The 72,089-nt window shown below is 41.6% G+C and overlaps 2 protein-coding genes across 2 annotated transcripts in view; both read left to right on the top strand.

The window, feature by feature from the left end:
• The first annotated feature begins 13,544 nt into the window (after positions 1-13,544).
• Positions 13,545-61,857, top strand: LOC128617149 (protoheme IX farnesyltransferase, mitochondrial). The gene is made up of 7 exons (XM_053640173.1): positions 13,545-13,638; positions 17,883-18,031; positions 18,370-18,643; positions 20,076-20,200; positions 49,884-49,954; positions 57,071-57,303; positions 60,023-61,857. Exons 1-7 carry the CDS (start codon positions 13,608-13,610, stop codon positions 60,463-60,465), a joined length of 1,326 nt encoding a protein of 441 aa, XP_053496148.1. The 5' UTR covers positions 13,545-13,607; the 3' UTR covers positions 60,466-61,857.
• A 9,325-nt stretch (positions 61,858-71,182) lies between these two features.
• Positions 71,183-72,089, top strand: part of LOC128617150 (heparan sulfate glucosamine 3-O-sulfotransferase 3B1-like) — a 23,095-nt gene continuing 22,188 nt past the window's right edge. The window contains exon 1 of the mRNA XM_053640174.1: positions 71,183-71,882. Within this exon, the coding sequence (XP_053496149.1) occupies positions 71,284-71,882 (599 nt within the window). The 5' untranslated portion in view covers positions 71,183-71,283. The remainder of the gene's footprint in view (positions 71,883-72,089) is intronic.

Below are 72,089 nucleotides of genomic sequence, written 5' to 3'. Positions count from 1 at the left end.
TTTTTTAATTTTCTACTTATATAGTTCTGAGAAATGTAATATTTGGTATTTATACAGCTTTTGTTTATGTTCACTATGGCATGTAAGCAATAGCGAGGTCGAAGTTGAGACGTACTGCATTAGCAAAGGACACTGGTTTATTTTTTTTTCAAGCCATGCTTTGGCAGAAAATCTAGGCAAGGTTAGAAATATAAAATAATAATAATAATAATAATAATAATAATAATAATAATAATAATAATGATAATAATAATAATAATAATAATAATAATAATAATGCCACTACAAAGTTGTAATTACGAGTGGGGAAACTTGGGATTTTCTCTCAGAGTTTCCGAGTTGATGGCGTGCCAGTAAGAAAACACGGTGGAACTAATGGATGCGATGTCTGTAGTTGAAGATAAATTTGTTGAAATTGAATGTTTACTCGTCTCAGAGGCAGACTTCTGGGGAACATGAGAGCACAATAAATGTATAGTTTCTTGAAGTAGAGGTGTCAGAGTGTGTTATTGCCAGATATTTTAGTCAAAATCCCTAACATCTGACAGGTTTTCCCCTGAACCCTTCACGTCTAGATCTCAACAAAAAACTTTTCCATGAATTTCTGCCTCAAACCCGGTGCGTTATTTTGATTCTAATCTATAAACAAGAACAAATCTTCATAACATAGCTGAACATAATGGATTGGGCCATCTCGCTAATGGCTACAATTATGTAAATTTAATGAAAGTTTTCTTGATAGAACAATAGGGTAGATCATAACGATCTTTCATTTGTATCGGAATTAATGCGTACCGTACAAAGATACTGACAAGATCTGCTTCATCCTGGAAGCTTCTGCTCATCAGTATTGGGGTGTAACCGCAGAACACTCTGCCATCCATTATACCGAGACAGTGAGAGAGAAAGAAGTAGAGAGAGCAAGCGAGAACCGCATAAAGACTAATTTCCACCACCTGTGCTCCGGAGCTGTGCACATTCTTTCTGTGTGACACGCGGCGCTCAGATAATTCCTGCTATGCAAATGTTTTTTGTTAAAACGAAATTAGCATCCTTGGATTGCAGAAACCTGGATGGAACAAGAAAGGAAGTTTCAAAGGGGGAAGAAAAGAGAAGCGAAATGAATGATGGAGTCTTCTTGCATAGCCACCTTTTCCCTATTACACATAAGCATGGGCTTGATAATTAAAGTCATGCACTGATGGGATCTGGCACTTATTCTGCCACCGTGCAGCTTGTTTGCACTCTGTCATTTTAGCACTTTGGAAGTGTTTGTGTGGTTGAGCTACAGTTAAAATGGATGAGGGTTTTGTGGTGGTCGGTAATGAAACCTGGACTGATATTGTAGGAGTCGGGGAGGAAAAGTATAAATGGCTAATGTGATCTGGCCTTGTTTTCTATCTAATGCGTCGAGAAGTGTATCCCAGCTGTTCGGTTTCAGTCTCCAGACATACGGCAGACTGTGACCTTGAGCTCAGAGTGGCGATTTATACAGTATAACGTTGATCTTGGAGCTATGCCTGAATCCTTCTTCCTGCCTGCGAGACACAAGCTTTATAGATCCACTACGCCCATTAAGTACAAGGAGATATGCTATTCCTACATGATTTACAGCAGTAAAATTTATAACTGAAAAATCTGCTATTTTCTTTATATTATGGCAGCGGGCCACACGGTGGCTTAGTGGTTAGCACGTTCGCCTCACACCTCCAGGTTCGATTCTCGTGTGCTGCGGGGGTTTCCTCCGGGTACTCCGGTTTCCTTCCCCAGTCCAAAGATTATTAAAGCTGATTGGCATGTCCAAAGCGTCCATAGTGTATGAATGCGTGTGTGATTGTGTATGTGAAGGATTGCCACATTATCCAGAGTGAAATCCTCCGTGTGCCCCATGCTCCATGGGATAGACTCCAGGTTCCCTGCAACCCTGTAGGATAAGCAGTATAGAAAATGGATGGATCATGGCAGTGCCAAATCCTTGATTCTGATTGGTCCTATTAGTTTTCTATAACAGCAGCTCTAACAATAGTTTACTGATATTGTTGCTATTATTTCTGTGTTATATTAATGCACTCGTTTCTGTAGTAACAAATAATACACAGACTTGTATGGTGGATGCCCCACATAAATATAATTTTTTTTTTAAATGTAGTCATTAATATAATGACATTTATTTAACATTTTTGGAAGGAGTCTCTAGTGTTTTTTCCACCACAGGGACGAAGGATTTTGCACGTTACTATTTTTTTTTTTTTTTTTTTTTTTGTCTTATTAACGCCAAGAGTGAGGAAAAAAAATAGAGGGTGGTCAGATAACTAACTTGTTACATGGACTTCCTGCAGCATTAAACACAGCTATAAATGGATAAAAAGTGGTAACTTTCCAATAACATCAAATCCCAAAGTGTTTACATCTTTATTTATCCAACAGAGACGTATTCTATGGCATGTTATTGGTATGTGATGTGTTTTTAGGTTGTTAAAATGGTATCAAATATGTTTTTATAGACATTGTATTCTTTGGTTCAAGGAAAAAAAAAAAAAAAAAAAAAAAATGGCCGCACTCCTTAAAGTCTTGTGGAAAGTTCTAGGAGACAAATGGCTTTCCAGCAGTTGGGTTGCGTGTCTCGAAATCAATATGCTACATTTCAGATGTATAAAATGAGGTTATAGAGTAAAAACAAATGGCATTGTGGTTCTCAGAATGAGGAGGATAATGTTTTGCTTGTCTGCTTTTATTGATCAGAAATGATCTCAATTCCTAACCAATAAATGTCAGAGCCACTCGGAGCGGGACTTCAATAAAGTCACTCGTTCACACGAAGGAATCTGAAGGAATCTCTGCAGATCCGATTTTCTTCAGAGAGGACAACCAGCAACATGTGTTTTCCTTCCTAAGTATTTCTGTGGTATTATTGTTTTCTTTGACTTTCCACGTTGCGTCTACCCTTACAATAACAAAAGGGGCATTCTTGGGAAAATGAATGGGAACGTGTTCTCGCTGGACCAGTGCCATTACATGGCAATTTGTTTCTGATTTTTCATAAATCTTAAGTGAAATGAAGAATTAAACTCTGCGAAGCTGGAAAGAAATAATCCGATATAGATATGGACCAATTGGCCTTTTCGCAAGACTGCAGTCTGATGGTGTCTCTGGAACCATTCAACTCTTGCTCTGAATTATGTACAATTCTGTAAAGATGCTTCAGGATTTACAGCACCGAGACAAGTACAGAGTGCGGTGGGACCGCATTCTCGTCCGGGCCTCAGGCCACCACTGGAACACAGATTTACAACATCAGTGACATACCTGATTACTTTCGGACACCGAGGAGAATTGGGCAGTGTTTTCCCCTCTGCCTGTCCATCTTTTACAGCAGGGTTGGACAGTAGATGAACGGTCTCATCTGTTCCCACATGCAAGAAGAGAGTCTAGGTCTGAATATGGGTCTGTATGTCTTGTTTCAACAAGACAAACTGATGGACACCGATAGTAGAACCAACATAGACGAGTCCAGCTTGATAAATAACAGAGAAAGGCTGACGGGAAAGACATTTTTAGGGAGGACAAATATTGCATATCCTAGCCATGTCTATAGAAACATGAGGAAGCCTGCGGAAGCCTCTCGACTCCTTTCTTCTTATGACAAAGCCTTCCGTACTATAATTTTACAGCCAAACCATGGACACATGGAGGGAATCCAAACCCAGCGCACCCTGTGTAAAAGACAGTCAGTCCCCATTGACCTCACACGGGCATGTAGATTTCCTGAATATCATTCAGACTTGCAGCAAACGACACACATTTCCACTCATTTCACAATTGCAAGTCCAGACAAAACAACCTGTCAGACAAATACGTTCGAGATGTTTGAGTAGCAACAACGTTGTAGGAGGTCTAGGATGGAAGTGGACAGCGAGTCTTTTTTTTTTCTTTTCTTTTCTTAAAAAGGGGTTCTTAAAGTTTCCTTCCATATCGTGCAGAGATCAAAAACCACAGATCCAAGTTTACATAACAGGAGGAGAAGAAATGCTTAATGAATCCAGCAGGCCTCAAAATATTCCTTCTCTCCACCCATCCTTTGGCATTCTTTCTAGTGTCTCTGCCTGCCTCCCTTCCTCGAAAGGACACATAAAGTCTCATGGCCTTTGCATTTGACGCAAAGTTCATCTTGGTGACATAAACCAGATGGACACTCCATATTGTGGTTTCTCACAGACCACATGGCTGCTTCCTCCACCCAGGGTCTGCTTGCTGGCAACTGGGAGGCGACTCGGTCTCATTTGTCTCCTTGAAACTCGGATGGGACTTTTGGTGAAAGGGACGGCTTAGCGAGATTGATGATGCGTGGCCAATTACTGGCTTAGCCTCTGAGTTTCAAAAAGAAAGAAGGAGCTTTAGATGTAAACATACTTTAGGTTGTGATGAAGGAAGGGAATACCTATGGGGCAATGAAGTAGAAGTGCCTACACAGAGTTCTCCATCGGATGATATCCAGGACTGACGTTCCTGCAATCTGTTCCCAAAATGCTGATCTGGGATATGGTTGATGTTGATGTATCAGCACACTTTTTGTTATTTTCTTCACTGGTTTGGTCAAGGGTTGGTGGAACATCTTTACGATTAGTTTAAATTCCTTGGAGCAGTTGCAGATGGGTTTTTTGTTTTTTTTTTCTACTGAATCTCTGAAGATCTAGACAATCCCTTTAACCAATTCCATTCAGTTGGCTGATCCCAGTATTCTGCTCTGGTGCCATCCGGGTGCGAAGGGAGGGGGATTTGGGACACTCGGCGGTTGACAGGCATTTGGGGCGCCAGCCTGTAACTTGTTAACCAAACTCTGACAACAAGAATGTTGCCCTTGAAAATCAATTATAAACATAGGAGTGTCACCACAACTGTTCCTGGCACTGTCTGTCTAGGCATGCCTTTTTGACCCCCCCCCCCCCTCTCTCTCTCTCTCTCTCTCTCTGTCTCTTTCTCTCTCTCTCTCTCTCTCTCTCTCTCTCTCTCTCTCTCTCTCTCTCAACTGCTGCAGTTCATATGGCTATCACTCCAAGAATTAATTCTCCTGCTGAAACCCACCAGGACACAGCACGTAAATCAGCAAGGGTGATGACAGGTCATGGTGCCTTCGCTTGTTGCGGACGGTCAGTTTATGGGAGCAGTTGTGTAGTTTTTCATTGTGACTGCTTAGCACTATCCGCCTGTGCCGGACCGTAATAAAAAATGCCACTGCCAAACTTTAAGAGGAATGCAGAGCCTGGTTCACTCTTAGTGATGTCTATTAATGGCACTTCAGACTTCAACTGGTACAACCCAGCGCCTGGAGTTACTCTCAATTGTTTCAGTATGTCACCTTTACACAACCTTTACACCAGTGCCCGAGTCTGGTGTTTACATTAAAAAGTAAAGGCAAATTCCAGGCAGACGAGATCTGTTTCTTTTTTTTTTTTTTTTTTTTCTTCTCTTTGCACTGAACTAATTTCTCTGCAACTCAGAAAACTGCAGAGAATTTAAACATGGACTTGGACATCAGTCCCACTAACAAGCACTTTTCCCATCCGGCAAGGACTGTGGTTTTTCATCTTTTATGAAAGTCATTTCGAAAGTTTAAAGTGAAAACACACATAGAAGCTGAGCTGCTGGTGGATTTACCTGATGTGTGAAGTTTCTCACTCAGCCAGTAAAGCTAAAAAAACGAAAGCGATTTTGCTTACAGAGTTTGTATAGTTCATATCAGTGACTTTTATACATCTATACTATGTAAATCCATGCTTTATTTTTTAGACTTTTATCTTAATGTTGTATTTTGTCAGCTACAGATTTTTCTTTTAAAACTCCCCAAATACAGCATCCATCTTCTATACCGCTTATCCTTTTCAGGGTCACGGGGAAACCTGGAGCCTATCCCAGGGAGCATTGGGCACAAGGCGGGGTACACCCTGGACAGGGTGCCAATCCATCGCATGGCACAATCACATACACACTCACACGCCCATTCATACACTACAGACACGCCAGTCAGCCTACAATGCATGTCTTTGGACTGGGGGAGGAAACCGGAGTACGCGGAGGAAACCCCCGCAGCACGGGGAGAACATGCAAACTCCGCACACACATGGGCACGGCGGGAATCGAACCCCCGACTCTGAAGGTGTGCAGCGACCGTGCTAACCACTAAGCCACCGTGCGCCCCAGTAATTCGTGATGAACGGATTTTAACGGTTACCGATATTCTGTTTATTGTCCGTTTGCTCAAAAGACTTGTTTTCAATGAGCCAAGTCATTCCACACTCGAGTTCATCTGTCTTAACGTCAGACCTTTATGTAGGAGTAGTTCTTTAATAACTTTTTGTAGTAGATTTGACTTTGTGCAAAATATGCCCTTGTCATATATGCGAATGAAGTTCTGAATGCAATCTGTGAACTGAAGATACTTTTGTTTTTGAGTATAATTTTGTATTGTGTAAATTTCTTGATCTGTTGTTCCATTTGCATATTGTCGTGCTTGTCATGCAACTTTTAAGAGAAAATGGTTGAAATACGAAAAAAAAGATGTATACCTTCAACAAGTTTTATTAGGATCGGATTGCCTTAAAAGAAGGCAAAGCAAAAATGTATATATATATTTCCATTTAATAAAATTGCAACGAATTCTATCAATATATTGAAATGACTGGATTTACGAATACAAATATTTACATATTCATCCGACATACATAGTTACTTTAAGTTGTTACTGATATCGTGCATGTATGCTTCAATTAGAAATCTTCAAATGTAGCTGAAAGCAGTAACCCTCAGCTGACCCCCCAACCCAAACACACACAAAGGAGTGTTTACTGTCATTTTTCAAGATGATGTGATGAAAGAGCCACATGATGAGACCACCACAGCGACGGATGTTGAACAGACCTTCTCAGTGCCTCCATATTGTTCTACAGTCCCGTCTTTCACGATGCATCCATCTGTTGCTTGCATTGTCTCTGTGCTGAGGACATATGATGTGAAGGCATGTCTCAGTTTATGACCTCTGCTCATCTTTAGTCCTCTTCTGCTGAAGCATCTCATTCAATTATCACACTCCTTCATCACACAATAGACTTTATTGCTGCACACCTCACAGACCTGAGGATCTGGAGTTGGAAATGTGCATTGGTTTAGTTTCCCTGGTGACTGATGGTTGTTTAAAAAGCTCATAGCAGGGTGTCTGAATGTTGCCTTGGTGTTGTGTTGCAAGTCATTTCTTTGAGATGAAATTTCACTTAACCCTGCACTTGTAACTCTAAAGTGGTGTGCACTGCCTTTTGATTTCACACAGGCCTTGCTAGACTGGAGAGAATTCTCAATAAGTGGAATACAGAGTGCTATTATGTTCAGGAATGGGTTTTAATTTGTGTCTGGATGCAACAGAAAGCTCCCAAATCTAATCTCAGACCCACTGGAACGTCTGTTTGGAAATATTTATCAATTGTTTTACTAAGTGCATCAAAACTATAGCTGTAAATATTAACCTAAACTATATTTTGCATTCTACTGCAGCAAGAAATAGGGAAAAGTAGCCTATACGACACATTATATACACCTATGACATAGATATAGCTTAACATTGGCTTCTAGATACATTTTATTATTGTGTTTAGTTTAAAAATCCCAACATTTGGGTTTTACAAGATATAGTGTAGAGGTTTGTATTTGTGATCCCATTCCTGAAGGAATTTGAGACTTTTGGCTCATTTGGTCGACACGTTTATCCAAAATAACGTATAACTTTGGATACAACCGAGCAGTTGAGAGCCTTGCTCAAGGACCCAGCCATGCTGCGGGCTGAGATTTGAACTCACAACCTTCTGATCAGTAGCCCAAACCCTTACCCAATGAGTCAGACCGGAATAAAAGAGTTATGGACGATGAATGAATGAAAGCAGTAAATGAATTGTACAGCACTCTGTCAAATACTCAATGCACTCTTCTTAGGTTAATAACCATGGCCGTTCTTCGTATGTTGCAGAGCTGCAAAGTAGCATAGTGGTTGGATTTTAATAGCATGTGGCCACAAACGAATATATATATAGAGACCACAAGATAATACTGAGACCACGAGGTTCTTGAAATCTATTCCATGGCCACAAAATCTGTAAGTCATGGCAGCTATTTTAATATAAAATGAGAGACATGGATAAATCAATAGAATTGTGAAAACAGGAACCTAAAACATGGAGATGATTGATATTATTACACTTTACTGTAGTCTTGGAATGATGCATATAGACATACTGGAGTCAGTGGCATGGATATTGTCAAGTCACAGTAAATAAGTGACTGCATTTCCCATCCTGCACTGCGGCCTACAAACATGGCCGCCATGGACCGCAATTCCCAGAACACTCCCATTCATTCGAATCACACACACATAAAAAGACTGTTTGAACACAGTGACTTTGCGAAGTATTGAGTGTTATCACCATACCGAGCGTTTGTACCCTGTTCCTCGTTTTGTTTCATGTTCTTTGATCTTGTTTCCTGTTTCTCGTTCTCGATTCTTGCCTTACCTCGTTTATGCCTGTTCGCAGATTGCCTGACCCATTGCCTGTTTTTGACCACGCTATTGATTAAATGACTTGGATTTGTCTGCCTGCCTCTCTTTATTAAAAGCTCTTATTTGCACTTGCATCCGTCCTAACCTCCATCACGTTATATACGCGACAGATATACTGACATGTACCCCATGTCACCTTCTCAAAACAAATGGACTTTTCCACATTTCACCCATTCCCACATGACGTTCCTAAAACATGTTAAGTTCATGACAACACAGCGAAATATTACATCGTGGCCTCTAAGTATTCATTTGTGGCTACTCCCTGTTAAAAAATAATAATAATAATAATTACCACCATGTTACTTTAGTAGCTACATAGTGGTTGACCGCCTCCATTAAACCTTACTGAAATACTAGAAAAAAAAACAAAACCCTTACTAAAAGAAATCACATAAAGTTCATAGATGTGATCATAAGTTTTTCACATGTCATTATGTGAGTAATACAGTATGTGGTCACGCATTTAAAACCACCCGAAGGTGCATTTTGATACGTTATGCCCTGAAATAACACGTGACGTCACGTGTACAGCATATGGTCGTGTGAAAAATAAACCCATGAGTCCTAGATGTGAAAAGATAACTTGAGGAAATAATTCATTCATGTAAGTGAATCACTTGTAAAATATGTAGCGTGTGAAAATAAATAAATCAATTCAAAACACACACAAAAAAATCCTTATTTATGAAATTGTACATGCATGTACGTGTATGTGAAAAATACATGTGAAAAAAGGTTAAATAAACAAACAAACAAACAAACAAACGAATGAATAAAAGCCGCACGACATGTGAAGGGTTGAAATTTCACATGTGAAGTTTGTGTCTTTTTCTTCCTGCAACTTTTTTTTACTAGGTCCAGCAGGATTGTCTCTCAATAATATAGTCTCTCTCTTTCTCTCTCTCTCTCTCTCACACACACACACACACACACACACACACGAACATAAACACAAACTTTTTGTTGTGCTTTCCCAACAAACACCCCATTATCCGTCTTTGTGCACAACCTTAGTCGCATCCGTTCACATTGTGCACAATGTCAGCACATTTTCCGTAATGACCCGTAATGCAAACATGCACATGTAAACACACGCGCAAACAGTTTACAAACAGCAGCATTACAAGGACACTCACGAAACATCTGTGCGCTGGAACAGACAGTCGACCGGGCCATTATTCACCTTTTACCCCACAATGAGATCTGATAAATCAAACAATACCTTTCAGCATGCACATCAAAACCTTCCCCCGGAAAGAGGTCAAAGAGGTCAGAGCCGAAATCAAATCTAACCGCCGAGGCTGTAATGGCATTCTGTAGGAGAGCAGGAGCCTGCGGGTTGTTATTGCCCGCTGCTGGGCATCGCTGACATTTATCAGGCCTGCATCTGGATGGGAGCGTGAGATTACTGCGTGTAATCTGACAAGAGCGAAGGGCTGGGCAGGAAGCCTCTGTAATGAACGAGATGAATCAGGGAAATGGGATGTCTCTGCTCCACAGTCTTTTATTCACGACGGAGTTGTCCAGGATCATAAAAGCGCAACTTTGTGTATGTAGTGAGGATATGAAGTAATGCTGTGTGTACCAGATGCAAACAAGCATAAAATGTAAGCATGATTGAGATGTCATATGTGTCCTGCTCATGAATAAACAAATCACTTTAAGAGGAACGTCTGTACGCCTGCTCATTCATGCAGTTATTCAATCAGCCAATCACGTGGCTGCAGTGCAATGCAGATAATACAAGTCCGGGTCAAGAGCTTCAGTTATTGTTCACATCAAACATCTGAACTGAGGAAAATATTATCTCGGTAACTGTGGCATGGTTGTTGGTGCCAGATAGGATGGTTTGTGTATTTCTCCTGTGATTTTCACACAAAACAGGCTTTAGAGTTTGGAGGACAGAGGAGAATGGCCAGACTGGTTTGAGCTACAGCAACTCAAATAAGCACTCTTTACAGAAAACTACATCCTGTCAGTGAAAGAACAGGAATCTGACACCACAGTGGGCACTTTTTCAACAAAACTGGGCTGTTGAAGATTGAAAAAAAAATGTCACCTGATCTTTTTTGATTGGCTGACTTCATGAATGAGCAGCTGTCCAGATGTACAGGTGATTTGATTTGATGATAATTGCAGTAAAGGCAGTAAACAGTTAAAAAAAAAAAACAACCCATATTGCATTACTGTACAGCGATGCAGTCGATCTGATCCTACACACCACGTGAGTGTGTGTCGGCACAGCTGGAGTCCACCAGAAAGACAAAGTCAAAGTAATCAGCAAGCGGACTATTGGCAGCTCTGGCCACCAGCGTGATCACACACATAAATAACTGTTCGCACAGAGGACAGGCAAGGGCAACAAGGCAAAGGGCCAGACATTGAATGAGATGGCAATTTAGAGTTAAACGAATCCCATCCGCGACACAGATTTATTGGCAAGCGACAGCGTTTGTCTGGCAGCCCAGATTTCAGATAACCGCACGATAGGCCACTGTAATGTGGCAATGGATAAAGTGAGAAAGGAAAAGTAACATAGCTGCAAGATCACAACCTTTACATACAGTCGTGTACTGTAGAAACTGCAAGGTGGGTCTTTGGAAACCCAAAAAGCTCACGCATATAACCAAGTGTGCAGATTAAATATACTGGCAATGGAAATGAGTTGGTGTTGTGACTATGAAGGATTGAATCATAGCACGGATCACTGAAAACAGGATTTATAGCCCACTTAAACATTCAGGCTTTGATACAGAACAATTTTAGAGCAGCAATGAAAAAAAAAATAAAATAATAACATTTCTGGTAAATACAAAAAGTTTATGACAGGAAATTCCCCTCAAGCATAATCTCAGACTAAGATCAGGCCCTCAGAAAAAAAAAAAAAAACAACAACAACAACAACAAAAAAAACAACAACAACACCCTTATAAGTAATATCATGTGACCCAAATCCAGTGGTGCTGGCTCTAATAGACTTAAACTCATTGTACACTGTACAAGCACATTCTTTAACAACAACAACAACAACAACAACAACAATGATAATAATAATAATAAATAATAATAATAATAATAATTATTATTATTATTATTATTATTATTATTATTATTATTATTATTATTATTATTATTATTATTATAACCATTACCATAATCATCCACTTTATTTATATAGAACATTTTTCTTTGAGACTAAAATCTCAAATTGCTTTACATATACAGTCATGTGAAAAAAAAATAAGTACACCCTGTGGAAATAATGGATACACTCTATCAAATGGCACATAAAATTTACATTTTGTAGTCACTTTCACAATTTAAATTGACAAAAAAAAATAGATCAATCAGATGTTCAGGATCGGGTGCAAGTGATTGGAACCTGTCTTATTTATACCCCTCTCATATCTAGTGTCTGGTGTTCCCTTTGCTATTGAGGTGTGTGGTGTCATCAAGCCAAGATCTAAAGAGTTCTGTAAGTCCTTCAAAAAAAAAAAAAAAAAAAAAAAAAGGTTGTGCCTATGAGTCTGGAAAAGGATTTAAAAAGATTTCCAAATTATTTGAAATACATCATTCCACTGTAAGGAAAATAACCTACAAATGGTGCAGATTTCAAATGACATAGCAGATTCAGCCCTATGGCAGACGATCTGATGCAAAAAGAAGTCTCCAAGAACCCCAAAATTTCATCACAGGATCTTCTAGAAAGTCTTGCAACTGTTGGTGTAAAAGTGCACACTTCTACAATCAGAAAGAGATTGCACAAATTTGACCTGCATGGGAGACATGCCAGGAAAAAGCCTTTGCAAGACTACAAAGACCAGGCCTTTTGGTATAATGTGCTCTGGACAGACGAATCAAAGATAGAGTTGTTTGGCCACAGTAACAGCAGACATGTTTGGCACAGACCGAAAACAGCCTTTCAGGAGAAGCACCTCATACCAACTGTGAAGCATGGTGGTGGAAATGTTATGGTTTGGGGTTGCTCCGCTGCCTCAGGGACTGGACAGCTTGCATTCATTTATTCAACTATAAATTCTGCATCACATCAGAGAGTGCTTGAAGATAATGTGAGGCCATCTGTCCGAAAGTTGAAGTTGAACCGAAAGTCGAAATTTCAAAAGGATAATGATCCTAAGTACACTAGTAAATCCACCAAGCAATGGCTCAAAAAGAAGAAATTGAGGGTGACAGAATGGCCTAGTCAAAGCCCAGGTTTGAATCCCATTGAAATGTTGTGGGGGGATTTGAAAAGGCCAGTACATGCAATAAAACCCTCAGACATCTTGCAACTGAAAGAATATTTCATGGAAGAGTGGTCCAAAAATTCCAGCAAGCCTGGTGGACAATTATGCAAAAGTCTACAAGAAGGTATTTCTGCTAAAGGGGGCAACACTAGTTTCTGAGGCCAAGGGTGTACTTACTTTTTTCCACAGAAAAATATCACATCTATTGATATTTCTGTTGAATAAATGATTGAAAAAGCTAACTTTCCTTGTGGTTCAAATATACCAACTTTATTAATAGGCACTGTTTTAAAGATGATCAAATGCTTGCTCGTCCAAATATGTCCATGGGATGTACTTATTTTTTCACATGACTGTAGGTTCAGAAATTACTGCAACCCATATTTTTGACAAAATATACTGATGAAACATCCATAAGCTATAAAACATTGCTAATAAAATTCCTTCTATGCTGTGATATGTGCATATATATATATATATATCACTTCATATATATTAGCATTTCATAATAATAACAATAATAATAACAACAATAATAATTAATGAAATAATATTAATACAATTGATTCAGTTTTGCTGTACTGTTTATTTATTTATTTAATTTCATTTTAATATACGTGCTTTATTTTATTTCATATTGCCGGCGTACTTTTTTTTTTTGGTCACGTGACCGGAAGCAACTTTCCCTTCGCGGTCAAAATGGCGGCGTACAGCGCGTGAAGAGGACACCAGCGGTAGCTGGTTAGAACGTGGAGAACATGTTTAAGACGCCATGTAGCCGAGCAGCAGGTGGGGGAGCATCTATATAAAGCGACGGTGTTTATAAACGTGCCGATATTAAGATGTAGCTGTGGGTGGAAACGCTTAAAGGGCTTGTATTGTCGGTTGAGTGTTAGCCGGTTAGCACAGTCTCCATAGTGCTGAGTTAGAATGAAGTTAGCGGTCTAGCTAACGCTAGCTTGCGGTTTGGGGCCGCATCCTAAATGCGTTTCTACCGCGCAGTAGTGCACTATATAGGGCGCTATACGTCATTATTTCATACTCTACCTAGTGCACTTGTTGTAGGAAGTACGGAGTAATTTAGGGTTCAGCCCCAGCTGACCTTACAGCAGGTGTCTTTAGGAGAATTATGACTATTTAAAATATTATAATCCCAGAATTCCTTCATTTATATTAGCTGAAGCATTTATTATGTATTTAATGCTAATGTTAAACAGGGGTATTTTGTCTTATTTGTGGCCGATAAGCTTATTAGCCTAATAGTCAGGATCCAAATCAAAGGTCTTTATTAGCATATGAACAGTGTGGAATCAAATGATTTCCATTTCTGGTAATAACAGGAACAGAGGCATGATCGTGAACAGTGTTCAGATATGGCCTAAGCTCCTGTTAGGACACATGTTTATGTGGATGTGTTTATTTATAGAAAGATTCTTGGTTGCTGCTATGTGGTATCTCTTAAAAATGGGATCTACTCTTGTCGTCGGATATGAGCTTTATGTACAGTTGGGTCCAAAAGTCTGAGAGCACATTTGGAATAAAAAAAAAAGTTGATTGTAAATAAAGTGTTTTTTTTTATATATATATATATATATATAAAGAAGTTTTTGAAATATTCAAACAAAAAGTAAATGTTCAGGATTTTGAGTATTTAATATTCATTATTCTGCACTATTTCTAGGCTTTATTTAAATGTAAGTGTATATGTGATATTGAGTCAGATTATCCTCATGTCTAATCTCTTTTATTGAGGCATATGATCAGAAGACACTCTGATGGAATTGATCAAAAATGGATCCTAAAGTTCTGTACCAGCTCTAGTGATGGGAAGTTCGGATCATTTTACTGACTCGGATCTTTGAATCTTGTTCAGCAAAATGAATGAATCTTTTTTTCGAGTCATTTAGTTCACTTCAGCAGAATCTAATTAAAAATCTCTGTCTGTCTGTCTCTCTCCGTCTGTCTGTCTGTCTCTCTCTCTCCGTCTGTCTGTCTGTCTCTCTCTCTCCGTCTGTCTGTCTCTCTCTCTCCATCCGTCTGTCTGTCTCTCTCTCTCCATCCGTCTGTCTGTCTCTCTCTCTCCATCCGTCTGTCTGTCTCTCTCTCTCCATCCGTCTGTCTGTCTCTCTCTCTCTCCGTCTGTCTGTCTGTCTCTCTCTCTCCGTCCGTCTGTCTGTCTCTCTCTCTCTCCGTCTGTCTGTCTGTCTCTCTCTCTCCGTCCGTCTGTCTGTCTCTCTCTCTCCGTCCGTCTGTCTGTCTCTCTCTCTCCGTCCGTCTGTCTGTCTCTCTCTCTCCGTCCGTCTCTCTGTCTCTCTCTCTCTCCGTCCGTCTGTCTCTCTGTCTCTCTCTCTCTCCGTCCGTCTGTCTCTCTGTCTCTCTCTCTCTCCTCGTCTGTCTGTCTGTCTCTCTCTCTCTCCGTCTGTCTGTCTGTCTCTCTCTCTCTCCGTCTGTCTGTCTGTCTCTCTCTCTCCGTCTGTCTGTCTGTCTCTCTCTCCGTCTGTCTGTCTGTCTCTCTCTCCGTCTGTCTGTCTGTCTCTCTCTCCGTCTGTCTGTCTCTCTCTCTCTCCGTCTGTCTGTCTCTCTCTCTCTCCGTCTGTCTGTCTCTCTCTCTCTCCGTCTGTCTGTCTCTCTCTCTCTCCGTCTGTCTGTCTCTCTCTCTCCGTCTGTCTGTCTCTCTCTCTCTCCGTCTGTCTGTCTCTCTCTCTCTCCGTCTGTCTGTCTCTCTCTCTCTCCGTCTGTCTGTCTCTCTCTCTCTCAGTCTGTCTGTCTCTCTCTCTCCGTCTGTCTGTCTCTCTCTCTCGTCTGTCTGTCTGTCTGTCTCTCTCGCTCTCCGTCTGTCTGTCTGTCTCTCTCCGGCTGCCTGTCTCTCTGTCTGTCTCTCTGTCTGTCTCTCCGTCTGTCTGTCTGTCTCTCTCTCTCTCTCCGTCTGTCTGTCTGTCTCTCTCTCCGTCTGTCTGTCTGTCTCTCTCTCTCTCTGTCTCTGTCTGTCTCCCCATCCTGAAATGAATCACGCTCTAAGACAACTCGTTGTTCCCGAGTCATAGTAAAGAATTGTTCAAAATGAACGAACACATCACTAGCTAGCTTGAGTGCACACTGTCATTAAAGCTAAAAAGGGGACAAATCAAATACTCAGGAACTCCTGAAATTCATGTAAATATTTCTAAGATCATTCTTTTCACAAGTGCTGTCAGACTTTTTGAACCCCACTCTGTGTGTGTGTAGTCTGAGTGTGTTATGGTTAAGAGTTCTCCTGTACCGTCAATTTTTAATAAAGCGATATGTTTTTCTGCATTAAAAAAAAGTTTCTGTTGATGAAGGAAACCATATTATATTCATCTTGTGATATAAAATAATTTCAGTCTGCGTTGAGTGTTTTTCAAAGTTTTCCCATGTCCCCATGAACTCAAAACTGAAGTTTTGTGGCTTTTAGTATGAATATTTTAGCCTTAAGGTTATCAATAAGCTGGTGTGCTCCAAAACAATGACAACGTTTGCAATTAGATACATGATATGTGCGTTCAAAACCACAGATACACTTCAGCAATTCTGATGACATCATTCTGCACTTCAGCTTCTCACCAGATTTTCTGTCCAATCAAACGCTCTTTAGAATCTGAAGCGTCCCGTCCCCAAAATCCATGGTGTTAACTGTCAAGTACGGCCTAGCCCAGACTGAAGTAAGCGAAACGCTATTGGTTATTTAAAAAGGGGGAGGAGTTGCTCTGTGTCCTGCCCCTACGTCAACACATCAAGTAGTGCTGCAGGTTTCAAGGCATTTCATGGGGACTTTTTAGTTATATATTCATATAAACATTTGATTCTGTGTATTTTTATTTGATCCACTTTTACTTTTTATATCAGCGCTGTCCAATCTGAAGGTATGTTAATATTGTAATACACTTTTCGCAGATATTGTGGCTTGCGTACTATATTTGTAAATCATGTTTGCCTTTTTTTTTTTTTTTTTTTTAAAACCAATCACAAGCTCTGATGGGATGAAGCTGATTTGATATTTAAACTTCATACAGAATCTTTCGAATCATAAAGCATTCATTTTCATATTATGGCTCTTTTCAGTGTGCACATTTAAAGCGTCATTAAACACTGCTGTAACACAGCACTTCTCCTTGCAGTTTATTCGTACAGGTGGAAAAGTTTTTTCCCCGTAATTTAATTCAAAAAGTGGAGATTCCATATATTCTAGATTCCTTACATGTAACGTGAAATATTTCAAGCCTTTTTTTTGTTTTAATCTCGATGATCCAGTCTCTCAAAATATTCGAATGAAGAATTTATAATACAGAAATGTCGACCTGAGAAGAGCTCTAATCAGCGAATTAACTCAAAGCACCTGCAATTGTTTCCTGAGCCTTTAAAAAGAACTGGATTGTTACTCAGTGGTCCAAAGTCCTCTTTTCAGATGAAAGGAAACGTTGCATTTCATTTGGAAATCAAGGTCCCAGAGTCTGGAGGAAGAGTGGAGAGGAACAGAATCCATGTTGCTTGAAGTCCAGTGTGAAGTTTCCACAGTCAGTGATGATTTGGGTTGCCATGTCATCTGCTGGTGTCAGTCCAGTGTGTTTTCTCAAGTCGAGAGTCGATGCAGCGTCTACCAGGAGATTTTAGCGCACTTCATGCTTCCGTCTGCTGACGAGCTTTATGGAGATGCTGATTTCCTTTTCCAGCAGGACGTGGCACCTGCCCACAGTGCCAAAACTATTAGTAACTGGTTTACAGACCATGGTATTACATATGTCACTTCATGTGTAATGAATCTAGAATATATGAAAGTTCCACTTTTTGCATTAAATGACAGGAAAAAACGAACTTTTCCACGATATTCTAATTTTATGAGATGCACCCGTATTGTAAGGTCCCGAATCTTTAGCACGGTTCTGCGCGGTGTTCTGTCTAGCTCTCTTGTTTTCTTCATGTGAGAAGAATTTTGACTCCAAATTTGCACCACATTTCGCCCCATGCAGCCTACCATTGTGAGCTTATTTATATCGACGGATCACCTTGTTCTGCAGGTCTGATTGGTGCTGGTCTGATCGTGAACCCAGCGCTCTTCATAAACGCCCCCAGAAATCAGCGGAGTGTCCGGACTCTAGTGCAGCTCTGCAGGAGCGACCCGGCGCAATGGATCACCTTCCAGCACCTGCGTTTCCTCAAGAGACAGGTACGATTTCCAGTGTGTTTATCGACATCCTCTTCTTACGGTGATGCTGAAAACTACATTATTGTTTTTTTAGTTTAAGCAACAGTCTGGCAAAAGCTGAGTAAAATTCACCTGGTGGAAAAGTGGAATGGATGAATGGTTTCGGAAACGGTATAAACGAATGAATAAAAGCATCAGTGAAATCTGATACCACACATGGTCCCCAGTGAACGTCTCTAGATCATATCTTATTCAATTGTTTGATCTTTAAATGTACATTCATGCATCGAATCACCGAGTCATAAAACACCAGGCTGTGTACCCCCCACCCCCTTTTTTTTTGTGTGGGTGTCCCTCAGTATGTGAAGGTGAGCGGTGCTCTGAGCCAGCGAGCCCGGCCGAAGCAGGAGCCGGTGATCTCTACACTGGACGAAAGAGATGACCCGGTCCTCAGGCAGATTCAGGAGATCCCAGACGTCAAACCCGTGTCCGGCGTGACGATTCCAAGCGCTGCCGATGAGCCGGAGGCAGTCAGGCAGGCTCGGATAGAGGCCCGGCAGTGGAAGGAACTGAGCGTCGACTACTCCGAGTTACCGGGGATCTATGCTCGGCTCTCTAAAATCAAACTCACAGGTACGACTGGTTACAGCGCGAGTGTTTGATGTAGGTCAATGGTTCTCAACCAGGGGGGCGCGAATTGTTTTCAAGAACAAAACACGGACATGGCATCATTTGGGTACGCTGTGTATTTTATTGCTTTTCAAATAGAATGTGCATAAATGAAAAACCCCACGTTCTCTCTCCGTCTGAATTTTCTTTTTGCTGGGGAGAGGCGGAGCTTAGCCTGCCTTTTATCTTAGCCTGACTTTCAGACCCCTTTAGCGAATTTTTTGCGCAGACAAACAAACAAACAAAACGCCTAGCAACAAATCTCACAACTTTTTTGGAGAAACCTTAGCGACTTTCCAAATATCGCCAGTACTGTCCTGCAAGCGCGAGGTCTCGCTTTCCCGCCGCACTCGCACCTCTCTCTGCGTCCGCTCTGTTCAGTGAGGATCCGACAGCCGGAGATTCAACAACGTCATGGATGACGAGACGGGCCCACACCTGTCATTCAAGTTCCATACCTGTCCTTTATATAGTTTTATAACAGTCTTAAAAGTAATGAAAAGTAATTAAAAAAAATACAAAAACACAAAAGCAAAAAAAAAAAATCTTACCTATCTATCAAAACAGATTATAGATTATAGAATAGATAATCATTACACCTGGTCTCCTCCAATGTGGGAGGGGCCACATGATTTTGGGGGGGGGGGGGGCTTTAGTTACAAAAGGTAGAGGACCTTTGATTTATTTAACTTTAGGTGATTTAGCAAGAATTTGAGAACTTCTGTCAGGTTTTCTTGACGGAGAAATGTTTTGAAATGAACTTTTCCAATAGCGCATGCAGGTAAACAGGGGGAAAGCGGTTTCTGATATTTTCTTTTAATGCCACAATTCTCAATTCCGATTGGTCAGAAGATGAAGGAGAATAAAAATCCTCTAACAGTCATTCCAATCACAGGTTTGTACCTAACACACTCGTCCTTCTGTAATACGCCTCTGATCATTTCTACAGTAACAGCTCGCACAGCGACTTGTATGTTTGTAGAACGTTTATGTAAGGAGTGTCCAGTGTCGTCGTAAAGCTTTAAGTTTGTCACTCCGGGGAAAGTCTTCCAGAAGGAAGAGGAATACGCCATGTCAGGATGTGATGTGCTGTGTTGTGCTAGGAAAATAATCAGTCTCGGGGGGCTGTAATAGTAACTTCACTTCATCGCAAATGGTTGTTGTTGTTTGTCTGCACATAACAGCACGTGCCAAAGTGTTTTTATTATTATTATTATTCCTAACTTTACGCAGGTCACTGTTAGAATTGTTGTGCCTGGTGAAATACCGTGTGAACGTCCATGATGTAGATGTAGATTCCACGCACAAATCCACAATCGAATTTGTTTCTACTTTGTTACCTTATTTAAAATGTCAGCTCGTTAGACGTCCATTTCTTGTATTTTTTGTTTTTCAGCGCTTGTGGTCACAACAGCGGCGGCGGGATACGCCATGGCTCCCGTGCCCTTTGACCCCATCACCTTTACGCTGGCCACAGTTGGAACAGGTCTCTCTTCATGTATGGCCAATTCTATTAACCAGGTCAGTCACTTTATACAAACATCCTCTAATCACACCATGACCAAGTCACTGTTCTGCATTCGACAAGGCGGAACTCTGTCATTTTTGACCTCCATGAATTCAACTGGAGGTCAAAAAACAAAAACAAATAACGACGTCTCCACGTTCGTCTTTAGTTAGCAACTGTGACGAGCGATGTATATTTTCCTCCTCCGAACAGTGCGCTGTCTAGTCAGAGTTACACAGTTAACGATATGATCCATTTCTGTATGTTGTCTTGTCTAATCAGCGTAACTAAAGTAAAGAAGCGCTGCTGTGTTAACTGTAAACGCTCCGAGCAGCCATGTTGATTTGACGTCACTTGCTGAACGCTGGGTTGAGGAGACCGGCCCGAGTTCCCGAGTAGGATTTCCGAGTTGAGGGGGTGTTTTCTTTGTTTGTTTTTTTTTCCCTAGTCGGAGGTCAGAAATTCCGAGTTACGAGGTTTAGTCGAATGCAACACTAGACAACTGAAGTTCCCAGAACACTTCCGTTCTGCATTTCCTCTGCACCACAGGAACGTTCTGGAGGATAGCGGTTGCATGGTGAACATGAGATTAAAGTTCCGTTGGACTCGTTAGTATTAATCGTAGCTTAATGTCATATTTCATAGTTTTCGCATAGACACACATGCTGATGAACAATTTCCTTTTTGCTTCTGATCAGCGTTAATAGTGGTTCGTTGTGCACAAACGAGATTTTATTTCATTTCTTTTTTTTGTTTTGAAACACATGGTGAGTAAGAGGCCAGTTACAAATGTCAACTAGTCCACAGAAGAGTACCTACGAACTGACTAATCCCCTCCTTACCTCGGCACTGATTTTGTAAGACGTTGCACCGATCAGCCGTGACCCGTCAAGGTTAGGACTCATGTAGCTCTAGACCTCTTTTGGTAGGTACTAACCACTGCATACCGGGAACACCCCACAAGACATGTCTTCTAGTCATCACAATTTAGCCCTTGTCAAAGTCACTCAGCTCCTTACGCTTGTCCATCAACCTCGAGAACTGACTGTTCACTTGCTGCCTAATAAATATATCCCATCTGTAATTTTAATGTTATCTTTTTTTATATATATATATATATTTTTTTTTATTATTGCGTTTGGCAGATGCCCAATCTCATTTATACAACTGTTCAGTTGAGGGTTAAGGGCCTCGATCAAGGGCCCAGCATTGGCAGGTTGGCAGTAGTGGGATTTGAACTCACGACCTTCCGATCAGTATTATTCTTAACCGCAGTGCTACAACTGCTCAAGAGGACATGCTGAAATGCTTCTGTAATGTTTTATATATTCTAGTTAGTTTACCTTAATCTGTATTAATCCACTAAACTAGCAAACTAATATCTGAGCCACCTAAGGGTGGGACTGGGCAGCACACTGGGGCTTCTGCTTGGCTGGTGCGTAAGCGAACACGTTTATGACTTGTATACCGGGGTGTTGTTATGGCTCATAAGGACGTTTAATAAGAAATGCGTTGTGAAGAAAAGAAGTGTGTGCTCATAGACGCTGTTTATTACTTTCATACACAGAGGTTTACAGTCATGGGTAGGAACTCCAGACCAATATGAAAGGTTTGTTACAGATATATCATTTTAGCTTGTCACCAGCTAATGCAATTTTAATTTTTTTTTTCCTAAACCAGATTTAGTTAAAACAGGGCTTTATGGAGGTCACAATTCTCAAGCTCGAACCGCACGAGCGTACATTCTGTATGTTTCCTGAAATGCCTGTTGCACCGTTCATTCAGATATCCGTTTAAGACAAACCGGCTGAGATCCGTCGACTGAGAATACTGAGTAATCAATCGGCCACAGTTTTGGACATGTGGAAGAGAATGACATCGTATGATGGCTTGCGTAGACATTTTTATGATGGATTATATGCATCATGATATACAAGGTTAGTAATCAACTGCCAGAAACAAAACAATAGTGTTGCGTTTAAAAAAATAATAATAATAATTAAAAAAAAAAAAACTATGAAAAAATGTTTATAATGTCAACAAAAAAATGACTTTAAACTGAGAAAGGATAAAAAAAAATCGTATTATCAATTTAAAAAATTCGAATAAAAGTAAAGAAAATGGTTCGGTAAAAATTCTAACATCAAATTGCAATTTATTTAAAAAAACAAACAAATATATATTATAATATAATATTATATATAATCATATTTCCCAGCACTAGTCTAAGTTATTTTTCTAAAATGATATTTAAAGCTGCAGTAAGAAACAGTAATAATGATTTAAAAGAAAGTCTGAAGTACAGTATGCGTCAGTCAGACCCTAACCGTGAGTGAGCCTTTTGTCAGAGCACCGTCGTGAATAGTTGGAGTCTGTGTGTACCGTAGCTAATAACACGCTGAGTAATGAGCCTGCGTTTACAAAAGCGTTGATTTTTTAAGCACCGTCTCTCCTGCGTTTAACCTCGCCTCTGCTCAAGCGCTCCCGCCGCAGTAACGAGCCTCTGGCAGCACTGTGATTTCTGTATTGTTTTGCTCGCTCGCAGCGAGATGGATGAAGCGCCGCTACAGCGCTGGCACAACTTCACTGAACGCCTAATAGAGTTTCATTGCGCATTACGCAAACACAAACACTCCGTGCGGTCTCTCATGGCGCACTTTTTTTTTTTAAAGAGGAACGGATCGAGCGAGAGGGAGCTTATTCACTGCTTCTCAACCGACTCGTTTGCATTCCTCTCCTGCTGCGGAGCTTAGAAATGTGTGCTGTGTTATTCTGCGCTGCTTTGATTTCTCCTCCAGCCCCCCCCCATCCTGCTAAAAGCTTTTGACAGACAAAAATAAAGAACGAAAAAAAGACAGAGAGAGAGCGAGATTGAGACTGTAAAGCAGCATGTTCAGTTACTCAGCAATCAGTGAGCTACTTTCATCGCCGCGATGGCGTTCCGTACAGAACTGCCAACCGTGCCTTTAGAATATCAGAGTAATCGCTGGCACTCACTTCAGCGCCAGCCTGAACTCTATTAAGGCACGGATGTGCTCCGTAATTTAGAGAAGGTCGCGATCGGAGTCCCACGTTCCGCCCTCGGGGGCGGAACGCTGCTCACCTCGCCACTCCGAGCCTACGGAGACATTCCTCCATTCTCCGTTTTACTCGTCCTCGACCTGAGCAGCATCTCAGCAATGCACCTGTAACTACTTATTACTGCAGTGACTTCTTATTACACCTGAACGACACTTCCTGTAGTGCCGCACGTGCTGTACGCTAATCACAAACACTACAGGAAACCGCCATTAACATAAAAATAAAACCATTTTCCTTCTGTCTAGAGTTCTAGCTTGTGGAATCCATGCTTCATGATCTCAGCTTGGTTTGGATCACTCTGAGAAACAAGAGCAGCACTGTAAAACCGGAGAAGTTGATTTAACTCGAAAAATTTGAGGAAACTAAGTACCTCACAATTTTTACGTCGATAAATCGATTTCTTCCAGCCAAATACACTTAGAATTTCGAGGTAATTAGTTTCCTCAAGTTTTTCGAGTTACAGTGCATAAACCATTGCTTATTAGGACCGCGTGGCTCGAAGGATTTCATGACATTCAGACTGAATTGTCGTGTTTCATGTTAAATTTGCAGTAACGCACGGGCGGTTCTTTGTAATATTAACGTAATATTACGCCTCATTCTACCGATCCGATTTGTGATGGCGAGTTAATATGTCTCATCTCGTACGTTAGCTGGAAATTCATTTAGCTGGACTTTTTCCACCAGGAGACAAATTTCTCAACCGCTGCATTTTAATTGCTATTCACAGGCAATAACTTTGCTTGGTGCTGTGCTGATTGTAGGAAATGAATCCATGGCAGAGCCTGATGAAAATCAGAGTGAAGTTACTACCCAGAGATTTTCCTATACAAGTACTTCTCTTACACCACAGCAGTTTGGCAACAGTGACGTATTTCTTTCTTTATTAAAGGAAAAAATACATTAAAGAAAAGAAAATATGTCTTTGACACTGACTTTTTATATGATTATAGTCGTGGAACACCTGCAAAACAAATTAGTTCCTACAGTCACTTACACTATAGCAGCTACAAACAGCCATTCCTTCACCAGGCTAGATTTTTTTTTTTTTTTCACTCTTGAATAAATAAATAAGATAAAACCGTTTCAGAAGGAACCCGGAAAGTCCTCTGGTACTAGACCGTCCTTTCAAAAAAATGTTAAACATCTCCTCATAGAAAGCTTCACCATATCAAAGACTGTATGTTGTTGTTGTTGTTGTTTTTGCGTGCGACGTAATCCAAACGCACGCAAACACGATATCCACTTATACGTAGACACGCACGAATATCATCAGATAAACTTACCTGTCACCTGTGATGTCTTAAGCACAGCCGAATCCACCCTGGCTTCAGGGCTTTGGGTTAAGCTGAACTTGAAATGAAAGTTGTGGTTGTTATTACTTAAAAGCTTGCCAGTGCCTCAGGGATTAGAGTTTCAAAAAAAAAGAGCACAGATTTCTGGATGCATTACAGCTTCTGTTTCATTAACTCATTAGCCTGAAAGAATGAAGAACATAATTACAGTAGAGTTCATATATGTACGCATATAATGTAGACAATGTTATTTTATGTGTGCGTGTATTCAATTAAATTTTACAGACTCTTACAACGTGTCTTTTTTTCAGAAATCAGGATGTCGATTTAGATCCCTAACGGGTAAGCCACAGGCGAGAACAGGAAGGAGGATTTCCCTGAATTGACATGAGGGAGAGGAATTGGAGTCAAAAAGGAGCGGATCCTTTTCTAAGTGACACCGGCTTGTGTCAGTCAGTACCAATGGTACTTTAGCACCGCACGGTTCGACTCGACTCGGCCCGCTTTACTTTTCCGGACTTGCTTTTCCACTGCGGTTTAGTGCCGCCTCAACGCGGGGGCCGTCTTCCACTCGCCTTCACGCAGGAATAACGTTGTATCATCGAAGCCCTGTACGGATACACGGTCCGGCCGTATTCCTGTTCACTGAACACGGACCCCATTAAGGACGTCAAATAACGGCGTTCTAGAACCTACGTAGTGCTCGATATGACTGAGTTAGATTCAGCCGGGACAGGAGTGACTTCGATAAGCGCTTGTTTGGAAATCGGTAACAAGCGAGGTGTACAAATCTAAGACGGAGACCTTTGTTGTAATTTTGTCTGTAATGAGAGAAATGATGCATCATCTTCAATCAGTAGAATATTACCGTACGCAGAGTATGTAGTAAATGACACACACGTATTCAGGCACAATACAGAACCACCTGTTAAGGAGAAGTCCCTACTCGGTCAGTGCGTGGCTCACATTTAGTATCGGCTCGGCTCGCTCGGAACTTCGACAGAGATGGTACTAAAAAAAGTACCGTACCGGGAACTATCCACAGTGGAAAGCCCCCAAAAAGCAAGCCGAGTCGAACCGTACCGTGCCATAAGTGTGTTGAAAGGAAGTTTCAAGGAAGTGAGCACATTGTGAATAAGAGTCCTGGGATGAGCCCAGGACAGTCTTATGATTACAGCGATGGTTCCTGGGAAGACATGTACAACGTCCAGTTGAGATGAAACACTGAAGTCTTTGGGAAGTGTAAAACTTTAGGGTGTCCACAATGGCGGAAGGTGAGTCACTCCAAAGTGCAGAAACTCCAAGCAGATCTAGAACATCTGGATGAATCAGGAAGGTTCTTTGCATAGTTCTTTCTCAAAATAAACACACATTTGTGATATTGGAGCCATTTTCCTATCACCGGTGATTTCCTGGAAAGCATCTCGGCAATACAGCACGGACTTTGTTCATGCTCGGCCATATCCTGGATATCGAGCGCGACTTGTGATCTCAAATCCAATTCCAAGTATGGAAGACATTTTTTAAGCATCCGAATCACCTTGCATGCTTGGAAAACACATCTGTCTGCTAGTTTATATCTGCCAGAGTCTAAAGACACAGACACGCCAAGGCACTGCCAAGAACAAGAGTCAATATTGATGCATGGGAATATCAATTATACAGCCAGATTACTTGCGCATTTTTAAGAAGTGATCGGTGTTTAAAGACAGTAAGGGAAAAGCTTTAATTCCACCCAGACACCAAAATGTGGAATAAAAGTTCTGGTTGTGCATTTACTTTGCTTGGGATTTGGACCTCATTTTTATGGTCAATTGGACATCAAACTGGGGGGAAAAAAATGCATTTACAGTCCAATGTGGAGGAAGCACATGCTCTCCATCTCAAGATGTACCAAAATAATAAATTCAATCATCATTTCAACTCTTATCGAACACCCATATATCTCTTCCAACTTCTTTTCAGATCATATTAGTGATTTATCTAACTTCGTGAAATGATCGTTCGAGTGTTACCACTGGATCAGGTCATCCAACAGCATCAAATAAAAAAGTAAACTAGATTTGGTGACTTCCGCCTGAGGCTTTGAGATTCTCCCTCTAAAACTTTTTTAGTCATTGAAACTCTTGGCACTTTTACTAAGAATCGCATAGTTCACTTTTTATAACTGTAATAAGTATAAACTTTAAAATGTACTATAGTAATGCATTTCTATGTTTTGTTTATTACTGATAAGTGGAGGGGGGGGGCGGGGGGGGTAAGTTTTGAATCTGTGACAACTAAACCTAGATTAGCGCTCCTGAGAACACGTCATTTTTGAGGTTTGTTTGAAGTCCTAATTGAGAACGAAGAGTAAATGGGAGCGGCGTGTTATTGTTTTGCATGTCAGTCATTTGTTATAAGACCAGCACGCACATCACTGACAAATATCAAATTAAATAAATATTGAAATATACTCGCTATATATATATATATGTGTGTGTGTGTATGTATATATGTTATATATATATATAAAACAAAGTGATAGTTTACATGTAAAGTCCCAGTAAGTCTGAGCTGTCAACTGCAGACTCTATCTAACAACTGGACTGGGATCTTGGTTTACAAGGCTTTTAATTAGCTCTGCTTTATTCGGCGTAGATGGCCTCCTCTAGGCTTGTGGAGCTCCAGACTAATAGGCCGTGCGTGATGTTTGAGGTCATTCAATCTAGACGTATAGGTTTTGACGATGGCTTTCTTTTGGTTGGCAAGTAGCATTTGCAGCGAAGCATCACTCCACACATGGGGGATTAGACACGGACCTTGTTTGCTCCTTTATCTCGGTCCTTCGGTTACTGCTTCATGTGAACACACACTCGGATCTAATGCGACCAGCGAAACCTGCCGTCTCCGGGGAGAAGTTAGAGAGTTTTATGTTGAAATTAAATCTCTCAGATGGTGTTTTCATTTTCACAAGCACATTAAAATGCGTAGTGTATCGTAACATGGAAATATCGGGGGTGTTTGTTTATTTATTTAAGTCATTAAAGTGCCAGGATTTAAAAAAAAAAAAGGACATACTTAGTTCTTGCCTTGCAGCTAGTATGCATTTTAGACTTGCTTACAGTGCATGCGGCTAAGAGTTGTTTTTGTTCCTTTTTGTTTTGGCAGAGAGGGCAATTTTCTTTTAGCTTAATTACATACACAGAGGCTCGGCACTCGTCGAGCGACACCCCATCACCTGCCGCAAAGCGACACACACGCTTTGATGTGTGCCTAGCTGTCCTGACACATCCACCGTGCTCACCTAGACAGCTCTTTACCTGGGCATAGGCTAAATGACCACACCTTACTCACTGTGTGCCTTGTTTTCACATGTGCAAAGAGGAAAATAAAAGACAAGGTAGAAGAAGACCGCTTTGATGTGGTGCCAACTTTTTTTTTCATTTTTTTTTTTTAACCCACCTCTTGTTTGCCGCAGCTCTGGTGCGGTTTGAATGATCAAAGACGGTTCGCCTCAGTTGAGGAACGCTAAAGCAAACTGAGTTAAGCAAAGGTGGATCGTGATACATGGTACCTCATTTGGATCTATTTCAGACTTAGACACTGCCTTTTGGATTGTTGGGATGAGTATTGCAGTTTATAGAATGAGTGAGTACAAAATTAACTCGAGCAGCTATGTGTCTTGCTCAAGCACCCAACGGTGGTTCACTGGAAGTATTGGGGTTGACCTTTTGTCAATGCTACTACCCCCCTGTCAAGAGGGAATTTTCCCCATGGCCAGGCCTGAACGAGGCCTAGAAGGATCCACTGATATGTGGTACCATCCTATTTGATCCTATTTGTTTCCCAACCTTTTTTCAGTCACGGCACCCTTTGATAATTTAAAAAAAAAAATTATGGCACCCTGAACAAACACTAATGCTAGACAGCGTTAAGCGTGGTTTATACTCGACGCGTCCGCAATAGCGCGAGGGAGCGCGCGGCCAAAACGACGTCATCACGGAGTGGGCAATCGAGCGCGTTGAGTGCACGAGGCCTCCGATAACCAATGACTTCGAGGAGACTCTTGCTGAAAGGTCCGGTTCTACATGCATCTCTGTGATCCATCCATGCTGGACCATTGAGAGAGCCAGATGGCACAAAATTCATGGAAAAGTTTTTTTTTTTTTTTTAAATAGTGATTTGGATTTGCTTGGAACATAATGTTGAAAGAATAAAGCCAAAGCTCAAAGTTTTTTTTGGGGTGCACCATGTTTTCATTCATCAGTATCTTCACAAATAAACACAGTCACTACACTACACCGTCAGACAGTGATCTACAAAGAGACGTTTGCATTGATGGGCGGCCATACAGAGTGATCATTCTGTAACATCATTCTTTTGGCTGTATACATAGAGACATTTACATTGATGGGCGAACGTAATCACATATTAATAACAATAAATAGTACGTCTTTTTAATGAAAGCAAAGGTCCATGATTAATAAAAATCTTCAGTATAAACGCCTCGTCCGTTTGCACACCGGGTGGGAAACACTGGTCTAAACCATGGTCCAAGGTTTGGACATTATATACAACAGAAATATACCCCCTGAGTGCTGCTAAATGCATTGCTGACCTCTGGCTTGAGAACAGTATCCACGTTGCCCCCTCCCATGTGTACTCCATTACGTGAAGAGTTTGCCGTTAGTGAGTACTCAGGAGTTCTGGGTGAGTCACTGGTGTGACAGCCAGCTAAGTAATTGGTGCTTCCTTGGCGTGTGTCTTGACCGTTAAGGGTGCTGAAATACTAACTGCTAATCAGTCACGGTATCCCACGAGTCACGTTAGCGTGTGTGCATTCATTGTCATCACTCAACATGAAAAGCACAGACCCGTACGTTCATGCCTGCTGAGGAGGCCTAAACTGCTCTAACACCCTTAGGGAATGGGCTGGAACCACACAGCAATGTTGTGGGTTGTTTTTGTTTTTTTTAAGTGGAACCCTGTTTAGAAATAACCAACGATGGCGTAAGAGCCCACAGCCACTGAATGATGGCGTGTCTGCGTCTCTGACATTTCCCCATGCTTGAGAAAGTAGGGAAGAAGTGGAGTTTATGAAGAACCGTTTCTGTTCATGCACTGTTTTTTGTGTTTTTTTTTTTAACTATGAACTTGCCAGCTGGAGCTAAAGCCTTTTACTACTTCGTATAAGTACGGTTTTGGTTCTGTGCAGTCGCTCTGGTATGCACACAACCTTCCTGCAACTCCAAGTATTACATGTCACTCCCCATTGATTAATTGTCTTGGCAAAAGTGAACCGTTTGCCAAGAAGGATACCAGTGCAAATATTCTCATGGGGCATCTTTCCATCCAAATTTCCAAATAAGTCGGCTAAGAAAATAAGGATTTTTAGATTTCCGTTAACTGCTCTTATGAAATATTGAAAGGAGCAATCGAGGAAACATCATTTCTCATACATCTGTAGCAAAGCGTATTCCATGTAGTACATTAAAGGGTTCTCTGGCTTGTACTTTTGGGGGAACCTCTAAAGAACACAACATGGACTACATAAGAAAAAAAAAATGACATTACTCATGTAGATTGTCAAAATAGTCTACCAGGATAGTTACCATAGGTGAAGTACACTTGAGGTGGGGGGGTTAAATCTAGAACCTTTTGAATGTTCTGCATAACAAGATCTGTAAAACGAGAATGTGTGCGTATCACAACGGCCTTTGACTTCTATCATAAGCATGCTTTCACATATGCAGAATTTTGTCCCTTTGAATTAATGGTGCATTCTTCTCCTCGGTGCGGTGCTTTACGCAGGTGATAACGAAACCTGTCATACCCAAGTGCAGATCAAAACAACCATTCCTAAAGTGCCTGAGCAAGGTGGTCTTGGTCTGGTTCCAGTCGAACTCCGGTGTAGTTCAGCAGGAAGTGAACCAACCATGACGTGTAGTTTAGTTTGCAGGTGACCCCCTTTTTTTTTTTTTTTTTATTTTAAGCTCCCAACTGCTAATCTTGCCTGTGAGGTGTAATCCGAGCCAAAGGACAGAGTGAGTTCATTTTCACACCGTCAGGGAAAGTTTATTTGCTTTTGGTTCACTTAGCTATGTGCAGTGTGAAACCAACCCCAAATCCAAAAGTATCAATTATACTCATATTCAGACTTGACAAGGTATGAAAGCGACCCAATTGTTTACCGTATAATCTGGATTTTTGAATCCCAGGGATTCCATAGCCGTCCTTGGCTGGGAGTTGAAATGAACATAACCGGCTCTGCTGTCTTGGTCGGAGGGATGGCCTTCCTCTTCGCCTTGCCAAGCTAAGCAACGCTAACGATTAGCCGGTCTCTGTTAGGTCATGTCTACCGAACAGTGCCGCGACAGTCCTCTACCAGGCATGTTCAACTGATATTGTGCGAGTGCAGCAGGCTTCTCATGTCTCAGAGGACACATGTCATCACCCTTTCCATTTGGTAGCTGGCATACGATAGGGCAGGCTGGAATTGGTTCCCAAAAAAAGTCTTAAATGTCATGCAAAGCCTGAACAGCATTTTTTGCTGTGTCATGAGTTGTCTTCTGTTTATAAAGCATCAGCTTTTCCAGCTCAGTAATTTGTTCCCTACAAATTCCTAGCATTTACATAAATTAGAGATGGTTGGAAACTCCACTATTGCTTGCCCCTGCACATCAAGACTGCCATTCACTCTGGACAACCAAAGCACCACTGCCTACATGACTCGCTTCTTCTTCTTCATCTTTCCCTCTTTGATCCTTCTTCCGTCCCGAGCCGTTTGTACGAATCGCCTTCTACAACCTGAGGCACAACTACAGTCTTTCATGCAGTGTTTGCTTGCGCTAACACAGCTGTGGGATGAAGCAAGTCGCTACTGAGTGAACTTGTCAACGCAGGTGAAGGTGTAGTCGTACACCAGAATGCAATGCGACTGCGGGTTCTCCCAAGTTCGCTAGTCACTGGGGTTATGAACGCTTCACTAATGACATGGAAGCATTATGTCAGTGACAGCCTGTCTTCTCATGCAGGTGTTGCAAACAAGTCGAAATTCTTCCAATGTTGTCTTTCTTCCTGTGCTAATATTGACAAACTATTCAGTATTTGCGCCGTAATGAATGTGCATGTGCCGAAACATCTCAGTGTTCACTATTCACAGTATACGCATGATGGACATTTCCTGTGTTGTTCCAGGCTGCCTAAGTATACCATTTTTTATTTTTATTTAAAAATGTTTCGATAAAGGGTGATATGAAATTATAATGGGCGGCTGTGGATCAGGTAGTAGAGCGGATTGTACGCTAATCGTCGGGTTGGCGGTTCGATTCCCGGCCCACATGACTCATACGGAAGTGTCCTTGGGCGAGACACTGAACCCCAAGTTGCTCCCGATGGCAAGTTAGCGCCTTGCATGGCAGCTCTGCTACCATTGGTGTGTGTGAATGGGTGAATGAGACGCAGTGTAAAGCACTTTGGTAAAAAGCACTATATAAGTGCAGACTATTTACCATCATGTCAGTACGGAGCCTTATAGATAATGTAATTCTTATGCTAATATGGTTAACATTCGGACATGAGCATCACATACTTTCTAAGACTGCTGGTCTCAACTTACGACCAAAGAATTTGTCTGCGGCAGAAAATTGTATAGGGTACACCCAGTTTAATCTCTTAGCCTATGCAACCCCTGGTGTACATTGTTGCATCAGCAGTCTTGTTTAGCTATGCTCGATTAGGAGGAAAAAAAAAGATTTCCCAAAAATTCTTTAGCTCTAAATGAATCATCCCATTACTCATCTGTATTCCCACATTCATGGTTTAAATTGGCACATTTCCAGCTGAAAAATGGAACTTGTCTGGAAATTCCCTAGTGAGATAAGATGCAACCCCACCTTTAGCATGTGAGACTCAAGAAGCGCTTGGAGCCATTATAATGCAAATATGAAAGCCTGCCACGGAGAAGAAGCATATCAAATCGCTCTTTGAATTGATTTATAGTGCTGCATAATTCCTGTTTTGTTTAATGATTAGAAGGTACTGCTTGCCTCGACGCCTTGCCGTTAATTGAATACCGAAGCCTGATTTCCATTATTTGGAAGAAACATGCTCTATGTTGATGCTTGTCATTCTGACACGCGTTTGATTATAGACAGCGGTTCAAGTCCCTGTAGTGCTGTCTCTTAAGAATCGTAAGTTTGTTTTAACCATGGTAGTCTGCTGAGAAGAGACTTGATGAGAACACACCCTTTGGCATTTTGTCTTTTTCTTGTTTCCTGGTGCATTGACACCTGGAGTATTTTTCCTCTGGGGTTTCAAACAGCTAGAGAAACAGACGTCTGGCGTCCCATGTGAATTGTACGTGATGACGAGCATCTCTTACTTGATCTCGCTCGTCATAGACGGGCGGACTTGTAGTCGCCCCCATGTCACTCCCGTGCACTTTTAAAAATCCATATTTGCATGCATTCAGAAAGATAACATTTTAGGGCATATGCAAGAATTGTATTCCTGGCCTTAACCTCTTTTATATTATGATGACGGTCATTATGACTGAAAATGCATTGTCGACAGCTTGCATTGCGATTTGTATTCATTGTTTTCAGCGATTGTCGAGTGAATTTAATAAATCAGCCGAGCTATCGTGTTGCCGGAGTTAACTTGATGAAACGGCGTCACCCCTGTACCAAAACTAGCTCCAACATTGTAAATGTACATTATTACATGTTTAGAGTGCGTGACAACTTAATGATTTTATGTTTAAGACCTTGGTGCTTTGCTGAAAATCGGCCAACGGGTTGGAGCAGCTTTAACGACTTTTATTCTTATTTCCTTTGCTTCTCTGACGCTGCATTGAGTTGTGATCCAAATCTAAACATGATTTGCAAGTAGGCCTACACTGTTCTTTTTGCCTCCTGCAGAGAACCTCTACATCTTGGACACATCCCAGTTTAAAGCTCATCCCCGTCTGACAGCTCACCTAGGGTGAGTCTAGGGTCTATGGGACCACTATGAGTTCTCAGCGGTCTACTTCTGATTCTGGAAGGCCCATCATTCGAAACTAGATGACCCACTTCCCCAAGTCTCACAGAGCAGTCTTTTCTCTCCTAAGCCATGAAAGTGGGCTGTTCTTCGTCCTTTCCCCAGTGCCACGCACAGCGATATGCTTTTAAATGGTATGAAAATTCCATGGCCATGGCAACGAGGCTCTGCAGGACATTATTGTAGCTGTTGTAGTTGTCGCGCTTGCGATCAATTTTCCATCCCCGTCCTTGTTTTAACCCAATTTAAGATTCTTTCCCTCCATTAGAGATCAGACATTAAATTAAACGCTGCCTAAAATGTTCTACTTTTCTCCCCCCAAAAATGACTGGTGTTATTTGCTGAGTGCATCCTTAATCATTTACGGAGGCTTTATCTCCATGGATAAGCGTGTTAGTTCCACTTAGACTGCTTAGCTGACTCTTTGGAAGTGTGATGGTTGCCATGTAACAGGTGCGTACTTCCAAAACAAATGAGCCATCCTTATTCTAAGCTACAGTTGGGGTAAAGAGTAGACCTTTTGCCTGGGTTGTTTTCAGAGAACTGCCTTTACAATTGTTGCTTCGGATTCTTAATGCAGTTCTAGATGGCATTAAAAGACGGGTCTCCTCTAATCACATCACCGTGGAACAGGATCCTGCATGGTGGGTGATGTTCATAGAGTTTGGATACAAATTAATATTTAACCAGATGGGGCTGTTTAATAATTCATTTCCTGTAAGACTTTGGTGGCAAGAATCCTCTCGGTGGCAATCTATGTCAAACTTGACATGATGGCATATTACGCCGCTAGCGCCACGTGGGTCCCCACACTCTGTCTAATAATCTGCAAATGAATCCTTGCTGTATATGATGTGAATTTCTGTCTGCAAGAGAGATTTTGAACTTGGCTGGTCAGCTTTTAAGTTATGGTATCCGCCGGCACCGGTACATTTCGGCTCGATTTGTTTTTGAACGAGTCAAGGTTAAAGTCGGGGACGGCGTCTTTGACCTTTCTTCCTTTTATCATATTGAAAAGAAGCCTGCATTTACAGTCGCCGGGGGAACAATACTGTCTGTACAGTATGTCCCTATTCTTCAGGAATAACACTGTTCTGCTCGAAACGTGTGCATGAATAAAATATCAACTATATTCCTAACATGTGCAGCGATGTAGATTTGCTCGTGGCAGCACTGCCTCGGCGGGGGCAAATCTGAGAAGACGTAATTATAGCGTGGATCACGTCCGGGCAATATCACAGCCATTGCTCATGTATATTGCAGTCCCAGAACATTTTCCTGATTAAAATTGTTAGTCTTTTGCATGCCAGGGTCACAAAAAGGTCATCTGCTGGTAAATGAATGCACCGTTGCGCCTATATATGCAACTGGCTTTCTGTCGAATAACGCGACCCGAGGTCCCTTTTTGGACGTTTGTATTCGGAAAAAAAAAAAAATTGGATACTACTGTTTGACATCTGCTTAAATGATTGGTCAAACATGAGAACCCTGAGGCTGAATTAATAATGGTTTGAAATAATAGTTTGTTTCTTTGACTTGTGGCTGATTGTGGTCTTTATTATCCTAACCCCGTTTGGTCAGCCTTAGGCTACCTCATATTTCACAATAAGTTCTCCCCACAGTTCTCCGGGCTCTTGGAGCACATGTTGGCTTCCAACCGAAGAACCTGTTTTGCTGTATGAGTTTGTGGTTTCGAAAATCGCTTGTAGTCTGTCTTGTTTGCATCTCTTGAAATTTTCCACTCAATTTGTGTCATCGGCACTCGGCAAACCAGACAAAAGACATGCGCCTCTAATCCTTTTCTCTCGGACTCCAAGGTCGAAGGCGTGCGCCGTTTCTTTTCACGATCAAAGTTGTTTGCCTGCAAGGATTGCGCATTTGCATCAGAGGTGTCTCTTTGCTCTCATCACTAGGGCTTTGTTTACCCAGACCACTCCCAGAGAGAGAGATTTGTCACAGAGGAAGTGTAGCACATCACTACCTTGTTTGATGTTTGTGAAGAACAGAGAATTCAGGGCTAAAGATGAAGGGCCAGAATTTCATAGATCTAAAGAGCCTTGAAAATATTGGTAGGATTCCTGAATGGTCCTGTAAAGATTTATCATCTGTGCCTTTGGAAGCTTTTAAACAAGTCATGTGATCAGATGCACATGAAGTTTAATCTTGTATCTTCCAAGCAGCCCATCAGTACTTTCAGCTCTTCACTAGAACCAAAGAAGAGCCTAAGATTAACGTTGGCGCATCTTCAAAATGATGCCGCCTTGGCATATGATTACTAGTTGTCAGATAATCCTTGCAACAGGTTGTTGCCCATCATATTTTTATTCCATTGGCTGTTTCCACATGTTCCCTGGGGGAACTGCTAGATGTTCTGGTTTTGAAGGTAGGTAACTCTCAATGCAAAATCAGGATTAAACCTGGATGAACCCTCAATGCAGATAAAGGATGATCCCTTAATGCAGAATGGTATGTACCCATTTCCTTTGATGTGCTGAAACATTTTTGAATAGTATCAGGTGTTGTGTGTTTGTGTGTGTACACTGCTGTTTGATTAAGCTGGAGTTGGAGACAGGCTCTGACAGCAGTAGAGCAACACGCTTTTGCCTTTCATGACCACCTGGATGAATCCATTCCACATCCCTGAGGCTGAAGATAGTGGGCTTTGGTGTACACATCCTTCTAGAGAGTATATGGTGGGTTTTTCCGTCATTTTTTCCCGTTTCTCTGAATCTTCAATATTTTTTGAGACAGTTATAAAAGAAATATTCAAATTTTACGTTGTCAGCCTTAGTTTGCTGTTACTTTTGTTCCTCTGATCAAGGGTACCTCTTGACCGTATTCTGTCTCTTGAGGCCAGGTAAACATGCACCCAGCAACCCCCTCACCAAATTGGAAGCCAAGTTCTTTGTTCAGTTTCTTGGCACATTGTGCAAGGATCAGGCAGTGCCATAAAAAAAAAAGCCCTGTGATCTGATCTACAAAGGGGATGTGTTGCACACCAACAGTGGAGCTCAACGTGAGCAGATTTCTGTGATAACCCAGTTTTCTCATTGTTAACAGTGCAGGATTATTATACAGTGAGGATTTCATTTGACGGATTAATATAAAAACAACAACAGTGGACATGCCTGAAGTTTGTGCCTGTATTCCAGAGATTTGCATAGATGAGGTCTGAAATGCTTGGCATCAAAGAACTTTAGATTAACCTGGGGGATTCAGTTACGTGGGTTTACCTTCTTCTGTCGTTCTTTTTCTTTCTTTTTTTTTTTTTTTTAAATATTGCAAGGTTATGGAAATGAAGGTATCTCCTTCTCTCTTCCATGACACTAGGCATGCTTTGGTAGGTTTTCACAGGGATTTGCACGTTGACTTAAATATATGAGTAGTTTATTCAGAGCAGACATTAGGAGGCTATGAATAGTGTGGATTCCAGCCTTTCCTCCCCAACGTGAGTCGGTTAAAGGTAGATGTTTACCGAGCCTCCTTTTGTGTATCACCCTCCCTCCATCTCCTGATGGAGGTGACACTCAATGGCAATAGGAACCACACTATTTACTCCTGAGATGCGTGGCTAATTAACAAAAGCAGCTCTGTTAGCACCATGCCTGCAAGCTAGCGCTGAATGTTAATTTTAACCCACTGGAGCTGTTTGTGGTCAGGGCCATTACCGGTGAAAAATGAAATGGCGTTTCACCATCAGCAAGAATGTCCTGAAGGCCTAGAGCTACACGGGTCAAGCTAGGCCCAGGTCCTCAGAAGCAATTCCTCGTTGGATTATCTTGTTTGAAGAAAGCTGGGCATTTTTGCCGGACTGTTCTTAATCTCAAAAATTCTCAGCATTTTCCGAGCTTGGCGTGGATAATTCGGACCGCTTTTTTTTTTTTTTTTTTTTTTTTTTTTTAAGAAACTTAAGGTTCTAGGAAGCTTTCACATCCCCATAGGCATCCATCTTCTTGGCATTGCTCTTTCTTTATCAGAAATGCTCTTTAAGATTTTTTTTTTATTATTATTGCTTCGATACATATCGCGTAACTTTTAAGATTAAGGTTTCCAGTACCTCTTCTCCATCCCGTAATGTTCTCCCCTAAATCATCGTGTCGATTTTCACCTATGTTTCTCTGATATGATACTAATGTAGTACGCCTCTGTTTATGGAGACCATTTCAGACATTTAAGCATGTTCTTGTCCAGCCTGAAATGAGGTGAAACATTCTGGTACGTCTTTTAAAAGCATTCTTTTGCAAGACCTTGGTCTGTGCACTAATAGCAACTCTCGCCTGAAAGTCTAGGCACAGCTCTAGCACTACACTTAAGGGCCAAGTTGTTTTGTGAGTCTTCCTGAAGCTAAATGGGTGGGGGGGGAAGCATTGCTCAGCCTTTGGGCTTTTCCCAAACGGTGTTCGCAAGCTGTTAGAAGTTTCATAAGTGAATTTTTTTAGGTTAGTTATTTTAAACTTTGCCCGTCAGACTGATTACGTTATGTTTTCACAGCAGAGTTTTGGATTCGTTTAGGAGTGCTTGTCCAAACCATATTCCGTTCTTTTTGAGTAACTAGTTTCTGTAATTATTATTATTATTATTGTTTTTGTTATTATTATTTACATTTTCGTTAAGCATGTTTAAGATTAATCACATTACGATGTACTTACCAGCTGTGTTTCCTCTCTCACACTCCGTTTGTGTGTTTGTGTTGGTTGAGGTTTTAGTCCCAGATTGTCTAGCCTGTGTGCAGGTGGTCATGAAGAATGGTATCAGTAAAGTCCCACTTATTCCTCCCTCCAGACAGGCTTCCGCTTCCGACACCTTTTATTTTATTTTGTTTTATTTGATTTTTTTTTTTTTTTTTAAACCTACATAAATCTACATGGTTTTTAAAATGATGAATGCAGTAGATGAAATGTAGTATTTCTCGAACATCTTTCCTCTGACACTAGACACTTCAGAAAACGCTAAATAAATGTCTTAACACAGAAACTTCATATCAAGTTACACACTTTAAAAAAATAATAATAATAATTTGTTTATATGAGGCATCCACCATACAGTACCCTGTGTAAGTTGTTTAATGATAACGCGTTAGAATGACCTGCGATCTGCCTCGTAGCCAGAACTAGTCAGCTGCTGATCTAGAAAATGAATCAACACCTCCAGACCAATCAGGATCAAGAATTCTGTGTGCAGTGCTGTGGTGTAAAATAGTTGAACCAGTCTATTTGGAGCTGCTTTTCTCTTTCAGGTCAGTGTAGAGCTGCTTATAACGAATCAGTGTTTAGGGACTTAAACTTATGTTTCACAGTCACGATTATGGACCAAGCTGGAGACGGGTCATTTCAAGCTTCTCAGATTACGCCCTTTAAGTATTTCCCATTAGACGACGCGATTCTCTGTAATCGTTGTTTTATTTCATTTAAACCGACAACAGTAAAGCCTTTTCTTATGCGTCTCGCTGTTTACTGTCCCCACCCGCTTGTTTGATGGACGTCTAAAATCCTAGAGGATTAAGATTAATAAAAGATTCTGAAAGTTCTGGGTTTTCACTGGGCTCCCAGAAATAGTTCCGATGAAGCATTACGAGCTCTTAATGCCATGAAACCATCAGCTGTGATCGTTTATTTGCTAATATTTATAGCAGTTTTGTTTCTCTGATTAATTCTGGAAAGAAAGAAAGAAGTAACGCCATGATACTGCTGTAATTTTCTCCGTGGTTACTGTGTACCGACCGTGACAGCCTTAGCCTAGAGGTCTCAGACTTTCTTTGCCATCCTGGAATGGTGTAGTTACCGATTTAATGTGTGTGAGCGACAGGAGGATCATCTCTTTTGTAACTGGGTGTGACTCGGCCGAACGGCGCTGAACCGTCATCGACTTGGCAGGTCAGGAAGTAACCTTTAGAAAAGCAACCCAATAGTTTAACAGATTAACATGAAGCGTTAGTGAAACGCCACAGTGTCCATGATGTTTCTTTGTGTATCTGTAGCCGGACGGATACACAATGTAAACTTGATATGGCTCAACACTGGGTCTTGACCTTGTCATATACCTGTCTGGAGCTATACATTTTCCAGGCTTGCTTCTCCCGCCCCCCCCACACCCCACCCTACTCCGCTGCTCCTGTGTTCTTCAGAAGTCACACTCCTCCCTCACTTATTGGGATTAAAAGATGATGGAGTCAGGGGCAGCCGTATCCTGTGTAGGAAGCGGAAGCATTTTGTTAGCAGCGTGTCCTTTGTTGTGGAAATGCGGGTGGCAGTGATTGATGGCGGCCGTGCCTTTGTGCGCCGTAGAACAGCTGCTCTTACCAAGAACTTCCCAGAGCTGAGTAGAAGTGCACAGACGATTTGGATGATCAAAAACAGTAGTTTGGAAAATCATTACGGTAATGCATCCAGCCAAATTGTTTTCAGGGCTTGTTTTTATTGCATCCGAGGCTTATGGGTCTCATGTGCCGTCGAGCCCTGCCCTCCATTTTCCTCGTAGTTCTTCATCTCACCTGTTCACTGATTCTTTGCCACGGTAGATGGCGTTATGAAAATTTCGCAGATCAAAGCTAATGGTTCTGGGTGCTACCACTGCTCATTTCGACTGCGTTTGAAGCCTTTTAGTGTATACACAACTGGCATATTATATATATATAATACACACACACAACTTATTTAATCAGGTGAAACTTTTTGGAATCGGTCTTCTCAGGAATCGTCATTAGAGGTGCATTACAACTGGAAGTGTTCAGTCTCCTGCAAGTCTGAAAGCTGTTAACTTTTTTTATTTATTATTATTTTTGGTTCCTTTGGCCGTGTGTTTATTTAAGGTCTTTGACGCCGGGTGTGAGTTTAGTCATTTGAAAGAATGTAATACGGAAGGTTTATTCGTTCTACCTTGCTTTGTTTATATATATTTATTTCTATTTTTGTTGACGTATTGAAGTATTCCCCATGCTGCTTCTCATCCATGCTTTCACGGCTGCTGTCCTTTCACTGGCGTTTGTCTTGCTCTATTTCTAGCCATCAGGTCATCCCCTCATCTCGGCCTGTCTGTATCCCGCGCCTGTTCTGACAGGAACCATTTTGCTCCTTTTTTTTTTTACGGGCAGATGGTTGACTGCTCACTCCGAGGACCCGGCAGCGGAGCTAACTGGCCGCGCTCGAGTGAGGGATGAGGAAAAATGAGCACGGGGGCTCTCCGAGGCCCAGCGCACGGAGCGAGGGAGAACACCGAATGACAGGAAACTCTTAACACGTCTTCGAGCTCTTCGAAAATTGCCCCAGCTCCATCTGTTGCCGCTCGTGCCTGTATTACTTAAAACATGGATTATTCATCTTGCAGTTTCACAGTTGTGCTTTTTTAAGTCCTCAAAGCTCAAAGCGGACGAAAGTCCTCTGCGTCACGTGCCTGCAGGTTAACGTGAGGTCCCCACTCGAGCAGGCCTCACGTCTTTAACCGGGCCCATACCTCATCCATTAGCACGCAGCTAATAATAGGGTCGGCGACCACAAGGTCTGAATTTCAGAAGCCTGTTATATGGATTTGAAAAACCACAATTAGAGCGTGCTGTATAATTGCTGGCTTAATGCTGGACAGGATGAAGGGGGGGGGGGGTGTCTCCCTCGTTTTATTCCACGCAGCCTTTTCTTTACTTCACGCGTGCCACTACGCTCAACCAGCGACAATTTTGCTGAAGATAATACACACACATCTGTAATGCTGCTGATGCTTTGAGCTTGCCTTGCACACTTTTTTTTTTCTTTCTTTTTAAAAAAAAAAAAAAAAAAAAAAAATCCCCTGTCGACTCAATCAACAACTACCCAGCCTGCTTTGTGGCAGACACCAACAGGGATTTGTCTTTGAAGATGTCTTTTCCTGCTATCTCCCGTCTTTGTCCTGTCTGCGGCGTGTTTGTGTATGTTATCAGTCGTCTGCTGTGCCAAGTACGCAGGTGGCCTAAAGACAGGACTGGATTGAATTGGGAGTCTGATTATGGAATGCAAACGTATGACAGGGTCTTGGACCTGAAGCACACGTTGTGGTTGTTCAGAAAAAGTGATATGATTTGCAGAAAAAGCAGAAGCATCTGACCCGTGTCCCAGCATGTCGTCAAAACGGCAGATAAAGAATGAAGGGGACAAAAGCAAGGTTGCACACTGAGAGTAGTGTGTGTAATATTTTGGAGTATGTGTAGGGAAAATGACTGGGGTAACGTGTTTATCGAAATCCCAATTGAGAAACGAGTCGAATAATAAAGTGGTTCCGTCAGCAGCCTCTCATACGTACACCGCACACACTGACAAACCCTTCGAGCATGCTGATCTGTAAATGGAGTGCGTGCTGATAAGAAAATCCAGACACCTTTAAACGATCCATAAGGAAGATGTCTAAAGGTACATGTTTGTATTTCACTTGAATTTTCATAACCACGACTGGACTTTCGACGTAAATTCGGTTGATTTGAACCTTTTACAAGATATTCATTTACTTTTACTTTTTTTCATTTACTGTTCTCAAAACAACCCAAGTTTTATATGGTTTCCCGGCGCTATCTTTAAAAGACCACACGCCGACTTCTCTCGAACCTTGCCGTCTTGCGTACATCTGGAAAATCCCAATATAATCTTAACTTCACCGGGTAAACACGCGTGCTTACTCATCACGTTCTCCTCATGGATGCTGAAATGAGACAGCTTTGCCTATTGAGCAAACAAGCGTCCGCTCAATACGCAGCTTCCAACTTCCATTCCCACCACTTTTTTACAAGCAGCCTGATTTCCGACCACATCCTTGTCGCCTACCCATAAGATTCATAATGGGAAGTGGGACCGCATATTTAGCTTATCCACTGAAACCCCGGGCATGAACTCGTCCAGTGTACACAGCCTTAATGGTTATCTGGAAGTGGTCCGGAATGTTCTCATTAAAAGCCAGCAGACTTATCAGAGTCGGTCACACATAACTGGAGCTTTCTCCCAGAAAAGAACTTGTCGTTTTAGCACAATGGATGTGTTTACCTTGAGAGTGAAAATAATGGTATCACCTAATTGGTGTCTGTGTTTTGTTTGAGAGAGACTTTATCACTGCGCTGATCAGTGGAATGGTGATTAATAGGGCTCTTGGGAAAGACCCTCGGTACACACATTACATGTACATGGCTCTCTTGTGGCACTTGAAGAACTCTGTTATACGCTGAGAATGTTTTGAAAATCCCTGTTTTAAAGGCTGGTTGAACAATGGTTGCTTATTAATTCTTTATAATTAACATTATATTCAAAGGGCATCCGAGATTTGTTTGGAAAAAATAATCACGTTGATTCTTTCATTGACATACCTGCTGATAGCGAGTCGTGCCAGTGGGGTTGTCTACCTAAAAAGAGTGCTACAGTGGAGCTTAAGTCCTTTATTCTGATCTCTACACTTTGCTCAAACAGATCAGTTTTCAAAGCTTCAACTTTCATGCTAATACCACCCTCAAAACCATCACGCCCGTCGTCTCTTGGATCGCTACCTGGCCGAGCCGAGTCTCCACGCTAACTCGGCACTTCATGTTTTCACGTGATGTCAAAGATGGCGTGTCAACCTGTGATGTCAGTGAGGCATACATCTACTAACTTTTCACTAGAATGATAAAAATACAGCACCAACCAACAAATTATCGGCAGAATCGCTAAGCACAGATATTTCATTATAAACATATTTAAAGTGTTTCATGGTGGAGGTTTCCTTTAATGCCCAGGCTCCAAACTGCAGTAACTGGGGTCTCCTGCACATTTCCTGCTCAAACACACCCACTTCAACTTAGGAAGGCGGTTAATAAGCTAATTACTTGAAACAGATGTGTTTATATAAATACAAATCTGCATTAGCAGGTTTGGGAATGTGTGCTATAAGCAATCCGTACAAAATGTGATGTTCCTTCAAGGATCAGTGATGTCATTCATTAATTCCATTTGCATCATCCGTACAGTGTTGGAGTTATGAGAGTTGTATTTGTTATACTACAAAGTGCCTGAGTACCTACAGTACCAGCAAACAATCTTGGTGGGAAAAGCAGATCACGGCTTAAACTGAGAGATGGCCCAAGTGATTTAAGCTGACATCCAGGTTAGGGATGACGAACAGCTTCCCTTCTCCCGTGCAAGTTTCCTAACCCCGTGAACCCCGCGGCAGCGGCGCTAAGCCTTCGGCTCCAGCTCAGACTGCCGTCGTCTATCATGTGTCGTCATCTTGAAACAGACGCTAATGTCGTCCTAACTGGAGCAAGTGCGGCAAAAACATCTGCAAATGTTGGAGCTGGAACCAGATCAAGAGGCACGGCTGAGAAAATGGGACATGTTTTGGAATGTGGAGCTTTTGTCTCGTTGAGGATATGAGGGTACAGAGCAGGTCTAAACCAGAAGAACATGTCCGATCATTCAAATACAACTTTCAACTGTAATTTGTATCGTTATGACGGCTATTTCTTAGCATGAAACCTACATTCTGTGATGCTAATCTAAGCTGAACTTCGGCGATGGCTACATACATCGATTAGCAATGTCTCAGTGATAACATGTTCCCGGACATCTGTAATTGGCTTATTAGCATGTTTGCTGTTTAGCACATCACTCTAACCATTAATCAGGCTTGTCAGCATGCCAGCTGACCCTCTGCCAGGTTGTTTACAGCAGAGTGCTCCCAGGCTCAAGGCAGAGCTGTGAAGAAATGATCAAAAGTTCAAAAGTGCTGGGAGTAAGAGAGACCGTCTAGCATTGTCTGACTCCTAGCCTGTGAAGATAGCGGACAGTACTGATAACGGCCCATTTGTTTTTGCTGTATGGAACATAAGGGGACGAGTTCATTAATGAACCACTGTTACAACTCAGCATTTTCACAAGGGCTGATCATTTACAATACCTTTCCCTTGCACAGAATACTTCACGGTATGAGCACCAGAAATCTGGAGCCACACATTCTCCACTGGCTCTTGGGCCATTCCTGTTTTTTTTTTGTTACCTGCTCAGGATTGGTACAATCACGACCTCATGGTAGTCGGAGGGATGGAGGAGCTTGTAACAGTGTGTTAGACGATTGATTGATTGAAATTTTCCGCCGAGAAACTGGTTCAGTAAATATAGTGTGCAAATATCTAAGCTGACTGCTAGATTACTAAACATGAATACAAGGTGTTATTCTATTAGAATATCAAGGTTGAATCTCGTCTTCTCACTGGTTTTTTATAATAGAGCAGTGATTTCGCCTCTTGGTTTACACTAAATGGCAAATAGTATGTGGAAACCTGACGGGCACACACACATGTGGGCCTTCCTCAAACTTGTTGCCACAAAGTTGGAAGCACACAATTGTATAGAGATGACTTTGTGTGCTGTACCAAGGGACCAAAATCTGTTCCAGCATGACCGTGCACCTGTACCCAAAGTGAGATCCATGAAGACAAGGTTGGAGTGGAAGAACTCACGTGTCCTGCACAGAACTCTGACCTCAACCCCACAGAACACCTTTTTGAATGAACTGGAACGATGACCCCTAACCCCAGGCCTCCTAACCCGACATCAGTGCCTGACCGCTCTAATGCACTTGTGGCTGAATGGCCAGATCTCCACAGCCACGCTTCAAATCTAGTGGAACGCCTTCCCGGAAAAGTGGAGGTTATTAGAACGGCAAAGTGGGGATGTTCAAAAAGCACATATAAATGGTGTGGCGAAAGCTTACACCAGGCCATAGTTTCATTGCGTTTGATTACTGCGTTCATTCGTCAACATGTTGGTTGAGTGATGGAACTTCTGCTTCCATCTTATTCACAACAGGTGGATGGGATCTGTGGTTTCAGCTGACTACCACAGAGCAAGGTTTTGGTCTGTGAAGATCCAACATTCATGTTTTAAAATATTCTTACTTCCTGTTTTTCTTCCCCCACCGAGTTGTTTCTTGTGTGTGGTGGACTCCAGTCTGGTAACTCAGATCTGGAAGCTTCCTTCTCCAGTGCCTCGGTTCACAAGCTGCAACTCTGTCTTTCTTGTTTTACTCTCACGTCCAGATGAACTGAATCTTGTTGCCAGATTACTGTTTGCTGTGAACCTTGGAAACACATCAGGAAATTGTTCTGCTTGTTACCCTTGAAACTCCAGAAACTGGTCCATGCACCTGGATTTCGATTGGCTGCAGCTCTCGATTGTTGATTCTTTTTTTTTACAGACTTAAACTCTTGGATCATTTCATGTTGGGCTTGTGTGGATGGAGAAGTGTCTCTACAGTTGGTGTTTAGATCTTCCATTTCCAGATCCTGTTGATATATTTGCTATGTACAGGTGGTCAAATGTACACAGTTGTTGTGATCGTTATTTATACTCACTAACATGTACTTCCTTGGAATGTGTGTGGTTTACCAAGACGGGAACTGGCAGTCAGACTTCCATGTCCACTATTCGGCTTGCTCCGGTGTGATTTGTGATAGATAGATTCTCTTATGATACCACAAACGAATTTATTAAGCAACAAGTTCTCTTTCTCTGTGATCTTGTTGACGTGGAAAACCGGGCGAATGTATACGTATATGGTTACATCGTGTGCGGACTACGTGGCCATCCTGCAGCTTGTTCTTTGATATTCTTCATTTTGCGTGTATGTGCTTGCAATTGAAAGCAGACTGTATCTACACTGGGTTCACACTTGTCACATTGATCAATCAGCTTTTCATCAAGCCGACAGTTATGCTGCGTATGTGCACACATTTGTTTCCCTTCAAGCTTGCAGAAAATCAAATACGAGGAGACATGAACTTCATCACTTTCTGTCTCAGGCTTAGTAAAGATCATATTCTTATACACTTTTTAAAAAAATGACCAGTCTTCAGCTCAAGGCCTTGCTGTTGGGAGTACTGTGTAGATGGAATAGCTTGAAGGGGAGTGACAGTAAGTCTGAGTGAGTGATGATCTGAACCAGATGATCCATACACTTGAATGATTGAAGGCAAGTATGGGAACGGACAAAGTGAGAGGACACGCTGCCAGGATACTTAGAGTTTCTGTCAAGCCCTGAACACAGCAGAATTCTTGAGCTGTAATCCAGCTGTTTTTCTTACATCTTCAAGCTCTGATGGAGCCATTTTCATTCAAAAGTTTCATAAATTTGCTTTTCTGTGCGGTTTTTGGTCACACTCTGCTCATTCTTCATTTGCTGCCAACCACTAGTCATGTTGGCATCCAAACATGAAACCGTCAACATTTAAACAATAAATCAGTTACCAAGATGTTGGTCAATAACCTTATTAGCTATTCAAGGTAAGTAAGGGCGTTCTCCCACTTGGTCCGAATGTTTGAGTCCACACCCAGGACTGATTCTGGGCTTATTTGAGAGGAAGGGCTTATAATTGCAGGATTGCTTTCAAGTAGAAGAATTATTTCCAAATCATGGATCGAGTGAGCAGTTCAGTACATCAGTTGAATCGTTTGGAAAACGTTTGGCACTAGGTTTAAATGTCTGCTGTTTATTATTTTCCCTTGGTACCCAACACTCAAGCAATGACGAACAGTCCTTTCGGAATGCATGGCATGTCATCATGTGGGAATATCATAAAACACAGAGCTGTTCTCCTTTAATAATGTTTTTAGCCATGCAGGGCAACATGAGACGTGCTTTTTTCACGATGCTCTCAGTGCATGCACTTGCACCACGGAGGTGAGCAAATTACACTGCCCCAGTCCAATGAAAGTCTGGTTGTATATGTCAGTAAGGCATTCCGTCTCCTCCGCTGAACATACCTCTCTCCCTGCCATCATGAATCCATGAAACAGGAAGTAATGAGACAGTCAATCGTGTTGCTTGCTGTGCAGCGCCAAGAGCAGATAGCTTGCAAACATGATGGAGTCCGCACCCCAGTAGGGAGGAATTGAGCCCCAGACCACTGTTGTCAAGAGGACCAGGGATCAGTATTGGTAGTCTGGACTGCTTCCAGGCTTGAAAACAGCTTTCACACTCCACCAAACATACCACACACTGCGCACGTCCAGAAAAATGCAAGGGTGAAAGCTGCATGCATTCCCAAGACAATTTGAAGTTACCAGTCAAGTTATGTTAGTCAGATGGTCTGTATTTCTTCCCATACCTAATTTAACACTAATGCCTTTTGAGTTTGCTAAGCCACCCAATGCAGATTTATTGCTTTTTCTCAAGTATTTCGCATGCTGGTTAATACACATGCTTACATACTATTAGGGCTAGGAGCTTTTTCCAAAACCACCACGGACACATCAGCATTCAGGCTTTGAGCCTTTTCCTCCAAGTAAAGGCATTATTAGAGTTTGGCCAGCCCTCCTGAGGATCAACCCCAAGCCAGAACCCTCACCCCATTTCTTTTACCGACCTCTTGATGCGCTTTCTGACCCAGGAAATAGAATTAACACCTTGGCCCTCAAACTGAGCTCCCTCAGCGTGGGCCACAGCTGCTGCGGTCCTGCCCCATGCCTCTAATGGCTAAAAGAATAAAACTGAGACTTTGCAGAGCATGCACTGCTCTTTTACACAGCAGATGTTGGGCTTTAGCTTCCCCAAGTCAGCTCCGGTGACATTGGTCCGTGTTGGATGGTGCTGCCAAAGCCTGTTGAGGGGGGAAATGAAAAACCATCAATCTGCAGTGTCACCTCTTGGACTTGTTCGTCACTGTTAAAAGTCTTCGAGAAGGTTTGCTGGCTTGCTGATGCAATTCTTGAAGCCATCTGTGTGTGATGTCAGACAAACAAATCATGTCGTTCTTGTCCACGTTGAAACACGCTAAATATGTTGAAATATTTGGGGGTGTGTTTAGCCATTTTGGTGCTAATTTGTTGGTTGGTGCCGTGTTGTGGAGTGAAAAGTTGTGATCCAGGCTGACCTCACAGGGGGTGTTTGTCATTTAGGTGGAGAATGAGATGAAGAGTGTGACGGCATTGACGGCCATATTTGCATCGAATGTTGAAGCTTTGGTAGTTAATATTTTTGAGCAGAGTGTACAGGAAGGAAGTGAGGGAGCTGGACAGTCTAAAGGGCTAAAGCACTGCTGCATCACTCTCTTTAGGTGGAGATGGATCAAGGGCTTAATCCTATTGCAGCACTCTCAGAAGGTGGTCAAATAGCATTGTGGTTAATATAGATGGTGAAAAAGGTTCAATTGAAAACTCGGACCTTAATTACAAAATAAACATTAGATGGCTTTGAACAATACATGTTAATTATATATTTCTTTAAAAAAAAAAAAGCAACTTGTTCATGGATTTTTCTTTAAGGCTTCAGTTAATCACAGAAGAATATATGTAGCCATGTAAGCAAACACTTGTCATAGATCATATATATCAAATTTTCTGTGGCAAAGTGATATGCCTCATTTCTCCAAAGCTTATAAGAAAATACATACGCATTCAGTGTAAAATGTTCCTGACCATGGAGCCTTTCCCAGTGTCTGACAATAAATTAGAGCGGGAGAAAGAAAGCGGGTTATCTGTTTATTAGCTCTTTTATGTGAGCTATATTTCAAGTGTAATGCATCCTGGGATTCACTGGTTGAAATAGTCGGATATCTGTTTTCTTCATTAGGTGTGGACTTGCACACTGAGATTAACCGGTTCCTGGCTTCAGGCACCCCATGTGTTTGCATTTTCGCCACACATTGCGGTTTCCCAGGGGTGGCTTTTAAGCAGACTCCCCAAGAGCAGGCCATAAAACAAAAGGAATAAGTAGTTTTTCGTCATAATCGTCCCCTTATGCACCAAAGAGAGCCCCGTGCGCACACGTAACTGTCTGATTATGCATCGCTCGCAGTGCTATGCCTCCGTAGCAATTCTCCCACAATAAGTGCAGCGTCGCTGCGTCCAGAGACCGTCTGATTGATCCAGGTTTTTCCATTGATTCGGTTTCTGCCAGTTCAATAAGCTTCTCATAGACTGGTGTGAGACAGAATGGCGTTTGGAACAGATGTTTAGTCTTGGCAATGAAGCAGAAGTATTTTGTTTCTGAAGCCTCCTTGTTTGTTCTTTGGCAGAGGACAAAAGGGCTCCTGTCAAGGAAATGACAACACTTGTGCTTACATGGTTTCTGAGACATTCAAGTCTAAATGAACATCATTTAAAGCATTTCTTAGCATTTCCAGCCCTGAGCCTAGAGTTTCCAAGCTGCTGTGTTTTTAGAATCTGTTTTATTTGAGTGTGTGTGAGGGCATTTAGAGCCGCTCAGTGTGTGACCACTAGTTTATTGGATAAAAACCCTCACGTTTTGCATTACTGTGTGGTGTCTTGTCTTAATCATTGTGTCCTGACTCATTTTTCTCATTGTTTTCCCACAGTACTTCGAAGTGCCCTTTGATTCCAACATGAACCGTACAAAAAACAGACCACTGGTTCGAGGACAAATAAGGTGAGTGTCACTAAAACTTGAAGCCCTGGAGGGTTTTACATTGTTTTTTTTTTTATTATCTACCACCTTATTTAACTTCATTTGCCTCTTAGCATAAAGCATCTTCTGTTACTTGTATCTTCGGACTGATCAACTTTATCCTATGATGCAACGTTTATATCCTGGTGGGCGTGGCTTCTCCCAGAATGACCCCGTCCCCACTCTCAGGGCTCACTGAATAGTTTCATGAAGAGGAAAGTAATGTTATTCAGATCGTATATGGCCTTCGGGCTCAGTAGATCTCGACCACATCGAGGACTTGTGGGAGATTTTGGAGCGACGTGTTTCTGGCGGCGCGCTCTCGCAACATTATCAAAGGGAATTACTTAATTAATTTATTTCTTTTGGAAGAATGGTGCTCATCATTTCAGTACAGTTCTAGAGTCTTGTAGAATCAATGCCAAGATGCATTGAGGCTGTTCACTGTTTACTAAAACACTTTGTTTTTTTTTGTTTTTTTTCTTCTTCTTTAATTCGCCATCTGTCTATACATATACCTTTCATAGAGGGAGGAAAGTAGCATCTCTTCATGCTTTTGATAAGTACCATAATTACACTTTTCTTGCTCCTTCGTTTGCTTCCGTTAACCTTCACAGGCTAACAATGTCATTTTCGCTATCAAAGCTCTCATTATAATAAGTAGGTTGTGAATAAACTATGAGTCTGGACACATCGCTAAGGTCAGCTCGCTGCCGTCAGCTTCTCTTTTTACACTCTAAAGACCTCAGGCGGCGTAACGTCTGGATAAGGTTTAGCCTGTCAGTATTCGCAGCCGTATGCCAACGTTTATCTGCCGATGGCCGCTCACACACCTGTCCTGTGTGGAAGCTGATCCAGGTGCACGCGCCGTCACTGACCTGCTGCTGTCTCCACTTGCATTCGGGTCTGATATGGTGACGTCGTGCCATAATGGGTAAATGTGAAATAGGTACTGCTTTAATGATTACGATCTAGCAGTTTTGATATTTAATTTGACGTGTGGCTTCAGCAGACGCTTTTGTTCAAAGCAACTCGAGTGAGAGTGCAGTCGAGGGTGTCGTCATGTGACGTGTTTAGTCATTTTAGTCAATTTGTTGGTTGAAGTTGTCATTCCTGGGAGAAATTAGCAGCTGTATGCCATGCTAATGTCATTAGCTGATATTGTTATTGCTAGCACAGTTACAGTGGTGTTTAATAGGAGAAAAACGTCAGGTTTTGCTGTTGGCTCTGAAAACCAAATGTGCAAGACAAACGTCTTGTCTTGCTCACCATTTTCCAGTGATGGTCAATGGCATATTAACGAGAAGTCCAGCGTAAAAGTAGTGGAACTTGGTGCGAACGTTATGACTCAAAGTCCCAGAATGCAATCCAAGTATATATGGTATAGTAGCGCTGAATTACAGCGGAGGCTCGGCTCAGTATTAGTCTGACAGTTCAAACTTTGGAATATGATCTGTTTGAGCAGATGAAGAGGTGAGAGATCTGGACAGACTAAAGGACCACACAGACTAAAGTGCTGCCGCATCACTCTTTTAAGGCAGAGATAAAGCGACGGCTAAATCCCACTGATGCCAGTATCAGCAGACCGTCGACCAACATTGTGGCTAATGCAGGAAATCATAACCAAAATGGAAATAGAACAACATGTTGATGAAGGAAGTTTAAACTCGACTCAAACTTGGTCAACTCAGAAGTCCGAATTTTAACTCTTCCACCGCTAGTTCACTGGTTAATAGTCGTTATTGCTTCTTGTGTAAAGCCACGTAAACACACACTTGAGGTTAACAGCCTTTGTTTGTTGCTAATCACGTTTGTTAGTAGATCCTGATCTCGAAAGGCCCCTGACCCATGCTTGAGTCACTTTCCACAACAAAGAGCTAATCAGTCAACATGAGAAGGTAAAGACTGGCAGTCAAGTGAATCCAAACAGTCCAAACCAAACGGCTAGTTAATCCCTCTGCTCTGTGTGTGTATGGTTCATGAATCCACATGCACAAACGTTTCACACTGTAATTCTGGAATGCTCGATATGACTCACTTGAGCTTTTTTTTTGTTTTCGGTGTCAACTGGCTGCTTTGAAACTTTACTTGCTGCCTTGTCTCTCACAGTAAAGACAGCAGGCTTGAGAGCTGTAGCTGTAGTTTGGATACAGAGCAGCTGTGTGAGCTTCATCTCCAGCTTCACCGATTTCGCTCTGACCTCATTTAGACAAAGCGTTTCTCAGAGCACCGATAAAGAGGCGAGCTGATAGCTGATCACTGGCGTCTGTTAAGCTCTGGGTTTAAAAGTTAAGCTCGAACATCTCTCTTGAGATATGTTCGTGAAGTCAAATGTACGTCCGATATTGAAGCATTCCATTAAAAATGCATCTTTAAAGGTTCTATGTGGGACATACGCTAGGTAGGGTTCCTTTCACACAGGAGAGGTCAAATTGTTCTGCTCCTGAGATTTTATTATTTGCACAATTCGAAAGCTTCCCTCAAGGATTTTTGGATTCTTAACAGTTTTAGCTTTATACAGAAGCTCTACTTGGAGCCTTTTTGTATCTGTCCTGTTTGGTTCTACAGTTTGCCACAGATGAGTCAGTAGACAGAAGACGATGTGGTCGATGTTATTTGAGTAGTTACAGGTTCCTAGCTACTGCTTGGAACCCATTCTGATGTCTGATGGGCTAGGTTTCAAAGAACCTTTAGGGTTCCCCTAGACCCTTACGGGAACTAGAATGAACCCTTTTTATCCCTAAGAGCGTGGAATAAACAGTTCCATTTAGCATCTCGGGACTTTTTTTTGTCCTGAAGGAAGAACATGAAGAAGAACATACTGTGAAAAGGAAACCTCATGTAGAGCTCTGCATACAAAAAAGGTTTGAAGGCCGTTACAATGCTAGAACCATCTAGAACCGTGATTGAGTTAATATTTAGTACTGTAATTTCTGCGTACGGTGTTTCATGATATTTACCTCAGAGTTAGCTAGTTCTACTTGATTTTACTTCTTTTTTTTTTTTTTTCTACTTGGTTTCTGCCTTTTTTTTTTAAAGGTTGTTCTGGAGTCTTTTCAGCCATAGGCAGCGTGTATATAACGAGCTCGGGTAGACGTACGACCAACACCCTTAAACAAACAAAGCCACGCTCGTGCAGGCAGCCGTGCAAACACAAACGTCACCTTTCAAACGTATCTTTATATCCATTAGCCTTGACACGGAGCGAGCCATTTGCTCGGGCAAATACAAACATTTCAGTAAGTGGTCGTTGTGTCAGCCCTAAGCATCACGTCCTCCGGAGCCTTTGAAGTTTTGCTCTGAAATGTGGGGTGACAAAAGAAGTCACATTACACCAGTGTGCAAGCTGATACTCTAAAACGTCCTTCAGCACAGCTTACCATCAGACTGGTGTAATGATCTCCTTATCGTGCAGTAATGTGTTCCGTGCTCATGTACTCATTTATTACTCACGTTTACGTAGCTATAGTGAAGCACAAGTGTTTGCATACAAACTCAGTTACAGAGCTTCGTTACAGCTTTGCCTCTGCCTGTTACAAAGCACTGACACTGGAGACTCCTTCCAAAAATCATAAATAATCATCTCCTCGTAGAAAATGTCATCATATCAGTGATTGCACATTACATAGAGCTTCTACCATACAAGTCCGTTTGCATTTATTGTTCCTATAGAAACGATGTATCAGAACAGGCACAATAATATAAACCTGCAATTTTCCTAAAAATGTTAGTTATAGATGAAAATTATTAAACCCATTCTGACCAATCAGAATGAAGAATTCTTTTGTAAACAAAATATTTGCAAGAACAAGACGTTTAGGGCTCATGGATATACAGGCGCATCTAAAAAAAAATAAATAAATAAATAAATAAATAAAAATTGAATATCGTGGAAAAGTTTTTTTTTTTTTTCTGTAATTTAATTCAAAAAGTGGAACTTTCATATATTCTAGATTCATTACGTAAAGTGAAATATTTCAGACCTTTTTTTTTTTGTTTTAATCTCAATGATTACAGCTTACAGCTCATGGAAATCAAAAATCCAGTATCTCAAATTCTTAGAATAAAGAATTTACAATACAGAAATGAGAAGAGCTCTAATCAGATAATTAACTCAAAGCACCTGCAAAGGTTTCCTGAGGCTTTAATCTCTCAGTCTGGTTCAGTACACACAACCACAATCACGGGGAAGATGACAGTAAATTTTGCATTTCATTTGGAAATCAAGGTCCCAGAGTCTTGAGGAAGAGTGGAGAGGAACAGAATCCAAGTTGCTTGAAGTCCAGTGTGAAGTTTCCACAGTCAGTGATGATTTGGGTTGCCATGTCATCTGCTGGTGTCAGTCCAGTGTGTTTTCTCAAGTCGAGAGTCGATGCAGCGTCTACCAGGAGATTTTAGAGCACTTCGTGCTTCCGTCTGCTGACGAGCTTTATGGAGATGCTGATTTCCTTTTCCAGCAGGACTCTGCACCTGCCCACAGTGCCAAAACTACTAGTATCTGGCTTACTGACCGTGGTATTACTGTGCTTGATTGGCCAGACAACTCACCTGACCTGAACCCCATAGAGAATCCATGAGAGACACCAGACCCGACAATTCAGACGAGCTGAAGGCCGCTATCAAAGCAACCTGGACTTCCAGAACACCTCAGCAGTGCCACAGGCTGATTGCCTCCGAGTACTGATTGCATAAATGAACATACTTTTCAGAAGGTCGACATTTCTGTATTATAAATTCTTTAATATTTTGAGATACTGGATTTTTGATTTCCATGAGCTGTAAGCCGTAATCATCGAGATTAAAATAAAAAAAAAGGCTCAAATTGCCGATAGTTAGGGGCAGTCCGTCCAGGATTTTGTGATTTTTGCGATCGCAGAAATTAGTGCAAAATCAAAGCAAACTCTGCAATACTTGGGAAAAGCTTTGATATATATATATATAAAAAAAAGCACCAAAAAAACGCAATTTTTTAAAAAGGCTGCAGCAAAATGGAGCACTTTTCCGTGAAATCCTGTATGGACTGATTAGGGGGTGATAGCATGTTCCATACAACCTCACAAGCCTATCCTGTAGGCTCGATATATGCTTTTCACTTACCTCAAATACTTGAGTACAAATAATCGGCTCAAATACTTGAGGTGACAGCTATGATTTTTACCGAATATCCTACTCCGTACTTTGATTTTTTTTTGTACCAATCAACATCAACAACAAAATCAGTTAAGTGATGGAGTCCTTATATTTTATTTATATATATATGTTTTACATTTAGTTTGAGTTCTTATGGTGACATTTAGAGCTGGAGCTGTGGTCCGATTGCTTACGTTGACCTTGGGGAACTGCAGGTCTACAGAGAATGTTTTTTGTTTTAGTTTTTTTGAGAGATAACAACTAATAACCAAAATGGCCGCCGAAGACTCGCTTTTATTAAGTTATCTCTTCATGAGATATCAAACAATGGGACTCATGAAGATTAATAACGATTCATTCTCCTCCAATGGCTTCAGAGTGGTTTAATACATACCTTTAGAGTAACCAGATCCTCCTCTCAGCAGGACAGAAAATGCTTTATGGACTTTTTTTTATGCATGCTTTATGGACTTTCTGAAACTTTGTTGAAGCTCAACCAAGACCATGATTGAAAGTAATCCATGAGATCTCGAGCAGGACATCGAAAAGAACATCATCAGTATACCGCACAAATCGAATTAGCCGGCTAACTTCTTTATGATTGTTGTGGCTGGTGGCGTAACCGAATCCGTGTGTTGGGAGCAGCATCACAGGCGCTCCAGAAGTCCAAATATTCTCAGACCCGAGTTAAATGCAATCGGACCCTGAGTGGTTCCAGCATCGGCGACAGCACTATGAATAAGTCTATAGAACAGTTGTTAATATTTGTAGGATATTTATTAATTTAATAGTAAAGGTGTGTCAAGGTGATGGAGTTGTTCAGAATGGTAAATTGAGACCAGGACTCTATTAAGCTGCGTTTGTTTATAGTGCAAGGAAGGAAATCTTGCTTTGTGATCCTACGTTTTATCCCCAACAGTTTTCCACACAAGTTTCTCCTCAGTCTTAATTTGCTTTAGTTTTCCTGTTAAATATAGATGCAGCATGAATATTTCTACAAGTAGTTCTGTGTCATTTCAGCATTTAGCATAAGTTTCCACTATAGTAAATGTGAAGCGGAACAAAGTCTGCCTACTTCTAAAATATTACTAATAACGTCTTTTTCCATCACCTAACCTCGTTAAAATTGGATTTGAAAAACACCGACTTTGTTTTTCCCACCACATAAAAACGCCTGGGTTGGAACTAGGTATATATTCGGTGTATTAATATTCACCAAATGTTTCAGAAAATTACGCCGACGTAATTATTACCACGGGACGATTTGATCGATCGTGTTTCATAAACGTGATCATTTTCAGTATGTTCATTAATTATTATCAAGAATCTCCATCCTGATTTCTGAAAAGCTGCTTGGTCCACAATGTCTCTTGTTAATAAAAGCGCTATATAAATCCTAGAATTGAATGGGAGCGAGTGAAGTGCCTTTCTACTGTCAGTGATCACCGATCTCTCGCTCTTCAGACGCGCACTTAAATAAAAGCACCACATGAAACGGTTACAACAGCAGTAATCACAGTTATGTGGAATTTCCAGCAGTTGGACCAAAAAGCCCTTTTTTTTTCCTCCTTTGGTCCCTATCTGGATCTCCCTTTAATTTACAGAGTACTTAGCTGTGAATTTGAACCAGGCCTAGGCTGCTTTTAATTACAATTTTTTTTTTAAAGCCCATCGGACGTGCCTAACTAGTAGACGTGTGGTTAGGCAGGGTTTGATCTCCAGCACGCGCCTCACCCCTTTGTTTCTCTCGCACACGCACTCGTCACGCAGAAACACTTATCACAGCAGCTGCTCTTTATTTATCCCATTTCCGTGCTTGTATACGGAACTGTACATGCATCCGACCAAGTCAAATGAATTGAACATAAATAAAGAAGTAGAATGCCGTGTTCAGAGAATGAAGTCTTGATTTCATTTGCCTGAGATGTGAGTAATCTCTTCTTTCAATTCTGTCTCTCTCTCTCTCAGCCCCCTCCATGCCGTATCATTCGCTCTGGCCTGTGGGATTCCCGGCGTGACCTTGTTGACCCTGGCTGTGAATCCTCTAACTGGCTTCCTGGGGGCTCTGAACATCTTCCTGTACACGTGTTGTTACACGCCCCTGAAGCGTATCAGCATCACCAACACGTGGGTGGGCTCGGTGGTGGGGGCAATTCCTCCGATCATGGGCTGGACCGCTGCTACAGGCGCACTCGATCCAGGTCTGACCAATACACACGCGTACACACACACACACTACATACACTTGTATGTACATATTACATAAGTGTTGGCCCGCTGCGAGTCAAGTGTGTTATGACGGCTGAAGTGTGCCGCGCAATCATCCGAGATCTGCACACAGATAATAAACCACGCCCATTTACTGCATGTTTAATGACCTCAGCAGCTGTAGATGAGGGGGCGGGGGGGAGCATTCAGCCTTGAAAGTTTTCCCAAAACAGGAAGGACTTTCAAAATGTTTACGCAGTTAGCTGATACTTAGTTTTGTGTGAGTTTTCTGTATTTATTTTTAAACTGTAATCACATAGACAGTTCCAGCTGGAGTTTTCCAGTGAAGAGGAAGTTAGTATAAGTCACTGGCATGGCAGTTTATATGAACGATCAATATGGTGGTGTGTCGCCATGTTTTTTGCTTCCTATGCTGTGATTGCTGAGTAGTTGTCACTTTTTTTGGGGGGGTTTTTTGTTGTTGTTGTTGTTGTTGTTGTTGTTGTTTCTTTCTCTTTCTTCGTGGTATTACAATGTTTATAATGCTAGTATAAAATGGTGATTTAAAATAAATAATAAAAGATGAAGATAAACGTCGTTAAAAAGGCTGATAAAAAAAAAAAAAATCGGTCATTAAAAATGGCTATAAAACAATCCAAAATTGAGATAAATTAAAAAGCGTTGGATTAAAAAATAATATAAAGTCCCCATGAAGTGCCTTGAAATGCGCAGCGTTCGATGTGTTGTATTTTCCACTGAAACAGGAAGTCAGGGCGGGACATATCGAGTGGTTCCTCCCCCTTTTTTTAAATGGCCAATAACGTTTATCTTACCTCACAGCCGATGCTAAGTCGTACTTGGCAGTTAGTACCATGGATTTTTAGAACGTTAGGGGGCGGGACACTTCAGATTCTAGAGAGCATTTGATTGGACAGAAAATCTGACGAGACGCTGAAGTGCAGAATGATGTCATCGAAGTTGTCGATTCGTATCGGTGGTCGAGAGAGACTGTAAATTTTGAACGCGTATATCATCTGTCTAAATGCAAGTGTTGTCATTGTTTTGGAGCACACTAGATTAGAGATAATCTTAAGGCGAACGTATTCACACTAAAAGCCACAAAACGTCCATTGTGATTTCATGGGGACTTTAATATTTGTATGGCAATAAAAACATTGATCAAATAGAATAAATGGTGATTTAAAAAAATAAATAAATAAATAAATTTTAAGGCAATTAAAAATATTCTTAAAACGTCACACCGTTGTGGTGTCCTCTGGTCAGCGTAAAAGAGCGACGCGCGGCTCGTCATAAACGGCGTCGGTGTTACTAATTACTGTGTGCTTTGTGCTGGGAAAGACGAGCTTACTGTTTCAGATCCCTTGTTTTCCCAGAGGGTTTAGCTGCGCGTGTGTTTACACAAGCAGAGCCGAACACACACACACACACACACACACACACACACAGGGTTTCATGCTCTGGTGCTCAGACTCAGGCCGCTGCGCTGCTGCTGTTGCTTTTCTCCAGCACAGGAGCTGAAACACAAGCCTGACTGTCTCTTCTCTCGCATTTCTAGTGCGGGGAGTGTGTGAGAAATTACTAGAAAGTGTTGGGTTTTGTTTTTTTTTTGTCCATGTGTCCTTGTCTCTTGAGTTTGATTTGTTCCAAGCTGCTTGAATTACATTTAGCATCCTTGGGCTTTGGAAATATGCAAATTAAACGATAGTACTTGTTTCTGATTGGCTGGCAGAAGTGATATGTAAACAGTTACCGAGTTAGACCGTAACTGCGTCCCAAATGACATCCTATACACTACGCACTCACACTATGTACTCCGTCTAGTGTACGAGTTTTAGAAGAGTAGTATCGTCTCAAATGGAACGCTAACGTTTTGTTTCCCAGTAGATGGCAATTGACGTCAAATACACGTAACGCGCCGCCGCTAGATTTAAATGAAACTGAATTTCACCGTATCAAGGTAACATAAAGAGTGAAATTCATTTACAGAAGTGTGCACACTTTTTTTTTCTTTTCTTTCTTCTCTGAGCAAATTTGAGCCCGCATCAGCGCCTGGTAGCTCCGCCCCTTTTCCACTACGTAAGCAAAGCTGCGACTGTGAGCGCATGAAGTATCCAACGTTCAACACTTCGTTTTTCTTTTTCTTTTCCCCCAGTTGAATAAGTGGATCACTTGACATGCACTTTTCAGTGTGAACACGACTCACGCTATTTATACTACAAAATGGCGTAGAACAGTGCACGAGTAGTAATGGTGCGATTTGGGACGTACCTACCTAGTGTTTATACGTTACACTATTGCCTTTGTCGTCACACAGCTAATCAAAACTAAGAAAAAGACAACTGGCTAAATAAAATGTAAGCTCGCCGTGTTTGCTACTTTCATAATTTGAGGAAAGTACCAAAAAAAAAAAAAAACAGCTCTAAATCCTAACCAGCTATTTGTAAAAATTATAAGTGAGATACTGAGGCACTTTGGTGGACATTATCTGAAAATGAAGAACTGTTTTCCACCATGTTGTTCTTTGCACACATCTTGTCCATTCTTCTCCGATTTTGGGACGCTTGTATTCTTCTTGTAGTACTTTGTGTTGTATTACTTGCTCACTCTTTCGTTCTTGTGCACTTTGGCAACATTGGTCATGGTTCTTTAATTTGATGTGTCTGACTTTTTTTTCTCTCTCCTGCTCTCTAGGTGCTCTGCTGCTGGGGGCGTTCCTCTACTCGTGGCAGTTCCCTCACTTCAACGCTCTGAGCTGGAACCTCCGCGAGGACTACTCGCGCGGCGGATACCGCATGATGTCGGTCACCCACCCGGCACTGTGCAAGCGGGTGGCACTCCGCCACAGCGTTGCCCTGATCGGCCTGTCCACGCTCGGCCCCGTGCTGGACGTCACCACCTGGACTTTCCCGCTCATCTCTCTGCCCATCAACCTCTACATCAGCTACCTCGCCTTCCGCTTCTATCAGCGTGGCGAGCGCCAGAGCGCCCGCAAGCTCTTTTTCTGTAGCCTTTGGCACCTGCCCATGCTGCTTCTCCTCGCCCTCACCTGCAAGAAGAGACGCCTAGCCGAGGAGGCGGGGCCAACCGGGTCCACGGACGCATCTATCGCATTACACGCATCCTCTTCTTCCTAAACCACGATAAACAGCTTTATTTTCCGTCACGAATGACGGCTCGGATCGATCGGAGCAAGACCGAACACCGAGTAAAGTCTGATCTGATTATACGGTTGCTGAAGATAAAATTCCCGGACTCTCTCAGGTCTTTCGTAAATTAAGTCTGAAAAGAGTGTAAATATGTGAAATATTGAATAAAATATCCATCCACACGATCGCAGAAGCCAGAATCATCGACTCGCTGAATGAGTCACATTTAAATGATAGGAAATTAGATCCAGATTTGGATCTGAAGCGCTTCTCTGTATGTAATGCTACACGGTCCTGAGTTACAGCTCAGGTTTAAAGCCAAAAATTCTCATATACTGTAAGAGGTTTGCTAAACGAACGTGACTGGACCCTGTTTCGCTAACATGGTGCTGGTGCTGTTTAGGGAAGTAGAGAGCATTTTGAATATCTGAGCAAGGTTTCCACTGGTTTACAAGTTCAACCCTTATATAATTGGACGTGGGAGCCGAAATAAATTCATTCCGCGTTGATACACGACACAATAATGTCATGGACATTCTCTTTGTTCCTAGTAACATGGTTATTTATTTATTCAGTGACTGGTCTACCTTTATTGCTTTTCCGCCAATAGATTACAGCGTCGATGTGTTGTACACTTAGCTGGCCACAAGCTTCAGAATCCTGAATACTGTAATCTAATTGGCTGTCCACACTCCCTCCCTAATGCACCTTAGTCAAAAGATTTTCATCAGAAAAACACGCTTTTGAATAAGACTCTGTAGCGAAAGCTAGACGTTTGCTCACAGTACTAGCAGTTCTAGCATTTTGCTGCAGAGATTCGACTCCAGAACCTCCTGCCTCGAGAACCACCACCGACTCATCGGGTGGAAAAAGGTTCTGTGATACTCCAGAGAGAAAGTAAGCCCCTTGGCGTTGGCTTTCCTGCCGTCCTTCATACTGTATGCAGCCTCTTGATGTCGTGTAACGTCTACATCTGACCTCACTGTATAAATAATTCATCTATGTGGAATATTAAAGAACATGTGTTCTTTAAAATAAATGCTTTTTAATCAGTGTTTTTGGTGGATGGATTCATCACAATTCAGTTTGATTTGTATAGCAGTTTTAACAATGCACCTCGTCCCAAAGCAGCTTTACAGAGTGATAGGAATTTAAAATGTATAAATTTATCCATAATGAGCAAGGAAAAACTCCCTGAGATCACATGAGGATGAAACCTTGAGAGGAACCAGACCCAAAAGGGGTTATCTGGGTGACGACGAGTAGTGTGATTTATAATCATTCCCTACTATAGATATAGTGTTGTACAGTGCATCCGGAAAGTATTCACAGCGCTTCACTTTTTCCACATTTTATGTTATAGCCTTATTCCAAAATGGATTAAATTCATTATTTTCCTCAAAATTCTACAAACAATACCCCATAATGACAACGTGAAAGAAGTTTGTTTGAAATCTTTGCAAATTTATTAAAAATAAAAAAACAATAAAATCACATGTGCATAAGTATTCACAGCCTTTGCTCAATACTTTGTTGAAGCACCTTTGGCACCAATTACAGCCTCAAGTCTTTTTGAGTATGATGCTACAAGCTTGGCACACCTGTTTTTGGGCAGTTTCTCCCATTCTTCTTTGCAGGACCGCTCAAGCTCCATCAGGTTGGATCATCAGCGTCAGTGCACAGCCATTTTCAGATCTCTCCAGAGATGTTCAATCGGGTTCCAGTCTGGGCTCTGGCTGGGACACTCAAGGACATTCACAGAGTTGTCCTGTAGCCACTCCTTTGTTAACTTGGCTGTGTGCTTAGGGTCATTGTCCTGTTGGAAGATAAATCTTCACCCCAGTCTGAGGTCCAGAGCGCTCTGGAGCAGGTTTTCATCAAGGATGTCTCTGTACATTGCTGCATTCATCTTTCCCTCGATCCTGACTAGTCTCCCAGTTCCTGCTGCTGAAAAACATCCCCACAGCATGATGCTACCACCACCATGCTTCACTGTAGGGATGGTATTGGCCAGGTCATGACTGGTGCCTGGTTTCCTCCAGACATGACGCTTGCCATTCAGGCCAAAGAGTTCAATCTTTGTTTCATCAGACCAGAGAATTTTGTTTCTCATGGTCTGAGAGTCCTGCAGGCGGGCTGTCATGTGCCTTTTACTGAGGATTGGCTTCCGTCTGGCCACTCTACCATTCAGGCCTGATTAGTGGAGTGCTGCAGAGATGGCTGTTCTTCTGGAAGGTTCTCCTCTCTCCACAGAGACATGCTGGAGCTCTGTCAGAGTGACCATCGGGTTTTTGGTCACCTCCCTGACTAAGGCCCTTTTCCCCCGATCCCTCAGTTTGGCCGGGTGGCCAGCTCTAGGAAGAGTCCTGCTGGTTCCAGACTTCTTCCATTTATGGATGATGGAGGCCACTGTGCTCATTGGGACCTTCAATGCTGCAGAAATGTTTCTGTACCCTTCCCCAGATCTGTGCCTCGATACAATCCTGTCTCGGAGGTCTACAGACAACTCCAGACTTCATGGCTTGGTTTGTGCTCTGACATGCATTGTTAACTGTGGGACCTTATATAGACAGGTGTGTGCCTTTCCAAATCATGTCCAATCAACTGAATTTACCACAGGTGGACTCCAATCAAGTTGTAGAAACATCTCAAGGATGATCAGTGGAAACAGGATGCACCTGAGCGCAATTTTGGGTGTCATGGCAAAGCCTGTGCATACTTATGTACATGTGCTTTTTGTTTTTTATTTTTAATAAATTTGCAAAGATTTCAAACAAACTTCTTTCACGTTGTCATTATGGGGTATTGTTTGTAGAATGTTGAGGAAAATAATGAATTTAATCCATTTTGGAATAAGTCTGTAACATAACAACATGTGGGAAAAGTGAAGCGCTGTGAATACTTTCCGCATGCACTGTGTATAGGCAAAAAGTGCACTTGTGTCAACAGGAACTTCATTATAGATGTCCCATGTAGTCTATTTTGTTGAAGTTATCGACTCTTCACTGATCGAGACTCGGGTGCTTGAACTCCAGATCAGTTTCGGTGCATTATTTAATGTGCCAAAGACGTCACATGACTGTTTCACTACGATATTTTCATAACTTGTTTCATATAAATGTGTTCAAGAAATGTCAACAAAACAGGTTCAATGTAATATAGGACATGTTATGAAAACACTGCAATTGTTAAATGGGTGGAAACATACCTTTTAGTAACAAACACAAGCCTTTTTACAAAACCAACAAGGTAGACCACCATCTCGGAAATGATGTCATGGTAACACAAAACTCACACGTTGTCACATGACCTAACCTGGATGTTCAGTAGATGTCACTTAAAGAATTCCTGAGTTAAAAGTCAGGGATAAAGTTTTAAAAGCACCTTTCAAGATCATCCCAGTATTAATTTGGTGTATTAATGCATTTCTTAATGCTACTTAGTGGCCGGTTGCTTTGTCACAATAAACACTTGATTACGATATCGTTCACCCGACCTTATAGTAATAACATAAAGGTCATTTGTCTAGCTGGATATGAACGGATTTCAAGCAGCACTTACACAAGAAACGTGGTATTCATGGAAATCCTGTGACTACAAATTTATATACAAGGAGACACTAATATGAATTCATTTGCTTCAAAGTGTATACATTTACATTACATTTACATTCATTCACTTAGCAGACGCTTTTATCCAAAGCGACTTACAAATGAGAAAGATACAAGCAAAGCGATATCACGCAGAGAACAATACAAGAAGTGCTACCATACAAGATCTGTTAATTGAATTCCAGAAGAAGCAAAGTGCAGAGTAGAGGTGTAAGTGCCTTTTTATTTTATTTTTTTTTTATTATGAGTTGATTAGGTGTTCATAGAAGAGGTGGGTCTTTAGCTGTTTTTTGAAGATGGTGAGAGATTCTGCGGTCCGGACTGAGATTGGAAGTGCATTCCACCACTGAGGAACAGTTAGTGTGAAGGTTCTGGAAAGGGACCTTGCGCCACGCTGAGTTGGAACTGCTAAACGTCGGTCGCTAATCGATCGCAGATTCCGAGAGGGAACGTAGGCCTTCAGGAGAGAGTTGAGGTAGGAGGGTGCTGTTCCTGACAAGGTCTTGTAGGTGAGCATCAAGGCCTTGAACTTGATGCGGGCAGCTACAGGAAGCCAGTGGAGGGAGATGAAGAGGGGTGTGACATGGGTTCTCTTGAACTGGTTGAAGACGAGGCACGCTGCAGCATTCTGAATCATCTCAAGGGGTTTGATGGAGCTGGCTGGGAGGCCTGAAAGCAGTGAGTTGCAGTAGTCCAGTTTAGAGATAACAAGAGCCTGGACTAGTATCTGTGAAGCCTGTTTGGTGATGTAGGGTCGGATTTTCTTGATGTTGTAAAGGATGAACCTACAGGACCTTGCAGTTGCTGAGATATGGTCTGCAAAGGTCAAGCCGTCATCAAGAATCACCCCAAGGTTCCTGGCCGTCCTGGTTGGCATGAGTGTGAGTGAGCCGAGCTGTACGGTGAGGTTGTGGTTGATTGAGGGACAGGCTGGGATCACGAGAAGCTCAGATTTTGCCAGGTTAAGTTTAAGATGGTTTTCCTTCATCCAGACCGAGATGTCCGAAAGGCAAGCAGAGATGCGTGCAGAGACGGATGGATCGTCAGGCTGGAAGGACAAACGGAGCTGGGTGTCATCAGCATAGCAATGATATGAGAAGCCATGAGACTCAATCACCTGCCCTAGAGATGTAGTGTAGATAGAAAAGAGGAGTGGACCCAGAACTGACCCCTGAGGAACGCCAGTTGTGAGTTGCTGAGTTTCAGAAATACCTCCCCTCCATGATACCTTGAAGGATCTGTCAGAGAGATAGGATTCCACCCAGCGCAGAACCGTTCCAGTGATGCCCAGGCTGGAGAGAGTTGACAGGAGGATCTGATGGTTCACAGTGTCGAAAGCAGCAGAGAGGTCAATTGTATAATTGGCACTGAGTTACTGCAGGTCTATTTATTGATTACACGGTCAAGTTCAAATAGGTATTTTTATCGCGCTTACACACTAGCTTAGTGATCATTCTGTCAATCTCTGCCGTTTGATATTCACTTGAAAGAACGCAATTGACAGCGAATCCAAATATAATTAGCAATTTAATGTGAACAAAAGTAATGGTGGCTTATAAAGGCGGAAGTGTTGGGTGTGTGTGTGTGTATGGAAGCAGTGGCTGTGCCGCAGACATATTATGGGCAAATATTTTCTCAATATATTTTTTATAATGAAAATAGTTCCCACAGAGCATTGTTAGTCGTCATGCCAACGTGCGGACTAACTGACAGCCCATAATGAGTGTAGTAAAGGTTGCGGTGTAATGAATACATACAAGTGGCGTGATACACACAGCGAAATATCCCAGTGCTGTTATATTAAATATCGGCACGTTCGAGATGCTGCTTGTCCGATCAAATTAGCGGACCAGGACTATCTGTTGAATAATGGAGGATTTCGCACACACTATTCAGGATGTGGTCTCTCACTGTTTAGTCTTCATTTTGGGATTTTCAGCTTTATTTATGGAGGTTTTGGCCGTCACTAAAGGTAAGTCGGTTAATACGGTTGATTGGCGTTTATCAACATATTAAGCACTTGAGTATGATGAAAATGTTGTCAAATGATCAGCCAGAATATACACTACATGGCCAAAGTTTGTGGACACCTCACCATCACACCCATATGTCGTTCTTCCCCAAACTTTGGAAGCACACAATTGTAAAGAATGTCTTGGTATATTGTAGCGTTACAATTTCCCTTGACTAGAACTATTGTAAGAGGCGCCAAACCCGTTCCAGCATGACGATGCCCCTGTGCACAAAGCAAGCTCCATGAAGACACGGTTTGCCAAGGTTGGACTGGAAGAACTCGAGTGACCTGCAGAGTCATCTGACCTCAACCCCACTGAACACCTTCGGGAAGAACTGGAACGACGACTGCACCCCAGACATCGGTACCCGATCTCACTAATGCTCTTGCGTCTGAATGAACACAAATCCCCACAGCCGCGCCCCAAAATCTAGTGGAACGCCTTCCCAGAAGAGCGGAAACTCGTCTCGGACCGTTCTTATGTGGTATCTGAAAGGACATGGTGCTAAAAACAGCACCATCTTTTATACACAATCTCTTTATTCCTCAGTGCAAGGTGGACTTGTACATTAGAAGTCATTGGAATATTGATTTCGTTTGTATATTTCATTTTTAAGCCTCAAATACCATCACTGAGTGAAATATCCTCTGAGGAGAGTGTGTGATTTCTGCACAGTGCTAAACTGGAAGTTTTAAGTTTTCCTCACGTATTGGCTACATTGTCCTTGTAACTCCAGTGCTTCAGAACTTTGCATGTCTTGGCTGGTGATTATATTTGGGGTAAATGTGTAAGTTTCCTTCTTGGCTGAACGTCTCCTTTAATCCACACTTGTTCCTGGACCTTGGAGCCTTGAGCTTTTTTCCAGCACTGGAACATTTTCCCTCTTTTCCCTCCTTTCTGTGGCTGTAGGAGCGTCCGGCTTCCCTAGCCACATTCGGCTAGCGTGTCGCCCCACGGGATCAGTACAGGATCGACCTCTGCACCTGTCCAACTGCAACATATGATCCCCTCTTCCATGGTCACACACACACATACACTCACACAGAGCGAGCTCCGTCAGCACCTCGGCCTGCTCTCCTCCTGCTCTCCTCCTCCTTTCTGCTCTCCACAGGAGGAATTTAACCCGGATGGAGGGATGTGAACGAGACGTATCCTCATAAAAAGGCCTGGTCCGGATGCAGCGTGATTTGTGTTCGGGTTAGATGGAGAGAGAAAGAGAGATGGAGACAGCTGTTCCTGCTGTGTGTCTAGATTGAATGTCGACAGCAGGCTCAGACTAGTTTGTAGTTTGGTGAGGTGCACATGAACGAATGCTGTGTTCTTCCTTGTTGGTCTGCCCGTTTTCTTTATACTACAAATACACAGGTTGCTTGATCTCACTCGTTATTCAAGTCTGCTACGATATATATATATATTTTTTTATTCATGTATGCCATATTCTACAATCCATAGATTGATGTTCAATAATGCTGAAAATGCTTATGAATCTGAGGAGGAGAAGTGTCCCAGCTCTGCTTTCATTCCTCCGGAGTGTTCTGTGATCAGGTGAGCCTAGTGACTTCGGTGGTGGTGGTTTTAATGTTTATCCCGAATAACCGTTAGTTGTTGTTAGCAATGATGGTTTTTTTTTTGTTTGTTTGTTTTTTCCGGATTTGTTCCAGCAGCATCAGGAGTTCTCTTTAACACACTGTAAAACCGGATAAGTCCATTTAACTCAAAAAATCTGAGGAAACTAATTACCTCAAAATTTTTAAGTTGATAAATCAATTCCTTTAAGCTAAATACACTTAAATAGAGTTAATTGAGTTAAATTTTTTTGTTATATTGAAGTGCATTTGCCTTAAAGAAATTGATTTATCAACTTAAAAATTTTGAGGTAATTACTTTCCTCAAATTTTTTTGGAGTTAAATGATCCATCCGGTTTTACAGTGTAGCTTTAGTTTCAGAATTTCTGGCTGCATAGGAAAATAAAAATAACTAAACAAACAAATAAATAAACACTTGATAACTTGTGTTTACTTTTTACTTGTTTACTCACCTGCTTATCTATTTGCTTACTTATATATGCTTACCTGCTTACATTACTCACTTATTTACTTACTTACCTGCTTATTTATTTACCCACTTACTTGTTTACTCAATTACCTCCTTACGTATTTACTTGTGTACTGACATATTTCACTTATTTACTTACTTACACCCTTACTTATTTATTTCCTTATTTATTTACATACATCTACTTACTTACGAACTTGTTCACTCACTTATTTACTTTCTTATCTACTTGATTGCTTTGTTTGTTTATTTATTTATTTACTTTCTCACTTATTTATGTATTTAATTACCTACCTACTTACTTGTTTACTCCCTTACTTACCTAGCTACTTGTTGAACTTGAAATTTGATTGACTTACTTTCTTCATTATTATTATTATTATTTATTTACTTTCCCACTTATATATTGACTTGCTTTAGTTTAATTTCATTGCCTATTTACTTGTTTACTACTTACTCATCTCTCCGTCCAGCACATGGCTCCAGTGCAAAACTAAACAAAAGGTTAATGAAAGTGAAAAGTGTGTATATGACCTGGCTGATGTCTTTCTCTAGCTATTTATCCGAATTCTGAGGCTTTCTTTTCTCTTATTTCATTTTCCACGTGGCCTCAACTGATTTGTAGCTGATCTTCTACCTCTGTAAGAGCTCCACAGAAATGTATTATAGTCTATAAAAGCTGCTGAACTGCTGCCCTTCACCTGGACACATAATGTTTGGCCTTCAGAGCAGACATCACCATCTGCAGGACGAACCACTGACACACTGACAGGTCAGAGGTAAGAACCTCTTCCCAGCTCTAGATCAGGGTTTACATGTGATTTACAGCCTCCATGCAGTCTGCAGTATGAGCTTTATTTCATTACTGTTCGCCTTAGTGTGTTTTAATGGCTCACACACACATGGGTTGTGATGGTCTACATGTGAGATATTGCTGTGTATAGCCTACAGAGTCGCACAGAGGAATTATGTTCACTTGTACTACAACAGCAATAATAATAATAATAATAATAATAATAATAATAATAATAATAAGCATACAAGTACTATATTACTAATAATGACCTTCACCGTGTAATAATGCATACTTTTGTACATAGTTCATTTTCTTTACTTGACAATATTTCACTTAATTATGTTGGTTCGTGACTGAGATCATACTTCTTGTATATCTATTTAATGAATCGTTCATGTGTGTTATGGGGAGTGTGGATATAGCTCCGGTAGATACACGTTTCATTTGTAAGAGCCTACTCCAGAAAGATCCACAGGACCAGTTCAGGAAGCAGAGCTCGAGTTTAACAAGAAAGTTAAAGAGAACTGTGCAGATAGTCATTGCTTTCTTAAAAATAAATAAATAAAAAAATAAAAAATAATAAAAAGTCGCATTTTTATTTAATAATTAACCCGTATTTAATGTACTATTAAGTTTACACCGTATAATATAGTTATGAGTAATGCATTCACATAGACTATAAGAGGAATGTCAGCTTTTTCTCCACTGGCCTCTAGACTTCAGTTTCAAATGGAAGTTTATTTGTGTTATTGTTTATTGTTGTATTTATGTAATACGGAAACATATCGGGTTTTTTTTTTTTATTAATTAAATGAAATTAAATGAGTCGAGTCGGTGTTGAAAATAAGCTTGTGTTTATTTACCCTCAAACTGCCTGGTTATTTGACAAACCCCGATTTCTAAAATAAATAAATAAATAAATAAATAAATAAATAAATAAATCGCCTTAGTTATTTTCTTTCCATTAAGTTAACTGTCGAGGCTGAGAGGAATGTGATTAAAAGTTGCGCCGCTTTCACACAAGCCTTTAAACTTGGTTAAATCATTTATTATATCATTCTTATTATCGATATTTAATCATTTCTGTCCAGACAAAAGACCAGTGGCCGTCAGTGATATCGGGGGTCAAACTGAAGAAAAAGAAGAAAACAAAACTTTTGAAGAAATTTCTTTTATAATATCCTCATTTTTCTTTCTTTCTTTCTTTCTTTTTTTTTCTTTTCTAACAATACTAGTCTGTTTCTTTTTTTTTTTTTTTTTTTTTTTTTGGGGGGGGGGGGGGGGAGATAAAAACTTCAAAAGCTATTGAACTGGACTCAGAGAACCCCAATCCATTTCTACAACAAAAAGTCATATAAATAATGACTCTGCGTTTATATTACAAACCTAAATTATTTATTATAGGCCTAGTGAATAATTAATGCGATCACGCGACTCATAACTGATCCCAGTTTAAACACCTTTAACACCACATGCACAGTTCAAAGTTTGCACATTTTCTTTTCATGCAGAATAATGAAAAGTGATATAGTGAGTGCCGAGTGATCCCCTCCATTCCACATGATCGATACTAAAGCGCATTGGCCGAATGATAAAAAAAGAAAAGAAAAAATTTTTTTTGTTTGTTTTTTTTTTAAATTGAGGAAATATTTATATATGCTATTTATTTATTCTTTATTCGTTTATCCGTGTGTATTATTTTTGATTCGAAGATAAATGTAGTTCCTGTCGTTTCTAAGTTTAAAGAGAGTTCGGAATGTCTAAATAATCAGGAATAAAGAAAAGTTTCTTTCTTCAGTAATCTCTCTCTCTCTCTCTCTCTCTCTCTCTCTAAAAGCTCCTCCCTTACCTTTTCCTGATTGGTCCGTTTGTGTCAACAAACGTGCAATTATGGAATCCTGGAGGTCCGATTGGCCATCGCCCCAGCCTATCACAGGCTTCTGAATGTTTCAGCGCTTTATAAAGGTTCAGCACTGAATCCTGAAGCGTGAATAAAACTAAAGAAGAGAGAGAGAGGGAGAGAGAGAGAAGGGGGCAGAGAGAGAGAGAGTGAGAGCAGCGCGCGCACGCTGCGTTTATTCACTTATTTCTCTCCACTTTACTCTTCTGGACATTATGATCAGAAGTCGTTTCGTGCCCGAGTTCCCCCCTGGTTTTCCCCCCACCACTTTAGACTAGTTTTGACATTTTGTATTTGGTATTTATTTACCTTGAGGACTTCAATGGCGTGTGCATCCTGACGCGCGCGCGCGCCCTGGAGAGACTTTTTCCCCTCCCGTGTGAAAATGTCCGGTTGGAGCATGGTCCACGTCGCACCCGCCGGAGCTTATGGAATATAGCCTGCTTCGCGCACATCATCCGTATGCTCTGTCAGCGAGTCCTGTGAGGCGGAAGCTCGCGCTATTCGGCATCATGCTCGTGCTGTGGCTCTACGTGCTGTACTCGTGCGTGGGCTCGTGCGCCACCGTGCCGAGTTTACGCGCGGACCGGCGCCGGCCCGAGGACGCGGGCTTAAGGTCGGGAATCGGGTCCCGGTTAGTTCCACAAGCGCGCGCCTGGGAGGACTACGACCAAACGGGCGTCGGGGTGTTTTCTAGAGACTTGAACAACGTCAAAAGCGACGACGTGACGGATGTCAGGACGTTTCCTCGAAATGTCTTGAAAGGCAACGAGGCCGAGACGGAGACCGAGCGGCGGGGAGGAGACGCGGCAGGAGAGCGGAGGTCCCCGGTACACAGCGGCGGCTTGTCCACTTTCTCCAACGGCTCCGGGACCAAGCGGCTGCCGCAGGCCATTATCGTAGGGGTGAAGAAAGGCGGCACGCGCGCGCTGCTCGAGTTTCTCCGCGTGCACCCGGACGTGAGAGCGGCGGGAGCCGAACCGCACTTTTTCGACCGTTTCTATGACAACGGATTGGAGTGGTACAGGTAAGCACCAATCACTAGCTTTATTTAATTTTATTATGTACTTTTAAGTGCAGAGATAAATCATTATAATAATTCTGACAGTTGGGTGCAGGCAGGTGCAGGAGAGCAAGCTTTATACTTCTGTCTTCTTACCACAACATGTACATTAATAATAATAATAATAATAATAATAATAATAATAATAATAATAATAATAAATCTGGGCCT

Source organism: Ictalurus furcatus, chromosome 13 (genome assembly GCF_023375685.1).
Source record: "Ictalurus furcatus strain D&B chromosome 13, Billie_1.0, whole genome shotgun sequence".
NCBI classification, from domain to species: domain Eukaryota; kingdom Metazoa; phylum Chordata; class Actinopteri; order Siluriformes; family Ictaluridae; genus Ictalurus; species Ictalurus furcatus.
Note: the sequence above shows the minus strand (reverse complement) of the source record. Positions and strands in the feature narration are given on the sequence as shown.

Coding starts and splice junctions, on each gene's coding strand:
- LOC128617149 (XM_053640173.1), top strand. CDS start 13,608: ATGTTTAAGACGCCATGTAGCCGAGCAGCAG. Junction 18,644..20,075: donor CTCTAAAATCAAACTCACAG/GTACGACTGGTT, acceptor TTTGTTTTTCAG/CGCTTGTGGTCACAACAGCG. Junction 49,955..57,070: donor CTGGTTCGAGGACAAATAAG/GTGAGTGTCACT, acceptor TCTCTCTCTCAG/CCCCCTCCATGCCGTATCAT.